The sequence below is a fragment of the Mirounga leonina genome, unplaced genomic scaffold (genome assembly GCF_011800145.1).
Source record: "Mirounga leonina isolate KUSES-001 unplaced genomic scaffold, KU_Mleo_1.0 Mir_154, whole genome shotgun sequence".
NCBI lineage: Eukaryota > Metazoa > Chordata > Mammalia > Carnivora > Phocidae > Mirounga > Mirounga leonina.
Window position 1 is genome coordinate 20,323,247 of NW_023270389.1, and position 72,089 is coordinate 20,395,335.

Here is a 72,089-nt window from a genome sequence, read left to right on the forward strand (position 1 = left end):
CACAACACGTCCGCCCCGGGGGCAGACAGGAGCTACCACCCTCACCGCTCCCACTGGAAGGATTCTGCAGGTTCCCCGGCCATGGGACTGACTTCTGGTTCACATTTTGGCACAGATACATCTGTTTGGCAGGGTTAAGACATGTACCCGTGTCCTGGCTACAAGGGAGTCTGGAACATTTTTAATTTGTCTTTGCAAAGTGGGAGATGGGCTCTATCTTATAAGGCAAGGGATTCTTCAAGGGGTTTGATGCTGAGAAATCCATAGAATAACAAATATCCACCGCAGAGTACACAGAGATGAAGAGAGCCCAAAATGTCTTTTTCTGTCTACTTTTCTTTTCTGAAACAAATGACTAAAAAAACCAAAGAAGTCAATGGTGGATGTGGACAGACCTATTCTGAAAACGTCTTAACACCTTCATTTTCAACCATGAGTACATGAATATTTTCCCTGAGGCAAACAAACATTCACACAGATGAAAGTGTAGTATTGCAAACTAGTGCAGGAGAAAATAGATGCCCAGGTGGCCTCCAGTCAGCCAGGCCCAAGAACCACACCCTTCAGGCATGGAATCACAGGTCCTACAAAGCCATCCCGGGTGACCTACCTCCTCCTCCGCATCCCCTGCTCCCCTCTGCCCTGCAACAGACTGCCTGGGCAGATCTTGGATCTTCCAGCAACCTTCCCTCTCTCGTGAATACCATGCGCACAACAAGTGGATTCCAAGATGTGATGAACATTGTCATTATTTAACATCAACAAAATACACTGTTTCGTCATCAAATACATCGAAAAGTATTACAATTATGCCTAGTTTATGGACTATGAAAATAACTATGTGAAATCTATTCCTAATTAATCTTTCCACCTAGAGCTTAGATATAGAATCCCAGGGGTGAGAAAAATAAAGCTATGTATCTAGCTCTATAAAAATACCACTTCGTGCTTCAGCAAAAATGTTGCTATTGACTTTTCCTACAAAATTATCATACTGGCTTTTAATTATAGTGGGTTATGGTGACACCTAGTGGCTGATAGGCATATTTTGAAATATTCAATTTGATCAATTTAATTTTCCTTTTTTTTTTTTTTTCATAAATATAGTCATAATGTCCATTTATGGATCCTGGCACATTTATTGTTTTTAGGATTTATTTATTTATTTGAAACAGGGAGAGTGAGCACGAGCGGGAGGGGCAGAGGGAGAGGGAGAGAGAGAATCCTAAGCAGACTCCTTCTGAGCACAGAGCCTGACGTGGGGCTCAGTTCCAGGACCCTGAGATCATGACCTGAGTCAAAACCAAGAGTCAGATGTTTAATGGACTGAGCTACCCAGGCACCCCTATTCTGGCACATTTAAAGAAGAAAGTAAATGTACAAAATTTCCCTTTCCCACAAAAAGATAGAAATCCTCAGATAAAGAATCTATATTTAAGAAAGGTCACCTTTTAAAAATTCTACTTAAATAAATCTTAAAAAGACAGAAAATAAAACTTTTCATGGTCAAAATTAATGCACACTTTGTAATCAGTTAACCCCCAAAAGTTTAGGAATGTGAGGCATAATTGCTTAAACTAAAATTACTGGGATAAAAATCACAAGTTCATAGTCCTAACTGTGCCGCTAATTAGCTATTGTGGGCTTGAGCAAATTGTGTAACTTCTCTGTGCCACAATTCCATAATTGGTAATACAAGAAGGTTAGAATTTAGATGACTTTTGAGAGATTCCCAACAAGAGACTCTACAAATTGCTGCCAGTCTCACAGTCTTCCTCATCATCTAGCCCTCTGTTCCTAACACCACAGAATGTCTAGATGCTCTGTTCTGACTGAGGATCAAAGGTTTACTACATATTAGCATTTCTGTTTAGGTCCTAAATTCATAATATGTGAATTTTAGTTTAGGTCCTAAATTCATAATTTGTCCCTAGTGCTTAATTCATTTATAGTCTCAACCCTGAATAGATGAATAGATGAATAGAATAATTTCATTAGTTGTTAAATAAAGTGACATTAGCTTTGAATGTTTCCTGAACGTGCTTCACTTAAACGTCAAAAGGAATCACTAGCATCTTTTTTTTACTTCATATTTAATATACAGTTATTTTTCACTTGATCCATGAAATTTGTAATTTCATGTAACTCTATCCAATCTTCTCAATGTCTTTCATGTTCTACGCCCGAAAGCCCTCATCCTGTTAGTTTGAACGCATCTCATAGTTACCCCTCCCTCTCCCCACTACACCTCCCCACCATTTTTCTGTTTTCACTTTCTCTCTTGTTATTTTACTTTTCATTTTCTTCTCTAAATTTTTTTTTATTATTAACTCTTTCAAGCATAGAGATTAGAAGTAATATGTCAAAGAAAGACTCATGGATCCATCCCTTTTTCTGGGTAAATTTTAACATTTCATCATACTTGACTTAGTAAAAACAGAACACTGCACAGACAATTGAGACCCTATACTCCATCCCTATCTCTATAGAAAATCTCTATCTAGATTTGGGGTTTATCATCTACCTGCATATCTTTATATTTTATTTATGTGTAACTATAAATCATTGTACATAGGTTTGCATGTATTTAAACATTATATAAATTTTATATATAAGTATATATCCTTATGCAATCTGTACAGAAGTTACTAATTTTAACAGTAAAATTTACTAATATTTTCCCTCAAGGTTTATACTTCCAGTTTTTCTTTAAGGATCTTTCCCTAACCCAAGATTATAAAAATATTCTCCATTAATTTTTCTTAATCAAGGCATTAACATTTATGTCTTTAACCCATAGTTTTGTAGATAATGTGAAGTTAGAATCTAAATTTATGGTAGGTTTTTTCCATGTGGATAATCAATTATCCCAGCACTATGTATTGAATAATCTATATTTTCTGCAGATTTTCACTTCTGTCATTTTATTTTTCCATATGAGTAGGAATGTTCTGTCCTGGTACATCTTTCCATTTGTCTTTCTTTGCGCACTTATTGTACCTTCTTAATCTCTGTAACTTTGAGTAAATCTAGGTATCTGTTCTTTTTGCCTGTTTGAAAAGTGCATTCACTATTTTTTATCTTTCCTTTTATACTGAATTATGGCAAGAACTTGTCAAGTTAAGCAGTTCTGCTTTGAGATCCTGATTTCAGCTATACTACTTTTTACATTTATTTCTTATTTGGGAATTCCAGAAACTCAATGGTAAGCTAGATTTAAATCCCACTCCTGTGACTACAAATTCTCATCAAAGACTTCATTTTTCTGTCCCCAGCCCAGGCTGAGAGTTAAGCTTCCTTTTTGTCTTCTGTGTCAATGGACAGATGTTTTCTGGTTCAACCATTTCCAATGGTTATTCCTTTAAAGAATTCAGCTATAAAGGGGGAGGAAGGGTAGGTGTCTCAATATCACTCCCCTCCATGAACTGGCCCAAAGCCATGTCTTCTGTTCACATAAGCATCATAACTAAGATCCTAGCTTTCTCATGCCGACAATGTCTTTTTTCCCCCTGAACCTCTATTCTCACCAGAGACAACCACAGTTATTGGTTTTCCTACTTAACACTGTCATCTCTAAATCCCTCTCTGTTTAAAAAGATTTTTAAATATGTTAGCTAGCAAATCTATTTGTTTTGTTTTTGAGTTTTTATTTGAATTCCAATTAGTTAGCATACAATGTAATATAGTTTCAGGTATAAAATATGGTGATTCAACACTTACATATAACATCTGGTGCTTTTGTAGTGGGAGGGTTTTCTGGTTCCTTAGTTCAAAAAATTGCTGGAAATAAATATCATTTCTTTTCCAATTCAATTATAATTGTATAGATAATTGGCAAGAACCTTGTACATAATAAGCCAAACATAAACATGAATAGAATTTTGCTTTCCATTATAAGTGAAAATACTCTTTTCAAATAATGGCCATGATCATTAACCATTTTATTTCTTTTAAAGATTTTATTTATTTATTTGGCAGATAGAGAGAGAGCACAAGTAGGCAGAGTGGCAGGCAGAGGGAGAAGGAGAAGCAGGCTCTCGCCAAATGGGGAGCCTGACGAGGGACTCGATCCCAGGACCCTGGGATCATGACCTGAGCCAAAGGCAGCCACTTAACCGACTGAGCCACCCAGGTGCCCCAATCATTAACCATTTTAAAGTATATATACTGAGTTGGCATTGTTATGGAAAAATAATAACAACAAAATTAAAATAAATATTAATAAAATTTACCAATCATTAAGCACTTATGATGTGTCAGTTACTACCAATCCTTATAATAATTCTCAATTTCCTTCAGGAAACTAGCATTGGTTAAGTAAGTTATTTGTAATTGTGCAGCAAATTTGATGACTCAACTGGGAATAAGGATCCATCAGTTTCTAACTCCAAAGTTGGGTATCTTTCTACATTAAGGACTTCCATATGTCTTTCATGGATCTTAATTCATAAAGCACAATTATTTACTTTGGATGTTTATTTGTGAGCTCTTTAACTCAAGCTTGCCTGAGGAAAACCTATGTTACTTTTCTCTTTATTCACTATATTCACCTCCATCAGCTTGTATATCCAGAACATATTTTTAATATGTAAACTTGTTTAAGTTGTTACAAATAGAAATTAAAGCCATAAAAATATGCAAGATACAATTAAGTGTAGAGACTGTATCTTATTTAATCCCACTTCCTCATATAGTACCTGATTTTCTACATAAATAAAATCAAAATGATCTGAAGATGTTTTATCTAAGGACTTCATAAATTACCTTATAGTTCATAAATAAAATATAAACATAATTCTCAGAAATTATTGAAAACTCAGGCCTTAGCAACTATGTCTATTTAAAAAAAATTTCAGTGTAGAAATAAAGAGAAAAACTGAGCTTAAGATCTAAAAATTTAAAATAATAATTTTCTCATGTAGCTATTATGAGTATCAGTCAACAAAGCAAAAAATAAAGGAGTTTGTGAATACTAAACCAGCTCTACAAGAAGTATTAAAGGAAACCCTTTGAACAGGAAAGACAGACCAAAAGTAACAAAGACTAGAGAGGAACAGAGACAATCTACAGGAACAGCGAGTTTACAGGTAATACAATGGCACTAAATTCATACCTATTAATAATTATTCAGAATGTAAATGGAATCAATGCTCCAATCAAAAGACATAGGGCATCAGAATGAATTAAAAAAGCAAGACCCATTGATATGCTGCTTACAGGAGACTCATTTTACATTCAAAGACACCTCCCGATTGAAAGTGAGGGCGTGGAGAACCATCTGTCATGCTAATGGACATCAAGAGAAAGCTGGAGTAACCATACTTGTATCAGACAAACTAGACTTTAAACCAAAGACTGTAATAAGAGATGAAGAAGGGCACTATATCATAATAAAGGACTATCCAAAAAGAAAATCTAACAATTGTAATTATTTATGCCCCCAACTTGGGAGCAGCCAAATATATAAATCAATTAATAGCAAACTTAAAGAAACTCATTGATAATAATATAATAATAGTAGGGGACTTAAACACCCTACTCCCAGCAATGGACAGATCATCTAAGCAGAAGATCAACAAGGAAACAAAGGCTTTGAGTAACACACTGAACCAGATGGACTTAACAGACATATTCAGAGCATTTGATCCTAAAGCAGCAGAATACACATTCTATTCAAGTGCACATGGAACATTCTCCAGAAGAGATCACATGCTGGGTCACAAATCAGGCCTCAACCAGTACAAAAAGATTGAGATCATACCATACATATTTTCAGACCACAACTCTATGAAAACTGAATTCAACCACAAGAAAAAAAATTTGGAAAGACCACAAATACATGGAGATTAAAGAACATCCTGCTAAAGAATGAATGGGTTAACCATGAAATTAAAGAATAAATTAAAAAAAAAAAAAACATGGAAGCAAATGAAAATGAAAACATGACAGTCCAAAACCTTTGGGATACAGCAAAGGCAGGAAGTATTTAGCAATACAGGCCTTCCTCAAGAAGCAAGAAAAGTCTCAAATACACAACCTAACCTTATATCTGACGGACTGGAAAAAGAACAGCAAATAAGGTCTAGAACCAGCAGAAGGGGAATAATAAAGATTAGAGCAGAAACAAATGATATAGAAATAAAAAGAAATAGGAGAACAGATCAATGAAACTAGGAGATGGTTCTTTGAAAGAATTAACAAAATTGATATACCCCTAGCCAGATTTACCAAAAACAAAAGAGAAAGGACCTAAATAAATAAAACCAGGAATGAAAGAAGAGAGATCACAACCAACACTGCAGAAATACAAACAATTATAAGAGAATATTATGAGTAGTTACATGCCAACAAATTGGGCAATCTAGAAGAAGTGGATAAATTCCTAGGAACATATAAACTACAAAACTGAAACAGGAAGAAATAGAAAATTTGAACAGACCCATAACCAGCAAAGAAGTTGAATCAGTAATCAAAAATTCTCCAATAAACAAGAGTCCAGAGCCAGACGGCTTCCCAGGGAAATTCTACCAAACATTTAAAGAAGAATTAATACCTATTTTTCTGAAGCTGTTCCAAAAACAAAGAAAGGGAGAGAAAACTTCCAAACTCATTCTATGAGGCCAGCATTACCATGACTCCAAAGCCAGACAAAGACCCCACTAAAAAGAGAATTACAGACCAATATCCCCGAACATGGATATAAAAATTCTCAACAAGATACTAGTTAATTGAATCCAACAGTACATTAAAGGATTATTCATGATGATCAAGTCAGATTTATTCCTGGACTGCAGGGGTGGTTTGATATCTGCAAATCAATCAATGTGATACAACAAATTAATAAAAGAAAGGATAAAAACCATATGGTTCTCTCAATAGATGCAGAAAAAGCATTTGACAAAATATAGCATCCTTTCTTGATAAAAACCCTCAAGAAAGTAGGGATAGAAGGAACATACTTCAACATCATAAAGGCCGTATATGAAAGACCCACACTGAATATCATCCTCAATGGGGAAATACTGAGAGCTTTTCCCCTAAGGTCAGGAACACTGTATTACAATGCTGTAATCTTCAAGGCAGTATGGTACTGGCACAAAAACAGACACATAGATCAATGGCAATGGACCCACAGCTGTATGGTCAATTAATCTTCAACAAAACAGAAAAGAATATCCAATGGAAAAAAGAGTCTCTTCAACAAATTGTGTTGGGAAAACTGGAAAGCAACACGCAGAATGAAACTGAACACTTTTTTACACCGTACACAAAAATAAATTCAAAATGCATGAAAGAACTAAATGTAAGACAGGAAAACATCAAAATCCTAGAGGAGAACATAAGCAGCAACCTCTTTGACCTTGGCCACAGCAACTTCTTATTAGATATGTCTCCGGAGGCAAGGGAAACAAAAGCAAAAATGAACTATTGGGATCTCATCAGGATAAAAAGCTTCTGCTCAGTGAAGGAAACAATCAACAAAACTAAAAGGCAATGGACAATTACATACTTTGCTTTTATAATTGAAATTTTGAAATCAAACATGTCTTGATTTTTCTGTTCTATTGAATTGCTATGTTCAGGATGTTTTGGAAAGGTGGGGGCAGGGACTCTTTCATAAGCACTTGTTTTATTTTGTGTGTGTGGAGTATAAAGGCTACAACCTTACTGTAAAAATTAATAAAATGAAACAATCACCACCACCATCAAAAAAAAAAAAGGCAATGGACAGAATGGGAGAAGATATTCACAAATGACATCAGATAAAGGGTTAGTATCCAAAAATCTATAAAGAACTTATTAAACTCAACACCCTCCCCCCAAAAAAATATTCAGTCAAGTAATGGGCAGAAGACATGAATAGACACTTTTCCAAAGAAGGCATCCAGAAGGCCAACAGACACATGAAATGATGCTCAACATCACTCATCATCAGGGAAATACAAATCAAAACCACGATGAGATACCACCTTACACCTGTCAGAATGGCTAAATTAACAACTCAAAAAACAGATGTTAGTGAGGATGTAGAGAAAGGGGAATTGTTCTGCACTGTTGATGGGAATGCAAGCTGGTGCAGCCACTCTGGATAACAGTATGGAGGTTCCTCAAAAGTTAAAAATAGAACTACCCTACCACCCAGTAATTGCACCAATAGGTATTTATCCAAAGGATACAAAAATGCTATTTGAAGGGGCACATACACCCCAATGTTTATAGCAGCACTATCAACAATGGCCAAATTATGGCAAAAGTCCAAATATCCATTGACTGATGAATAGATAAAGATGTAGTAGATATATCACTATATATATATAATGGAATATATATATATAATGGAATATTACTCGACAATCAAAAAGAATGAAATCATGCCATTTGCAACAACATAGATGGAACTAGAGTATATTATGTTAAGCAAAATAAGTCACTCAGAGAAAAACAAATACATGATTTCATTCATATGTGGAATTTTTTTTGAGACTCACATAATGGGGTGTTTATTTAGATGATCCCAAATATGATTACAATAATTTTTAGATTGTCATCAAAATGAAAATACAAAGGGTGCCTGGGTGGCTCAGTCGGTTAAGTGTCTGTCTTCAGCTCAGGTAGTGATCCAGAGGTCTTGGGATCAAGTCCCACACTGGGCTCCCTTCTCTGTGGGGAGCCTGCTACTCCTTCTGGCTCTGCCTCTCTCTCTGTCTCTAATGAATAAATAAATAAAATCTTAAAAAAAAATGAAAACACAAGATTTAAAAATTCTTGCAGAACTCCTAGGTCTCCATGAATGTAGTGATTGCTACAATTTGTAAAATACTATATCCGCATAAATGAAAATTCATATTACAAGTTATCTAAATTTTTGTGGGCTGTCTTGGAAACTAACCCTTCATATAAAAAGATTTGTCTGAGGATGTGCCAAATCCAAAATAATGGACTTGCAAGTAGGCCTCAAAATACAACCTACTGATGAGTTTTCACTGCCTAGATATTTTTTGGATCGTCAGTAGGATGAAAAGAAAAAAATGTTCTAAAATAACTTTCTCAGACTATTCTAAAATCTACATTGTCTCTTTGTCATCTATTAAAAACAACATATGTGGAATTTAAGAAACAAAACAGATGAACATAGGGGAAGAGAAGGAAAAATAAAATAAGATAAAAACAGAGAGGGACACAGACCATAAGAGATACTTAAATATAGAGAACAAACTGAGGTTTGCTGGAAGGTAGGTGGGTGGGGGCATGGGCTAAATGGGTGATGGGTATAAAGAATGGCACTTGGGATGAGCACTGAGTGTTATACGTAAGTGATGAATCACTAAATTCTACTCCTAAAACCAATACTACACAATATGTTAGCTAACTTGAATTTAAATATAAACAAATAAATAAATAAATATCAGTCAACAAATTCAAGTGTGTTGGCACTTGGGTGGCTCAGTTGGTTAAGCGACTACCTTTGGTTCAGGTCATGATCCTGGGGTCCTGGGATCGAGTCCCACATCGGGCTCTTTGCTCAGCGGGGAGCCTGCTTCTCCCTTTCCCTCTGCCTGCCACTCCCCCTGCTTGTGTTCTAAATAAAATCTTTAAAAACAAAACAAAACAAAAAACAAATTCAAGTGTGCAAAATCTTCATTTTTCTAAAGTAAACGTATTGTCTATACAAGTTTAGACTTAACTATGAAATAAGCCAATGAAACTTATCACCACAACATACTTTAGACCATGTGGTCCCAGAATTGTCTTGCTCTTTTCCATGGTATTAATCAAAAACTAGGACACATTTCTATCATCCTGTTAACCTCTTCCAGGATTGGCCCTGAGCAGATAGTTACAACCTCTCATCTCCCCAGAAGTTTCTTGCTGCTACCAGACTTTTCTTTTCTTCTACAATAGAATCTTTATTTAATCTAGGGACAGAGGTAGCATTTCTATTGCCCTCAAAATCTATATTTTATATTCTGACTTAAGTGTTTGAACTTCAAAAGCCAATAATCATCTTTTTGTTGTTGCTGTTTTTTCTCTCTGCATATTGTATAACATTCTTCCCAGAAGCAAAGAAAACCACCAGTCTTCTTGAATGTTTGAGACAGGTTGGGGTGGACAGAAAGGGTAAAGGAATTTCCAAAGAAATGGATGATTTGCCTGCTTTAGCAATAAAGAAGAGATAAGTCTTGGAAGCCAACAGAAGTTGGCTTTAAACATGAATAGAGATATTAGCTTGAATCACAGAAAATTATTAATTTGCTGACATTTTTTACCTTATAAAAAGACAATTTAGGGGCACCTGGGTAGCTCAGTTGGTCAAGTGTCCAACTCTTGATTTTGGCTCAGGTCATGATCTCAGAGTTATTGAGCCCACACTGGGTGTGGATCCTGCTTAAGATTCTCTCTCTCCCTCTGTCCCACACCCCACCCTTCCTCTTTAAAAAAAAAAAAAAGACAATTTCATATGTTCCAACATAGTGTAAGTATATACATGTTATAATGAGTCAGTTCATGAGTTTAACATATTATCTCTTTAACAGGGAAATCAAGCACCATTCTGAATCAATACAGTCTATATTATTCTGTAGAGGAGGAATGTAATTCCTTTCATCATGCCATCCTAGGAGATGAGGGTCATGAACCCTCCATCTATGAATTAAATAATGTAAAAACCATTTGGAAAGATTACAAATACCTAGACAGTGCACTTTGTTGTGTAAGAGTATGTACACTGGAACCAGTTGGCTTAGGTTCTAACCCAAGATTCACATTTGCTAGCTGAATGATCTTTTTGTACCTCAATTTTTTTATCTATAAAGAAGGGATAATAATAGTACCTAACTCATAGGGTTTTTATGAGGATTAAATTGTCGACCGCTGAGCGTCAGGGACCTGGGGCGGCGAAGGAACTGAGAAAAAGAGACGACAGTATAGCGAGGCACAGGGGACCCCGAGCAAACAGCCCAAGGTGCCGAGGTTTATTTTCCATAATCTAATATACCTTCTACAATGATATAGATCTATAATGATTTACAGCAGGGGCTTAGTGAGGCACATTCCTCCACGTACACAGGGTTAGTTAAGTGAAGCGGTGGGAGTGGAGCAGGAATAAAGAAATCTGTAACTGGCTGTGATCAGTTAATTGTAAACACCATTGTACTCGGACCTTAACACAGGATAAGAGAACAAAGAAGGGAATGCACAGTGTGCTCTTTACAGCTGGCTTCCTATCTACAAAACATCTTCTGCTGCGTACTTTAGAACAGACCTCACACATCCCAAGGGCATTTCACTCTGATCCTTTCGGGTTATTTTTAACCCTGCAATCTCGAGTTTTCTCAGAGATCTCGGAGTCTGAACGAACACGCACCAGTGGTCGTTGCAGCGTTCTGTTTCCCACATTAAATGAGTTAATGCTTCTAAGTACTTGTCAGAACAGTGCTTTAGTACATTCTGTGTTATGTGCATATTGTTTAGTATCATGATTAGATGTTATGGGTTGAATTGTGTCCCCCAAAGATTCATATGTTAAATTCCTAACCCCCAGTACCTCCGAATATGATCTTGTTTGGAAATAGGATTGTTGCAGATACAGTTCAGATAAAATAGTGCTGCAGCAGGATAGGACAGAAAGGGTCAATTGTGGACACAGTGACAGACATGCACTCAAGAAGAACATTTTGTGAGGATGAAGGCAGAGATATGGTACTGATTGCTTCTATAAGTCAAAGACGGCAGAGATTGTCAGCAAACCACCAGAAGCTGAGGGCAAAAGCATGGAACAGATTCTTCCTCACACCCTCAGAAGGAGCCAACTCTGCTGACCGCTTGATCTTGGATATCTAGCCTCTAGAACTGTGAGACAATATATTTCTGTTGTGTTAGCCGCCCAGTCTGTGGTATTTTGTTACAACAGCCCTGACAAACTAATATATTAGATAAAACATGCTACTCTAGAAATGTGATCAAGAAGTCTGAAAAGAAATCCACTTTCCCTTTTAAAAGACATCCTCTTTCCTTAAACAGAGTACTATTTGACAGAGAGTAGCCTGCCCAACTATTGGCCACAGCAAGGCAGAACACTGAACCTTGAACTGCATGGACAGCATACGTGGAGAGTGTAACAGGACACTGGCAGCCTAGGAATTCTCAATACTGGCTAAGCAGGCTTTCTGCACTCGTACACATGGCCAGGATGGGTTTCACTGTGATGTGTGGTATGTGTTCTTCCAACTCCAAAAATACCTGAGCCAACATGTCCGATATTCCTTCCTTCCTTCCTTCATTCATCCATTCATTGAGAAAGCATGTGAGCAGGGGGAAGGGCACAAGGAGGAGAGAATCGTAAGCAGGCCCAGCACATAGCCCAATGCAGAGCTCCATCTCACAACCCTGAGATCATGACCTGAGCTGAAATCAAGAGTCAGATGCTTAACCGACTGAGCCACCCAGGCGCCCCATCCTGTCCAGTATTTAAATTTAATATCAACTACAACTCGGGATTGACTTAAAATTATCGTAATATATATTTCTTTCTTCATTGAAAAATGAAGAAGTAGAAGGATTATCACATTATCCAATCAAACATTTTCATTCAAATGAATGAGACATTTCTGGTGAAATTTATTTATTTGTTTCATTTCTTCATCCCTCTGCATGTAAGGCTCTTGCCCCTTTTTAGTTCTGTTATCTGTGAGCCCCCTATATAGAATTTAACCTTTAACTTTATGATTCACCTCTGAAAAAGTACAATGTTAATCCCACCTTTCCGAGTTATTTGTCAGGTTTTTGATAACAGGAAACATGCTTTACTTTATTCAAGAACAAGTTATTGTGAAATGTCCAGAACAGACAAATCTATAGAGACAGGAATGAGACTACTGTTAGGGGCTGGGGTGAGACTGCAAATGGGCACAAAGGATCTTTTGGGAGTGATGGATATATTCTCAAATTAGATTATGGTGATGGTTGCACCACTGTACACATTTATGAACATTGAATTTTATAAGCAAAATGAATGAATTTAATGGCATGTAAGTTATTCCTCAACAAAGCTATTAAAAATCAGTTGTTGATCATTTTGAACAAAAATATTTCTCTACACTAGTACAGCAACATGGAGCTGTACACATGGGAGTCGAATGGAGGAGCTTAGGGTTGTAGAAAATGCTGTTGCCATAGTGCAGCGAATTAACATCTTTAATATCCATCCCATTTTCCTTCTATTAGCAAAAGTATCTCTGGCACCCTTGCCATGGGAACAGTCTTAGCATCTTTATTCTTTATTACGTTTTACAATCTTCATCTAAGGAAAAGCTAGTTGATCCCAAAAGGAACCAACTGTCTAATATTTAGGCAGCACCCACTATATTTTACATTCAAGCTATTGTCATTTGAGAAAGATTATTTACCATGACAAATCTTAAATGGAAAATGAAACAACATTTAACTAGAAAAACGTTTCTGTGCCAGAGTCGTATGGTCATCGCAAGAGGGAAAAACAAACTTCCCTTTCAAGTGGTTTTAATTATTCAGTCTTTGACGTGATTTCCGTATAATCCAACCCAAATGTTGCCTGATTCTTCTTTGCCAATTCTGATGAATAGTGCAACAACATACTCCACTGTTTAAAGAAGAATCCTTTCCCTTTCCAGGCCTTGTGGATTCCATACTCAAAGCTTTCTGACTTCCTAAGAAAACTGAGTCACTAAACCGGAATTTACGTTAATCGAATTTCATACGTCTAAAAGCCCCTTTTAGATCCACTTTTAGAACAAACTTTCAAGAGCCAGATCAACGTAACCTAAAATCCCAGGCTCCCTATCTGCCAGCTACCCATATTGGAAGTCTTTACTATTCCCCTAGAAAGACACAAAGTCCCACGTTATTTTTTCAGTGTTACCTTGCGTAATAATTTAATTGCATTCTCCAGTCCATTGTTCTCTGACCCACTGATACTCCGTACTCATTTCTGCCAAGGAGTCCTGGTTGCTCTTAAAGGCAGAGACCATGTCTTTATTCATATTCAAATGTCCAACACATGAAACTGTTCAATCCCACCCATTTTTCAAGAGCTATCCCAACGCTACTATCCCTTCCATAATATATTTCTATCACCAGCCAGATATAATTACTTACTCCTTTTATATCATCTCTATATTGTACCACTTTAAATACACGTATTATGTTCTCTTTTGTTATATAGTAATTTGATTATCCTTCTTATTCCCCATCATACTGTAAGCTTATGAATATAAAAGGTATGTTTACTAACTTGTGTTTTCCATGTTGGTGCCTCCAACCCCCAATCTCACCCAGTGTCATTCTCAGAATTAGAAAGTGCTCAATAAGACCAATTAAATCAAATAGTTTGGGTATGCCATCCTCACTTATAATTATAATATCCATGAATATCAATTCAAATGGCACAAACAAGGAAAAACATGCTTTATCTAGTTTATTTGTCTAAGGAGCAAGAAATATTTGTGTGGTTTTTTTTAAAGATTTATTTATTTACTTTAGAGAGAGAGCATGCAAATAGAGGGAGGGGCAGGGGGAAAAGAGAGAGAGAATCTGAAGCTGACTCTGCACTGAGTACAGAGCCCGATGCGGGGCTCGATCCCATGACCCATGAGATCATGACCTGAGCTGAAATCAAGAATCAGATGATTGACTGAGTCGCCCAGGTGCCCTGGAGCAAGAAATATTTGTATTCAATGAAAAGAATTTCTCTGTGAAAATTTTGAAGGGAATACATCTCTACCAGTATTCCTTTGCCAGAGTATCTCACAAAGCTCTCCGTGTCTCTTATTTTGCAAGTTTTCCTCAGCATCTTAGATGATTTTTATATCACTCTACCTTCTGATATAGAAAGCAAGATGCTGTAGTAGATAAGGCGTGTTCTTTGTAGCCATACAGACCCAGTTCCAAACTATATATAGTTCAGCTGTACGACCTAAGCACATCGCTCACCCTGAATTTCAGATTACTTACCCATAATATGAAAACCAAAATAACAACCTCATGTGGTTATTGTGAGGATTATAGGTGTTTAAGGCACTCTTTACCATGCCTGGCATAATAAAGGTACTAAAAAATATCGAATTAAAGGTACCAATTCAACTAAACAAATATTTATTGAGTGCCTGCTGAGGGCCATGCATTAATTTGTTCTGATGACCCAATAATGAATAAGACAGGCATAGATTCTCCTCTCCCAGAGCTCAGAGTCCAGAAGGAGACAGATGCTTGAAGATGCAAATGTAGCACCTGTGACAAGCCCAGTAATGCAGAAGCAAGTAGAGTGCTTTTAGGGCCCAAATGAGGGACACCTATGGAAACACAACAGACTTTTTTCACTCTTCTGACATCTTCAAACCTCAGTGGAAACTCAGTACCTACAAAGTATAGTCATTATTAACAATAAAATCTATTTGCTAATCCAGTGCTGGGGCTCAGAGTAAGGTGCCAGGGACCATCAGAGAATCATCATGCTTTTAGGGCATGCCACGTTCTAGGGTCCACAAGCACAGTCTCATGGGGAAATAGGAATCAAATCTACACACAAATATCCACCCTTTAGATTTATAGAAGAGCCTCAAGACAAAAGCATAGTCAATATACATGCCTCCCATTTGCATATTTTCCTATCTTGGGAAATAACTTAAAACTCAATGTGAAGAGACAGGGACTCTGCAAAGCAGATGCCCTTGTTATGCTTCTAAAACCTTCCTTCATTTCCTAAAATAGCATGCTAATTTTAAAAGGCAAAATAATAAAAGGCATACAGGGTGGTGAACGGAAAAGTTTCAAAGCTCACAAGACCAATTTCTCATTATCAGTGGCCCCTGGGGAGTGATGAGAAACTTGCCAAAGAGGAACCTGTTTGGCTATTTTACACTTCACTGTACTTACAGCAACGCTACCCGGCCAAGAATGTTCTGAGGAAGAAACAGCACGAGTTTAGGTAAATGAAGTCTAGTGGCTTCGCTGTTTAACACGAATGACAACTGGGACAGAGGGGCCATATTCTCTGCCTCTGAACAGGGTTGACAAAGGGCTGCAGGAGGGAGGGCATCCCCCCTCTACAACCCCGTCCCCAGACTGGCATCTACTACCCTCTTCTTAACTCTGCCCACTCTTCTCTGCACCCAGCACAGGGGCAAAAGTGCATGTTGTGACCTGTAGCCTAATTCTCAATTCTTGACCAAGCACAGCCTGGAAGAGCCTTGTACTTCCCTTAGTCTCCTTTGATTTCAAATATTGTTCTTTCTTATAATCAAAATGCTTTCCTTGACTATGGCTTCCAGATAGTTGACAAATGCTCACAAGTCACCATTATATTTCCATAAAGTGGCATGCTCAGAGCTCTTATTCACCCCCATTTCTCACACCTGGATTCTTTGTAAAAGTGAGTATGCTCCCCAGCTCGGAGATTGGAATATGAAGAATAACTTAAGGCTTCTATGTCATCAACTGGAAAAAACAGTGAAACAAAAGACCAAATACTGTAAGATAAACAAACATCCTTGTAATTAGTGCTCTGGTTCTTGCTCAGCAGTGAGGAACAGAATGGAAGATCTCCCACTAAATGCACTGGACGGAGTCTCCTCCGAGACAAACAGCTGCTGAAAACTGCTGGAAGGCTGATGAAGTCCTAAAATTGATCTAATTAAGAGCCATGAGATACTGAGTCTCGATTTCCTCTTCTGATAAGTGAAGATAGTAAGATCTATCTCTTAAGGTTGTTAAAAGGATTGGGGGAAGTCCTGAGCTCACTATGCGCATTGCAAGACCTATATAAATCATACTTAGTAGTAGTAGTATCACCCTGATTACTAAACACTCCATAATAACCTTGGAACATCTGTAAACACAGAATGCAACAGAACTCCTCAAATATACCAGTAATGGAACCGACTGCCTGCAAGACATATGTGGTATAAGGGAAAAGCCCTGAACCAGAAGCTACTAGATCTAGTCACTTGAGACTGCACACTTAGCTGTGAGACCTGAGCCATTCATACCCCTTTCTCTTTCAAATTTGTCATTTGAAAATTCAAGGAGTCGACCTAAATTGTTTCTAATGCCTCTGAGAGCTCACAGACTATCATTTTAATGGATCCTCTAGATTAAGCAAGACCCACCTACAATATTTGTGAGACCTAATGTCTTGTGTCTGACTCCATACTTTATGAGGAAATATATACAACTAGATAATATACTGGAGGTATTTGTGGGGAAGTGGGTGGCTATTACCTACAAGATATCTCCCTAGAGCGCCTGGGTGATGCAGCTGGTTAAAGTGCCGGACTCCTGGTTTCAGCTCAGGTCTTGATCACAGAGTCTACTTATGTTTCTCTCTCCCTCTGCCCCTCCCCACCCTCCACTCTCTCTCTCTTTCTTTCTCCCCACCCCCTCTCCAGTAAATAAATAAAAAAAAAAAAGATATCTCCCTAGAGAACTGCTAATTAGAACAATTGAATGCCTAAGCTTCTTTAACCCAGAACCACATCCTCCTAGGCAACTCTACTAGACCCCAAATTTATTTATTTCTGTTAAAGAAACCAGCTGATGTGCCGATTGATAAAGAGCCTATCTCTTAGGAACTTGGAGCACTTGACAGATCCTATCACATTAAAACTGTTAGTTGTTGGAGGGCAGCTAACATGAAAAGTCATCCTACTGATAAGTAATCTGAAACACAGAAAGTAAGTGAATTTCTCTTGAGCACCAAGTTACATTAACTCTCCAAATTCTGTGGACTCATAAGGCCTCCTAATTAGAGCAACTGCAGTTGCCAGACAACTGTGATGTCCCCTGTTATGGATCTCTTACCTATCAGCCACTGCTGTGCTTCTCCCCCAGGCTGTGACCAGCCCTGGCTCTGTGCCCCCCTCATCCCACCTTACCACTCCCGCCTTTACTCCACCAGAAGCATCACCTCTCCATTCTCAGCAACTCCGTGGTCAAACACCCTCCTGATGCTTATCCAGTCATAATGTTAGGAGGATTATTTAAATGCCTTCCCTCTAAACCCCATTCTAGAGAATAGAATTTTCCATAGCCCAAGTTGAAATTTACCCAAAATCTGCCTTTGGTATCTATGCCCTGGCCATCTCTGTGCCCTTATAGCAAGACAAGTGCAAAATGAAAATGAAAGACCCTTTGTTAAAAAAAAAAAAAAAAATTATGAACAGAGCATTTAAGTGAGCTCCAGGCCCCAGGTAAATGTAGGCCATGTCACATGCACATGGAGCTGCCCCTAACCCCCAGTGTCGCCTCTTGAGTTCTAAACATCTCTACGGATGCATACTCTGGCACCTTCATCAACCCTGAACTATTTCCTCTCTCCTTACAGCAACCTCAAGCAATTTTTTTTACCAATCCCTCAGCTCCACAGGTTTATCTTGTGCACCATTGACATTTGCTATTCTCCTCTCTCAACCCCTCAGGGAGATTGTCAGTTAATTACTTCACTAGATGAACAGTGTTATCTGCACAATCATCCTCACACTCCCATGTCAAATATGGCTTCCAAAACCCTGGCTGCATTTTCATTGACTTATCTGTCACTAATTGGCCAAAGGAAACCCAGTATGTGGACAGTGTGAATCTCAGTTATCTGTCAAGTAGCCTTATATATGGTCCACCTAGGATCAGGGCTTGCCTCTGGAGAAAGTTTCCTTGGCAGAGTAATGGTGTCTTTTCTCCAGAAAGACAGACAAAACATTTAATTTCTCATTATCTAAAGCCAGTAAAACATCTGTAGGCTAAGAGCAGCTTTGCCAATTAATTAGCAGAGGCCACAGCCCGAATCAATAAACTGTAGCCTAAAAATAAAGCCACACGGTCCCTTTGGAATGCTGCTTGACTTAAAACAGACCTAAGTGGAATATTCCTTAATTACCAGTGTTTCATAATACTTTTTTTGACCCTCTCTTCTCAGGCATGTTTGATTCTCCAGGGTATTTCTAGGCATTGCAATTTAGCAATTTAAATCTGTTTCCAATCTGCAGATAGGATCATTCATCCTACCAAACAACCCTGGGTCTTGGCAGAAAGTAAAAATAAAATAATAAGAAATATATTAGTAGATATATTATCGTTTGCATTATCAGATATAACCAGTGTTTTGAACTGCTAGAGTTATTTAGAAAAGTTTGGGTGTTTTTCATTTATCATCAAAATTCAAAGACATGTTGCTTTATGTTATGTTCCTGAAATACTGGGCATCAACTAAATTTCAGAAATTCAAACCAGAGGAATTCACTAAAGGAATCTTTATGTAATTCTTTTGTAAAATAAATTACTCTTCTCGGTATGAATAATCATTCCACTCTATATTTTTCTATTTTTTTTATTTTATCAGATATTTTATCATTTTCTGGTGGCAGGCAGCATATACTCTGTTTCTTTAGAGAATGATGCCCAAACTGCCTCATTTGAAACAGATAAGTTAGATTTATTCAACTCAAAAGAAACCGTGTAAATAACAATCAAGTGGCGAGACTAACTTCTCAATATGAAATCAATTAATTACAATGAACATAATGTAGCAAGAATGGGGCAGAGTTGTGTAACTACAGCAACTGCCTTACATGTCCTTCTGGTAAAGAAAGGAAAATGGCATAGATACACAGACACATGTGCCTAAAAACTCTTAGCTGTTACATAATTTGAAATGAGACTGTAACATATATATAATTCTTCGGTTTCCAACCAAAAGTAAATCAGAAAGGGAATCAGAGACCTTATAGTAAAAAGAGCACAAAATTTATGGGCCAGCGTTTAACCTCAGCTGTATCACAACTAGTTGTGTGATTTGGGGGCAATGCATAAGAGATTAGAGTCTTTGTCAGTAAAATGGAAAAAAGAATTTAAGAATATGAAATTTTTAAACTAGATTATCTCTAAAATTCCTTTAAACTTTAAATTTCTCTGATAGAACTTCTATTTTAAAATGGGGTTGGAGAAGCATGTCTCTGATATAAGCTTTTCAACTTCTTACAGAGACCACCAAGATTTAAATAGAGAAATACTTCCCTTATTGTAAAAGTCTCTTTCACAAAGCTGTTCAGCCAAAGTATTAAAAAACAACCAACTGATGTAAATTTCACACTTCTATTTATCTTCTGCCTAATCACTTAGGAAAGCAATAAGATGGGGGCACCTGGGTGGCTCAGTCAGTTAAGTGTCTGCCTTCGGCTCAGATCATGATCCTGGGGTCCTGGGGTAGAGCCCCGAGTCAGGCTCAGTGGGGAGTCTGCTTCTCCCTCTCCCTCTACCTCTCCTGCCCCCCCACCACCACTTGTGTGCTCTCTCTCTCCCTCTGCTCTTTCTCTCAAATAAATAAATAAAATGTTGGTTTTTGTTTTTTGTTTTTTTTAAATAAGATGGAATAAATGCCCACCAACCTGGAAAAAAAAACCCTCAAAATGCCATTTTCCCTAAATTGCTATATTTGAAAATTTTCAATAGACTTAAACAAGTTTCATGGTTTTTTAAATATTACTTTCTGTCATGTTTGAAAATGTGTTTGGGGGGGCCCTGGGTGGCTCAATCAGTTAAGCGTCCGACTTTGGCTCGGGTCATGATCTCAGGGTCCTGAGATCAAGCCCCATCAGGCTCCACACTCAGCGGGGAGTCTGCTTGTCCCTCTCCTTCTGCCCCACCCCCTCCTTGAGCTCTCTCTTTCTCTCAGATAAATAAATACAATTTTAAAGAAAGGAAAAAGAAAATGTGTTTGGGAAAAAACAAATGTTTGTAATTACTGTCCAGAAATGTTTCTTTTTCAAAATAAAGTCCTACTTCTTGTGTCTCAGTCCCCCTTCTGCTTCCCATTCTACCCCTTTACTTGGTTTCATCTATAAAAATCACTTGGGTAATCTCTATTGGTCTGATGTCCTGCATTCAGGTTGCCTTACATGATTCTAGTCCACCAAAATTATAACTTTCATCATGGCAATTACTTTCATTTTCCTTTATAATTTTCTTTGAGCCAAATTACTCTTCCGCTATGTAAAAATGTTTTAAAGATACATTTTCAATATCTGAAAAAAATTATTTGATGGGCTAGTTTTATAGTTGTTAAGGTAACCACCAGGTATTCAAAGCTGGAGGGAAATGCACTTTTTTTTTTATGGTGGGAAGCATATGAAAGTGGATTTCTAAAGCTCTGGGATCATGTTTTTTTAAATTCTTTGTTCTTCCTAAAATTTAACATGTTTTAACTAATCTTATTTGCATATCATGTCCTTCCAAAGGTTCTAAGGTATAGTTTTATTATGTTATTCTCAGATCCTAAAGACAAACATTTGCTTTGTTTTATTCTAGTTCCTTATTTGATAGAAACACAAGGACTCCATTGTTGAAATTTGCATGCTTCATAAAAATATTTCAGCAAATTTCCAGGTATGTCTCATTAACTACTACACTAATTGTGGGTTATAACAAGGTTACAGGAGAGACACAGGACTATCTCTAAGGAAGATTTGCAATGTGGGAAAATTTAAACAATATGCTCCTTCCCAAACTCCACTCCACAATTTTTACATTAATGAAAATTGGTTAAAGGAACACTAAGGGTAGTTTTTATTTTGGATGAATCATATTAGAAAGGGGATATATTCATTAATTGTTTAAATATTTATTGAGCGGGGCGCCTGGGTGGCTCAGTCGTTAAGCGTCTGCCTTCGGCTCAGGTCATGATCCCAGGGTCCTGGGATCGAGTCCCACATCAGGCTCCCTGCTCTTTGGGAAGCCTGCTTCTCCCTCTCCCACTCCCCCTGCTTGGGTTCCCTCTCTCGCTGTATCTCTCTCTGTCAAATAAATAAATAAAATCTTTTTAAAAAATTTATTGAGCATCTATTATACCAGTCTCAGTGCTATGTCCACATATGCAGTTGAAGCATGTCTGAGAAAAATAGGAGATTCCGTTAGTAAAGGAGGGAGAAGTCATGCAAATCAAGCCTGAGTTCTTTACCTTTCCTTGTACCACCACTGACCAGCTGATGGAAAGACCTATTCTTAAACTGCCTTGCATCTGAGCCACTACCTAGCCATTCAGTTCTCTGAGTCCCTGGATATCACATTGACCTCCATCACGAATGGTCAGACGGGGCTATACGTCCCCATTGCCTGGGGACAGATTCGTTTCAAGATTGTCAACAAGTTTTTAGATAGTGATCTACAGCAGAGCCATTTTAACCTCTGTGGGGAAAAAAAAAAAAAACAGGAAACATTACCATGACACAGGTGTGTTCATTCTGCCTTTCCATGGGCAGATACCTTGCAGAAAGTAACAGGCTCATATAAAGAATAAGGGCAGTGAATTGTTTAGGTGATGAGAAACCAGATAGACCTCAGCTTTGCGACCACATAACCAGTAGACCGGGTATGTGTAAGGCATCTATAGTGCCTTAAAGAAGGAAATAATGGTGCTTTCCCTCTGTGATAACAAAGAAATATTGAAGTTCCAGTTTTCTTGATACTTTCTTACATTTGGTCTTATTAAAAATGAATATATCAAAAAAATAAAATAAAAATGAATATATCACATTATTTCATATAAAAGAAAATATGGATTGTGGTAGATAAGATATATCTTGAAATATCTTCTCACTACCAGAAACCTAGAAATGCTAGGAAAAAATATATAACAAATACCACCCCCTCCAATTTAAATGTATACTTAAGCTTGCAAAAAAAGTAGAAAAAGTCCCCAAGGAAAAACAAAGGGAATCCTAAACCAGAGGATTTAACATATAGCTGAGCTCAGCACTTGCTAATCTCAGTTACCTAGAGGGCTGGCTCTTAGGAGAGCTTTGCAAGTCAGAAAAGGAGATCTCAGGCCATATCCAGTAGCAAGATGAGCTAAGGACCCTCAGAGAGCTACATCTTCAGTGAAAGAATAGACAGGAAAGCCCAGTTACCTGCAAAGACTGACAACAAGGAAACTTGGATTCAGCATAATACCAGGGTATTATGTGCTCTCCTGGATTTATAATTTAAATTTATCCTAACTGTGTGGTCCAGGAAACCACCCCCCACCCACCCTTTCCCCATGCCAACAAGCCAAGAAAATAACAGAGCAGTCCTGGGTTGGAAGTGCCTGGGTTGCCAGACAAAGTCTACGCACATCTTCTTCAAAGGAATGTAGCTTCAACCTTGTTCTCAGAGGGTTCCACAGATAAACAACATGAATGTACAATAAAGCTAAAAGACACATCCCAGTTCAAGTTAAACAACTTAAGCTGTCTTCTTTTTTCCAGGAAAAGAACACTGCTTTTCTAGTTGCTAACGTTGCCTTAAATACACTTCCGAGGACAGGAGGGTGGGAGGGCTGGGGAAGGGCAATAAGATTCTAACTATTCCCCTGGAATCTAGTTGGTTAAGACAGAAAAAGACCAACCACTAAGTGTTCAGGAGAAAATGGAAACTAAGTAGGGGTACTGTTCCTTCTCAGTTACAAACTAGAGATTAGAAACCTTGAAAGCATTACTGAATTTCCTGGGAAAGTCAAGAGAATGGATTTAGAGCCACCACCAAGCGAAAGCTATAATGACTGGGAGTTAGCGACTGGACTTTATAGACTGAAGGACCCACGACTGTAATAAAGGCATCTTTAGAGTAAGTCATTTGAATAAATGCAGAGAAAATTGGCAGCTCGTTTTAACTGCCATTTAAGTGCTTTTTTGTGCTGACAACAGTGTGGGGTGCTCAGTAATCTGTTTCTAATTTATGTTGTCACCATGTTTCTGGTTTACACAAGGCAAAAGCCAAAGTTAGATTGTTTCTAGTTGGCAGCAAGCCAGAGAAGACAAGAGGAGGGGTGAGTCAAGTCTGGGTTGCAGAATGTTCGACCACATGCCAAGATACGGACATTGAGTCTAAAAGGATAGAGGTTGCTCTGCAAAGATACAACATGGGAAGGAAATGCAGGGATAGAGTAGAAAGGCTAAGGGGGTGGCAAATCCAGAGTTCAGGAAAAGCAGAAGCAGACTTCCATCATCCTGACACAAACAGTTGGGGTGGGGCATGGGAAAATCCCCAGAGATGGATGTCTCAGGATCCGGGAAAGGCAACTGGGCCCTCACAAGAGACAGATCGTGCATATCTGCTCACTCCAGGAGAAGGGTGATATCTCTTACTTGGTGATAAAATGAAGAGTCTGGTTAAAAAAGAAAAAGAAAAAAAAATCCTACAAAACTAGTACGTTGAGTGGTTTCTTAGAGCAAGGTACTCTACAAATCAACACTCTACAGAACTCAAATGTTTCTTAAGTTTTTACTAAAGACTCTATATCATTGTAAATAAAAACTTAAATAAAGTATTTTTTAAAAATTCTTTAAGGAATGTAGAGCTAAAATAATTGCTTTTTAAAAAAACCTTCTGTTAAAGACTGAGGAGGCAATATCTGACATATTCACATCACATATGGTCTTCAACAGATTGTTCCAGGATATCTTTCTTTGTGTTTTCTCTTCTTAAATTAGTAAGCAGGAACTAGCATTTTCATACAGTACTTAAGTCTTAAGTACCATAGTAAATGTTTTCATAATTTGTTACCTGACTAATTTTCAGTTTATTTAAAGTATACAAAAATATATTCTAAATTGGTTCACTTAAGTATCAGATGTACATAACCAGAAATAGTTGCTGAATATCATGATAAAATCTGGTTTGAAAAAGAAATACACTTCTGCAAGTGGGTAGAAAACAAAACTATAAAGTTTGTGCTTCCATCTAAATAGAAAACTCTCCATAGCAGTTAATGTAGTAGCAATTCCACAGTTAATGTAATAACTATTGGTCTCAATGCAAGTGATTGTATTTCTGGACACATCAGAAAATCTCTCCTATGTGGGAATGAAAACATTGGTACAAACTGCTGCCTATTGGATACATTTCACTGAAGAACTCACCAGTGTCTATGAGTGAATTCACCAGTGATTTATTTTGCTTCTAGAATATACTTAGAAGTATTATATATTATATAAATATTTTATTATGACATTAAAGTGGTATATATTAATTATATATTTTAAGTACTATATATTAAAATATATAGAATATATTAAAAAGTTCATAGGATACTGTGAACAAATGGCAACAACTATATAACCTAATACGATGCACTGTAAATAGATTATTTCTTAAACCACCACCACCGACAATAACCAATTTGTAACATTTCGTTCTTCTATTCGTGCAAAGAAGTTCATTTTGAAGGGCACCTGGGTGGCTCAGTGGGTTAAGCATCTGCCTTTGGCTCAGGTGATGATCCTGGGGTCCTGGGATCGAGCCCCTCATTGGGCTCCCTGCTCAGCGGGGAGTCTGCTTCTCCCTCTCCCTCTGCCCCTTCCTTCTCTCTCTCTCAAATAAATAAATAAAATAAAAAACTAATTATGTATTATATGTTGGCTAATTGGACATAATTAAAAAAAGAAGATTGCCTTAAAAAAAAAGTTCATTTTGAATTTTAACCAGACAAAAATAGTAAATATTCTTTAACTATGCACATTTGAACTTGTGTTACTTCGGTCTTAGTTGGGCTGAAATAGAAATAGAGTAAAAGCACACAGGAGTAAATTGATCACAGTTAATCAAAGACCACCTTTTAAAGGAAAGGGCTTTCCCACGTTGCACCGGTGAAAGCTCAATGATGCTGCTACCTGCTCTTACCTGACATCCCTGAATCTGTCAGGCCCACCTACGTACTGAGGATTACATTGCTCTGACCCCATTAATTCCTTGCCTACCTTTTTCCAGAGAAACTAAAAATGCTTAGATATCTGCCACAAGCATCTTGTTCTGCAATTTTTCTTGGACTGCCTTTTACCTAGCCATTCTGTTACTCTCTTCACTCCATGGCCTTTTTGCTACTCAGTCACCCCTGTTGATACCCAATTTTCACTCTGCAAGAAGATGCTCATGCTTTATTCTGTTCAGCAAGCTTTCCACTGGTGCTCTTATAGGGTGTTACTTTCAGAATCTTCCCACCAGCTTCTTGCACCCAAACCAAGAGAAATAGGAAACATCCCTGAATCTCAAGTGCAACACCCGGAAAGACTCCCAAATGTCCCGAGGTAGGGAGGGAATTGGAGAACTAGAAATCAGTGAAAATGAACGCTGCCAGCAAACAACCAACCTGGATCCTTCACAATTAATCCAAACCTCACCCTTTACTTCCTTCATCATTGCCACATCTACTTAGCTTCTGACTTTCTAAAGTTTGTCTGCCTTTTCTAGTCCCAAACTTAGCCTCTAGATTTGATAGATTCAGTTTCTAGTGGTTTGGACCTCAAAATCATGAAATACAAGTAAAAATAATCTTCGACCTTATTAGGCTCCTAAATACTTTCAGAAATCCTCCACCAACCACATTCTGATCTCTTTCCTGCTGTTTTATTTTAGCATTCCTCAACCCCCACCATTCTGTTTCTTTCTCTCTCTCTCTCTCTCTCTCTTTCTCTCTCTCTCTCTCTCTCTCTCTCACACACACACACAGTTAGAATAGACATAGGACAAGGGTATTAACGATCTCACCATACTCTGCGTTCATTAATCTTCATCTGGAGCTCTGTGTTCAGTTCAGATTTTAATAGGTATATTAACCGAAGAATAATGGTGAGTCCAGAAAGCACCCTATGAGGACCAGCTGAAGGAACTAGAAAGGTTTAACTAGAAAACAGTCCTTTTTAGACCCTTCAGTTATTATAAGACCTTAGTAATTTGACTATTCTAAACAGATTGATTTTAATAGTTCTCAATAATTTAATAACAAGTACTTGCAGGCTTAGCTTACTTACTGATATTCAATTCTCTGTTTTTTTAAAAGGCAGATTTTACTTTAAGCTAAACTAGAAAAATTTTTCTAAAACCAGAAAAATTGGTCATTTTGGAAAAAATTTTGAATATTACATTGAAAATTTCATAGAACTACTGCTTCCAATCATCTGATCACTTGAGATGGGCTGATAATGTTAGATAAAACCTCTTTATTAGCAATGCATTAGAGTCCTACAGCACTATTTTCCATATTCAACAAAACCTCTCTTTGCATAGATACATGTGTAAAAACAGAACATTCATAGAGAGGGCAGAGTGCCATCAAAGGTAATTATAGAGAGAGTAAAGTTATTTTATGCCAGGAAAAATAAAATGCTGGGTGTCTCATGGTGTTTCAGAACCTGATTTCAAAAGGATCATACAGCTAGAAAATAAAATTTAGCATGGTGGACCGTTCTACAGGATATATTTGTAAGTATGAGATTCCATAAAATAGTTGATGAATACATTGTTGGTTTGATATCAATGACGAGTAGATGTTTACATTAACAGCAGGACTGCTAGAAATATTAGATTTCTTCTAAGGAATACAAACTACTAAACACAGGTTTGCCTGGCCTAGGCTTTCTATACTTAAAAAATACTTAGAGTCATACATGTATAAATGAAGTTTCTAAATTGTTCAGTAAAGGAAATATTTCAGATTTAGAGTATGGTATTTCATTTTATATGGTTTTGTGTGTGTGTGTGTGAACATGGATGTATATGTTTAGATAACGGTTTATTATAAAATCATATCTCAGAATTGTTTGCTTCAAAAATCATGCATTATCAAATAATTAGTTACATCATTTGATTAGCTGTACTGATTCCAGGTATGAATTATTGCAAGATTTACATGAAGCATAGTTAATTTTGATTTTATGGAATTTCTTCATTCCTTAATGTTATGCCTAAGCACAACTACACACGAATTACTTGCTTTTTAAAAGGCAAGAATTTTACGTGCTATGGCAAACAAAACCTCACTAAAATGTAAATTGCTCTAGGTTTTTCTAAATTTTATGTGACATTCTATGTCATAAGAAACACATTTAAATGCAGATATCATATTGAATGGAACGAATTTATCAACTGTCAGGATAATAAAAACATTTAAATATGTGGGAAGGTAAAATTTAAGAAAATTCATTTATTTTCATATTACTTTGAGAAAGATTTCACTTAAATGCTAGAGAAAACTTGGATCTATTCTGGCACAACATATATCAAACTCAATTCATCACTAAAGTATTTATAACCACTCTAAGAATTAGATTGTATAGATGAAATGTATGCTCTCTTTAAAATAATCAAGAGAAAACATTGGAGGCAAAATCATTTTGGAGACCTAACTGTTTCAAATACTCTACTCTTAAAGTGTAAAAATGCACACTAGTTTTACCAAAAGGATATGGAGAAATTTAAAAGACAGGCAAATTAATGCATAATGTTAACATAAGGTAAACAAAAAACATTTAAAGAAAAATCAACAGAAAATACAAATAAAAAGTATAGGAATTTTTACAATATCAATCTTTGAAACTAATAAAATTCTAGATAAGGAGTTAAATCAAACATAAGGATAACCATAATCTAGCACTTACAAAGTGGAAAAATTATTTACTTAAAATGTAAGACAAGGTATTTATAGAAATATTTTGCCAAATATGCATCCACTGGGAAGTACACAATAATCATTTTGGGTTTGTTATTATTTTCTTTTTAGGTCAATGGAATTTTTCCATAATCATACCACTAACATAAGAAAAAAATGATTGTTATTGAAACTTGGTGAGTTTCTCCAATTTAAATCAATTCTATATCATATCCATCTAGGTCATATCCATCTAGGTCAGAGAACTCTCTTTTTGCCAAAATAGAATTTGAATTCTATGGAATAGTTTAGGCTAATTTTTATTTTTACCAGTAAATGACCATGTATGCTCTAATTCCAAGTAAATTTATTAGTTTACTTTTTTTGGAATTACCAAAAGTATTTCTTAAAAGTTCTCAATTATAAATGTGAAAAGATTTCACTCCGCCACTCTAAATCTTGGTATTTAGATGAGGATCTATTACTTAATGATATATACCGTTGAATGCAAGATTGCAGATATTTCTTTTTAAACCACTAGTTATTTTTGGAAATACTTTGTCCTCAGACTGAATTTTATTTTCTTCATTTTGCCAGATAAAATTCCAAAGACTATCTTTTCTCTTCTCATTTTAGAGGTATGAGAATTTTAATTTCTATTCCTTAATCTACTTTCCATCTTCCAAAATTAGTTTAAAAGATTTTGTTGATTTTTGTCTCCTTGTTTAATCTCCTTTTTTTCTTCATGTTTAAGCCTTAACTATAATTTTAAGCAGTGTTTTGGCTAGAAGAAGTAATAAGCTCAAGGGGCCAGTCTGTTCTATTATCAGAAGCTGAGTTAAATATTTATGAATTTATCTCTTGCTTTCAATGTAGAAGGGATTATGAAAACATGGAGAGTGTTCTGTGGTATTTTAGCAAATGAGTGGTATAGAGTGATAGTGAATCCAGGAGTAATCAGAAGAGGGAGGTGCGGTGGACATTTGGTTTCTTAAAGCTTAGAAGATGGACAATAGAGCTCCAGTGGGTGCACAGGGACATGGAACAGAACTCCAGCACTGGGACAGTACCCCGAAAAATTCCATTGCTTAATGGACTAGAAAACCAAAGAACTTTGTAAAACAAGACTGCTTTGTGATCTATTTTATGCATAATACATCTTTTACTTTTACATAATTCTGTCACTAAATACTTTATTTCATTGTGGATGCTCTTATGTCATTATAATCTATTGGTATTCTACAACTTAATCAATTTGTGAATGTTTGACTTAGAATACTAGACAATATATAAACAACTACTTACACATGATTATCGAATAGCATTCGAACATATCACTTCAGAGAATTTATAGTCTATTAGGGTTATAGAAGTCAGAAATATAAATAACATTATTTTCATACATTTATATTTATATTACCCTCTTTTCCAATGTCACCCAACTAATGAGCCACTTGGGCCAGAGAACCTCTCTCTAAATCAGTCATGTAGCTGAACACAGGGATACTACTGGTTTATACAGAACATTTGCTGGAATTTTAAAAGATGGCCTTTCCATCATATGGATGATGCCCCACTTGGAGGCCCATAGCTTGACAAGGGGACTGTGGGTGGATCTAAGCCTCTGTTCTCCCCAGACCAGGTGTGTCTGTAAAGGAGACAACCTGCATCATTGTAAGGGGTAGTTCTGGCTAGGCTGTCCTCTCGGAGCTCTTCTGGCCAAACAAATCCTTCCTGACAGCCTTGTCCCTTCAATATGACACACGTACACAAAAGTGTCTGACCTGCTATGGGAGACCCAGCTACTTCTAAAGCTGGAACCCCAGCTACTAATATAATGTGTGAACAACAGAAATATAGGAACAGAGTACAAAAGAAAAGTAAGATTTGCAAGGGAGTGTGCTAACACACTGAAGAATGGATAAGGTTAACTGGAAGATTTATGAGATCTGAGTTGAAATTTAAAAAGAGGAAGGAATGCAGGCTGGCAGAATGTGTGTTTCCTGTACATACAAGAGAGAGTAGGAAATATTTTCCTGAGTGACAGACTGCAAGAAGCTGAAGGAAGATCAGATTAACTGGAACAGAAAGTTTTTGCATACAAGCATTTTTCTAATATTTACAACTCCATTTTAGAAACAAAGAAATTGAGAATCGAGGAGCCCAAGGTTGCACAGCTAATAAGACCCTGAACTCACGCCCATGTTTGTTTGGCTTCAGAGCCTAGAATTATTTTAATATACTTGATCACCTGCCAAGAGCTGTGGGAACCCCCTAAACTCTAATGCATTTGGAAATTACCTTTGTCATGCTTCTGACATTGTGGGTGTTACATACTAAGCCTGTTCTACCTTTGCCAAACAAGTCCAACAAAGTTCTTAAAAATATATGGTAACTAGTAAATAGACATGAATTTTAGTTACAGAAATCACTAACGTGTGCACATAGCTCTAATACATCAAGTGAGCAGACAATGACATATAAAAAATAGTCAAATATAGTTAAAATATATTTGATAATAAAATAGTTAAATATAGTATGGAGGGGAGAAGTCAAGGCCCAGGGGAAGACAGGGATGACTAGTTATATTGACACGTGAAAGAACTTCTTAACCAGCCTCCTACTTAGAAGAGAAGCAGGGGGCCATTGGGTAATCTGCACCTTAGAGGTGATTGCAGAGGTAAAGAATCTTAAAATTTATTTTTTTTAAGATTTTATTTATTTATTTGAGACAGAGAGAATGAAAGAGAGAGAGAGAGCACATGAGAGGGGGGAGGGTCAGAGGGAGAAGCAGGCTCCCTGCCGAGCAGGGAGCGCAATGCGGGACTCCATCCAGGGACTCCAGGATCATGACCTGAGCCGAAGGCAGTCACTTAACCAACTGAGCCACCCCGGCGCCCAAGAATCTTAAAATTTAACTCAGGATCCAGTTATGCACAGGATCAGTTATGAACAGCCAGTCATTGTAAGAGATTTCTTAGCCTCAATTATTTCAGTGTTAATCATCTTTGGTCAGATTTATCTTTCTAACAAAACATCTTATTTACACCACACTATTATTTAAAGACCTCAGTGAATTATGACTACAACAGAATAGAGCCCAATGTTCAAGGCCATCCAGAATCTAACTGCACACAATTATCCTTATAATAACTCTCTCTTTTGCTTAAATTCTTTGAATCTATATTTGCAATCACAAGAGTCCTAACTTTGTTTTTTTCCTATAGATAAACTTAGCTACCTTGTCCCTTGCTCCTCCTTATGGCAGAGACCCATATAGAAAATGAAGTCCATCAGGCCACAACACCCATAAATTCTTATCCCCAAACCTGCAAATATACTTAGATCTACACCCATTCCAATTACAAGAAAACAGCAACTTCTTCCTCTATTTCCACTTCTCCAATGTTCTATCTGCCACAATCCGAATTCTAGTTCCTTTTAAAAAAACATTTTTTTTTTCAGAAACCTGAAAATCTATTGATTTTCCTCCTCTCTCCTATATCTGCAACTTCTTTCCATGGACACCAGTTGCCAATTTCAGGGCAGGTCACTCACACCATAGACTTTCTGAACCAGACTCTTAGAGATGTGCAGGCCCGAACGGCCAGACAGCAGAGTCCTGCCTCTCTGTCTCTGTTATACTGTTTGGTCCATGGCTTTTATCAGAAGGGAAAGAAGGAAGGGAGAGAGGGAGGGAAGAAGGCAGGAATGAAAGGAGGGAAAAGGAGAGAAAGAAAGTGCAAGTAGCCCCACATTTGTTCCAGTCTCCATTTCCTCTTGTTTTCTTCCCTCTTGCTTCTGCCCTCCCTGTTTCGCCAAAACCCCTCTCACCAATGTTGTTGATAACCTTCTTGTTAGCAAATCTGATGGATTTTTTCAGTCCTTTGTTCTCTCTCTCTCTCTTTTTTTTTTTTTTTTTTTTGAGAGAGTGTGCACATGTGCATGGAGCGGGCATAAGGGTGTGGGGAGGGGCAAAGAGAGAGGGAGTGAGAGAGAATCTGAAGCAGGCTTCATGCCCAGCATGGCAGGGTTCGATCTCATGACCCTGAGATCATGACCTGAGTGGAAATCAACAGTAGTATGCTTAACCAACTGAGCCACTCAGGTGCCCCCCTCCTTTGTTCCCTTCATCTCTTCCCAGCTCTTACACTTAGTTGACTAGTCTTTGCTTTTTGATAACTCGTCCCTTGGTTTCTATGATACCGTATTACTCTGATTGTCTTCCTGCAGGCTTCACTTTTTCAGTGTGTCTCTGAGTCATGTGTCTTGGGCCATCTGCTTTTCTCAGTTCATACTCTCTTCCTGGGCCATCTTATCTTTTCTTATGGTTTCTCTTATGTGCTTTGTAAAAACTGCCACCGTTATCTTGAGGTCAAATCTTTCATCCGAACTTGTTTCCTTTCTTTCTCGCACCTTCCACATCCAGTACATCAAGTTCTCCACCACATCTAAAATCTGCCCTCTTCCCTCCATCTCTCCTGCCACCTTCCTAATCTAAGCCCAAAACACCCTCACCTGCACTCCTGCAGGCAATCTCCTAACAGGTCTTCCGGATTCCACCCTTGCTTTACAATCAATTCTGCTCACAAAACCCATCTCAAATATTAGCATGTCTAGTCCATATTTTAAAACCCTCAATGATTTTCCAACTCCTTACTATGAAATTCATGATGTGTATGACCTAACATGCTCGGCTTCTGCATGTCTTCCAACTTCGTCTCTCATTGCTTTCTTGCTGCAACGAGCATTTCTGAACATGATTATTGGTCCAATCTTAACTCTCTAGCCTGTGCTCTCAGCTCCCTCCTTGCCATAATCTAGATTCATGAGATGACCACATTCCTTTCATTTCCTCAATTAGGACATGACCCATTGCCCAAGCTGTCCTGTCCCTTTCACTCAGCACATTCCTGCACGTCCTGTGGGTTCCAGCTCTACTATTACTATACTGGGATGCCGTGTCTAACCACCCCCAAGTCTGGGTAGGTTCTCCTCCTGTGTGTACTCACGGCCCACTGGACTTCCTGTCTCAAAGTCCCCATCACATGGACTTTAACTGCTTGCTAGTGAGGATAGGAAGAGGAAAAGACAGGATCTACATAGATCACTGGCAGCCAGAACTTGGCACATAATTAGTGTTCAACAGATGTTTCGAATGAATCACTGAAGACTGATATAAAAACTCACTGTTATCCTTAATAATTCATTGTGTGTAAGTGTGCATATATGTTTAGCAAAACATTTCTAGCTCTCATTATAAATTGTGGATTTAATTATTCTTAAATTTTTGAGTTGTTTTCTCAATGTCCTGAGTTTAAAACCCTCTGTGACATACACTGTTATATAAAGCCTGGGCTGAGTAAACTGTACCTGAATTTTAAAGCCAATGTTATACTGCCAAGAGTGGAAAAAACCAGGTAAGCAATCCCCTTCTCAGAATTCACCCTCAAGGAATCTTATTTTTTATTTAGCTATTTACACCATTTTGGCTAATTACAAAGAAGCAAATTCTTGTTCAATATATTGAGAGGTCTTTCTAAAACTAAGAATTACCCAAGAAAGGGAAGACTTGGGAGTTGAATTCATTGTCGGTGGGCCCTAAATGGGAAGATCTTTCTCAGTAAGCTGTATTGTTTTAAACACCATTAGGATGAGTAAATGGCCGAGATGGGTTCTAAAGTCACAACTCTAAGTACCTATATTTCTAAAAAATATTTGTGAGATGAGTTATTTTATTCTCCTCTCTCCTCCCCACCCCCACCAGTGATTGTATCCCATTAATTTCAAAAACTCGTGCTTATTTTTTCATGATTTATAATTTTGTGTGTTCCTGAGACACTGACTGTAGCATATAATTATTTTAAATGACTAAATTATACTAAGTATATTCTGTATTGCCTTAGAAAAATGAGCAGATGGAATTGTTGGATTTGCAAGATGTGCAGAGATGAATCTAAGAGACTTCCTTCAAAGTAAGTACCATTTAAATTACATGGTCATTCTAATGCATATTTATCACATGATAAATAGGTATACATTTATTCAACGGCTAATTTAATATATTTTGTTCAGAGAGCAAATTTGCATTTACACATGAGCAATTCCACCAGAAGAGCAATCATGTATTACGCTAAGGTTTCATTTTCATTATTTATGGTTTATACTTGAGAATTAAGCAAGTTTAATGTTTATACAGCATCTATTATGAATAAATACTTTTAGATTTTTTTTTTTAGATTTTTATTTATTTATTTGAGAGAGAGAATGAGAGACAGAGAGCATGAGAGGGAGTAGGGTCAGAGGGAGAAGCAGACTCCCTGCCGAGCAGGGAGCCCGATGCGGGACTCGATCCCGGGACTACTTTTAGATTTTTTTAAAGTTTTATATTGTTTATGTTAAAATGAGATTCTTTATCCAAAATATTTTCATGATTCTAACCCTCCACCTACAAAGTTCCAGAAACCTCATGTCTAGCTGGAAGAAGGGAGACTGGTGGGGTAACCAGATGCTTACCAATTTTCCGAGTCTCTTGGATATTTTGCCAAACTAAACATGTAGCCATTTGGATGGGAACAGTGACTGCTAAAATGGAATGCATAATGCTGGAGAAGGGTAACAAATCATTTGATTGGATTGTCCACCTCAAGGATTCCCACACTGAGGATCGCTGTGTGTTAGTTTAACCAGAGTGCCTAACCAAGTCCATGTGGAGTGCTCAGTCCCAGCCACATCTCCCTTGCTATGGTCAGAGCTCCTGCCATGCATGCTCCTGCCCTGTAGTACCGAAAGGTCCAAAAATACTTACAAGCATTTGTGTGAGGTGGGGAGGAGGCTGCAGTGGTAGGTGGAAGAGACAAGAAGAGCCAAAGTTCAGCATTTTAAACAACCAGGTGAAGCTGCTGTGCTGAACGGGCATGTGTAGGGAGGGAGATGAAATAGGCTAATTTGGGAATAGCTTCCATCTCTTCTGCTGATAACTCCCATGGAGTCTCACCACCAGGGCTTACATTTCTTTCTACTTGCCTTATAGACCCACCATCAGGGAAGGGGGAGGCCAAGGAAAGAGAGAATTCATAGTCATGGCAAGCTGGTAGATAACAATCGTTTGATAGATGCTTTCCATTCATGACCTTCTCTAATTTTCAAGATAACATTGAGAGATAGGTATTAACCCCATTTTATAGATAATAAAACTGGGGCTCAAAGATTTTAGGCAAAACCAAAAGCTATTAAATGCAGCACTGGAATTAGAACTCAAGACTGTCAGACTCCAAGCACTCTTCATTCCTGTTTCCACAATGACATGAGGTCTCAGAATGCTCCCTTGTTTTGTATCCGCTGCTTTTATTAGGAAATCCAGGTGGATGAGGGGACAGGGATATTTAGAAATTACTCCCACCTGAATAGCCATGGGACGGCATGAAACTTGAGATACTCAGAAAAAATTACAAGCAAAATGGGGTTAAGCCAAAACCAAATTTCATTTCACAACTTTAACCCCGACCATAATCACTCTGATCATTATCTATCTCCATAAATCTCATGAATCTTAGAGAAAGAGGAATTCTCTCACCAACAAAGTACCAACACTTTATTTTAAGCTAAGCCAAGACAATGACGGCATCTTCACTCATGTTGTAGATTTTATTTTTTCCTATATAATGGGAACGCATTGAACAGAGAGGCATGCCACATATCTTGCCTAGCACTTACCGTTTCACTGGATGGAAAAGGTTACTTTAGGTTACTGTTTTTAAAGTTCTAATAAGAGAAAAGAACAGTGAGTCAGATAGCATTTCATGGAAATGTTTATTGAAAGCAATCTTAACGGCAGTATACTGTTAAGCCTCAGTACTGATGCGCATAGTCCACCTAAAACTGGCAAGGGCCATCCGAATTTATAGAAAACAAAAGATATTTGAGCTTGTTAAGACTCCTGATATTTTTCCATGTTCTAGATCATTTTTTAACCTCTTTGACTCATCTTCCTTCATTGTGTTAAGTGCCTCCTAATGCTGATGGCTGTTCCCTCAACACCAATTACGGAGCTACCTACGCCAGGTGTAGCCACTGGACAGGGCTTCCTTGTATTTGTAGCTAGCTGATTATTTGACGTCACTGAAAAAGGAGAATGGAGAGTGAACCAATCATAAACTGAAATAATCATAAACTGGATGCCAATGAACACACTGAGTATTCTAAAGGAGAGAAAATAAAATGGTTTACATGTAAGAATCCATAGTCACTTGCCAATTCACCTCACAAAGCCGTGAAAGATGAACAGAAATGAAGCCTCAAACCCAGTATCTTTCACAGATATTTTTGAAATGGTAAATGGCTTTTATACGTTTATTCACAAATCATTCACTGTAATAAAAATTCAAACCCTCGGCATGTAAAGAAAATCATAGCAAATAATAGAGAAAATATCTGCATATAATAGATACAGGGTTACTAACTTGATTATATGAAGGCATGCAAACAGGCTTTGTGGATAAACTCTAAGGTGTGAATAGTTAAATGGGCAAACACACTACCAGTACCAGCAGCACATGATGCAAACCCAAATGCAGTTTGGAGTTTATACCAGGAACCTTAAAAATTTGCATTTCTTGACCCACTTTAATTCCACTTCTACTAATCCTGCCCGTAAGCAGTTACCCTATGTGAACATAGCAAGCCTTAATCACAAGTTTCTATGTTAAAAAATGAGAAATAATAAGATGCTCATTGAGAACAATTATGTAAACTATAGAATGCCCCCTTAGAGGGATGCCTGGGTGGCTAGGTTGATTAAGCAACCAACTCTTGATTTCAGCCCAGGTCATGATCTTAGGGTCATGAGATCGAACCCCACGTCGTGCCCTGTGCTTGACAGGAAACTGCTTGAGGATTCTCTCCCTCTGCCCCTCCCCAATCCGAGTTCTCTTCTCTCTCTCAAATATATAAATAAATAAATAAATCTTGAAAAAAAAAAAAGAAAGAATGTCCCCTTGTAGAACACTCCACAGTGACTATCAAAGATTATAATTTTATAATTATAAGTCATAACACTATAAATGGATTTTAAGACAATTGTGATGACATATAAAAATAAAATAATAAAATAATAAAAATCTTATTAAAAGTGAATATATATATGGAGCGCCTGGGTGGCTCAGTCGTTAAGCGTCTGCCTTTGGCTCAGGTCATGATCTCAAGGTCCTGGGATCGAGCCCCGCATCAGGCTTCCTGCTCAGCAGGAAGCCTGCTTCTCCCTCTCCCACTCTCCCTGCTTGTATTCCCTCTCTTGCTGTCTCTCTCTCTGTCAAATAAATAAATAAAATCTTTTTTTAGAAAGTGAATATATACATATATATGTATACACGCACAAAGTATGCATGCACACAAACACATTCAGAGTATGGCTACTTCTTAGTTAAAATCACACAAACACATAAATAAAAAAACACTGAAAAGTAAATCAAAATATTAATAGTAGTAATTTGGGAATGGGGAAATTACAGGACTATGGATCTTTATCTTTTAAAAATTTATTTATCATATTTTCAAGTTTACACTTTCACAATTTTTTTTTAATTTTAACAATTTAGAAAGTAGAAGATCATAGAAAGATAAATTTAGAAGATCACAGAAAGATAAATTTCCACAAAACCATACACAAATAGAGTACAACTATATTTTGGCGTTATTTTCAAGATCATATATTTCCTTTTTTTTTAGGATTTTATTTATTCATTTGAGACAGAGAGAGAGAGAGCATGAGCAGAAGGGGCAGAGGGAGAGGGAGAAGCAGACTCCCTACTGAGCAGGGAGCCTGATTCGGGACTCGATTCCGGACCCTGAGATCATGACCAGAGCCAACGGCAGACGCTTAACCAACTGAGTCACCCAGGTGCCCCAAGATCATATATTTCTATGTAGTTCAGCAAAACCTTGAGAATACTTTGGTGCAATGAGCACCTTTTGTTTCTTTTCAAAGCATTACTTTGGAGGAAGTATTACAATGGGGCCAGTCTTTGGAAAAGCTGATGGCTACAAAATGTGAGTATTACAGATATTTCATGTTTGACTAACTAGTCAGTTTCACTCCTAACAGAAAAAGGTGGCGCCAGATGATGAATGTACCCTGCTCTTCTCATAGCCTTCTAAATGGTAACTGCCCCCAGTTAAAAAAAGAAAACCTGAAAATAGTTTGTCGTGTCAACCACTATTATTTTCTTTGGTGTTAATTAAAACAAGATTAATCACTGGAAATATTTAGTTTTCACAAGTATATGTGTAAAATCCCTTGGAAAATATGCTTAAGTCGTAACACGTACTAAAATATACTGCCTTACCATGGCCTTCTAAAGTTAGAATTTTAGAAAAGTCAACAATTTGCTGCTCTTAGTGCTTTCAAAAGTAAGAATAAATTTGAGTCTTAATGTTCTGAAACTCCTCAGAGTTAGTTTTCAACTTTATCAGTGTCTGACTTATGTGGGACTTTATATAAGTCTGCATATAATTGTACATAAGTATCAACATTCAGATATAAATAAATATTTATATCTGAATAAATATTTATAAATGTATATATAAATGAAAATGGCATAAATGAAAATTAACAAAAATGGACATTAGGGAGATAGAGTCATAGGCTCAATGCAAGAAATACAAAGAAGTGTGTGCGTTCATAGGAACAGTCAATTGTGTTTGAGTAGAAAATTGGGAAGTTGATAAATACCAGAAGACAGGTATAGAAAAAAAATGTAGTAGGTACTCAAAGAAAATTCTCTTGTTTGCTGAATTTGGTATTTTTTTTAAATGGAGTTTGTTCCCATCAAATGTTTGCTAATTTTTGCCTACAGACCTCTTTTTATTTGAGATTCCCTATTAGACTCTCTGTGAATATTTCATGTTTACACCTATTGACTATGGACGGGGAGTTAGCTATGCTATTTGATGGTTTAATTGATGGGATGTGCCTGTGGTAACTCTGGATAGAGTACTTCCTGTTATTCCTGGGGGTGGCCATGCTTCTAGGGTGCTTCATGCTCTCTCTGACCCAAGGGCCCCTCCTGGTGTGGAGACAGCTATCACTGTCTGACCCAGAGGGTGACAGCCAGAGGTGTGGACCCCTGGCTCCTCCTACAGGAGCACCTTCATTAGCTATTGTGGAAATTACTTCATGGCCTTTCCTTAATATTGGGATCCACACCTCCAGACTTGGGTCACTACCTGAACTTCCACCTATCACAACAGCCCTTTCCAATAAGCATCTGAGGCCGTGGTTTTCTTGTGAATCACTCCTGCCTTTTAATTTTCAAGTATTCCTCATAGTTTGTGATCCAGTTTGCCAGCGTGATTGTGAATTTTTAAAAATACATTTTTTGGGTCAATTTTAGGACACTGGAATGAGAGGAAGGGACAAAAGCATGTATTCAGTCAACTATATTGATCGATCCCCTGCTAAATAATTTGAATTTCAGTCCCAACCACCTGCAATCCATGTTTTGCAACATTGCAGTTTAATCTCCCTCTTGAAGTTTCAAATTCTCCATCTGTAACATGGGAATAATATCACCCATCTTTTCAGCATTATTTATTGTTCAGGTTAGCCATAAAACGCCTAGCTTAATGGCTGATGCAGGTTAGGCACGCAGTAATTGGTAGTTATTTTAATTCGTAATAAAGTGCATGTCTCTGAATATCATTCCTGGAACACCATTCCTTTTTCTTTGCTGCTTACCAAAAAGTTCAAAATCTCTAACTTAGCCTTCAAGACTCTCTACACCCAAACTCAAATGCACTCTCTGACTTAGCCGCAGCTCCGCTCGTTCACATGACACACCCTTCGGCGGAGGGGACCATTGTTCCGTTTGTTACACCTGCGACACACCTGCTCCAGGCTTCCGTGCCAAGCCCTCTGTCTACTCGGTTATCTGCCCGTCCTGGCTGGTAAAATTCAACTTCCACATGTTCCCTGCAACCTCTTGGAAATACTTGCCCTCTCTCTTCTCTTAGTATCCTTACTTATTCTCCTTCTAAGTACGGTTATTTAGTGTACTGGGTTTTTCCACAGACACTTTCTCAGTAGATCTTAAATTCCCTGAGAACACAGATCACCTCGCATTCACCTTTCATCTCCCTCCCAGAGACTAAAAATGTGCTTTGTATCCAATGGGCATAAAATAAATGTTCAATGAATAAATACAAGACAAATATTAGTAAGAAAAGATCAAAATATCAAGCCATATTATGTAAAACTTTCTGTGCCAGCCCTGAAGATCTCATAAAGTGAATAAAGTTAATTGTTAGGTAATGATCTCAAGAGAGAGCCTAACTACAATTAGCTATTTAGAGATCTAGGGTCATGAGAATAAGCAAAGTTTACAGAAAAGATGAGGACAGGAAGGGAGCACACTGCTCTTTATAAAAACCAGCAAAAGCAGGATAAGAATCTTACGAGAATTTGAGTTACTGTGAAAATCATGTAAAAATTTAATAATCACATAATTTTTTTTAATTTTATTTATTTATTCATGAGAGACAGAGAGAGAGAGAGAGAGAGAGGCAGAGGGAGAAGCAGGCTCCCAAGGAGCAGGGAGCCTGATGTGGGACTCGATCCCAGGACCCTGGGATCATGACCTGAGCCTAAGGCAGACGCTTAACCATCTGAGCCACCCAGGCGCCCCAATAATCACATAATTTAAAAGGTGATAAAACAATGCCTTTTCTGGACCATTCAATCAGAAAGAGAAAACAACAACAGCAAAAACAAAAAAAATCCAAACATTTAATGTTTCAGAGAATAAAGTGTGTTTACATTAACCTAGGACAGTAGTAAAATGTACTCTCTAGCTAAGATACGTAGATGCCTCTTTCTACATAAATTAAAAGACTGTTTCTAAGAACGTGTAGTTCAGAAACCCATTTAAGAAAGAAATGTATTAAGCATGGTCTCAGTGGATGAACAGGAATAGGTTTAAGAGAGGTTTGCTGAACAGCCATTAAGTACTAGTTATCACAATACAGTTAAGTTCAACTTCCTCTTGGGAAGAGGGGATCCAAGAATATCATCAGTTTAAGAACAGAACCCTGTCAAAACTAAGACCTTAATTAGAAATTAAGAATGCTAGTAGTCTAGATGTTATTTAATGATACATTATTGACAAACAAGTTAATTTTTTTAAAAAATAGTATGTGTGCTCAATATCTATTCACTAAATCTTAAGCACTTAGGTACCAGGCAATGTGCTTGAAAAAAAATTCCACGTGCCCATGTACCACATGAAATAACACAGGGAGAAGGGTAGATTTTTTCCAAAAACTGAAAATCTCCCAAAAGAGAACAGGGTATTGATAGCACATTGGGGTAAAGTGGAGAATGGTGATTGTTACTTCTAGTAACATCCTGAATGGAATTTCAAAGGCAAGGCAAACACACACTTTTTAAAAATAATAGCCTTTAACAACATTTTCACCAAAGGCTGTACAAAGGGCTGACTGGCAGGGTTTGGTTTGGTTTGTTTTTTTCTTTCCAGAGTAAAGATGGTTTTATGAAGCTTTGCCTTTCCCTTGAAGAGTCTATAGTTACATTCAATAAGCAGAAGGAAGCTCTAGATACAGCAAGAAAAACATAGATACACATTTCTTTGACATAAAATTCCTTGCAGGGTCCAGTTAGGACAGCCTTATGGAAGAGTAGCACTTAAAATATATCCCCAAAGTGTAGCTTGTGACTGAAGAAAAATGTGTACTTATGAAGTGCCCTATGAGAATCTGAGGGCTGAACAGATTGCTCAAACAATCGCTAAGAACAAACTGCTTTGAGTTTTTAGCATACAGTGTGACGTATGATCCCTGAGCCGTGTAGCGTCTAGTGAGTTCCAACTATGTATGACGTAGGGACAGCAGAAGTACTTTCCTGAAGGCATCCACAATTAAAGATAAATAAGGGGCACCTGGGTGGCTCAGTCGTTAAGCATCTGTCTTCCACTCAGGTCATGATCCCAGGGTCCTGGGATCGAGCCCTACATCAGGCTCCCTGCTCAGCAGGAAGCCTGCTTCTCCCTCTCCCACTCCCCCTGCTTGTATTCCCTCTCTTGCTGTGTATCTCTCTGTCAATAATAAATAAATAAATAAATAAATAAATAAATAAATAAATAAATAAATAAATAAATAAAATCTTTAAAAAAAGATAAATTAGAGTTATGTGCACCATAAGCAGTTTGTGAACAACTGTAAAGAAGGGAGACTAGAAATAACAGATCACCTAGCACAGACCTAGTATGATGTCTGTAGCACATACATACTAGGTCTGTGCTAAGGGATGAAATAGATGGGGAGAGATGGCAGGTCTCCTGGGATAGCTTCTCACAAGAGGCAAATTTGAGCTGGAACTTGATTCAGATTGTTGTAAAATGATAAGGAGGTCTGACTGGCAGTACTTTAAAAATAGTCAACTATTTTAGAAGTCCAGTAGAGATAAATGCTTCTTTGAAGGAAGAGATAGAGTGTGTAGGATTCCTCAGGATTTAGTGTAAAAATTGGTCTCATTAAAAAATCTCCATAAGGAATTAAGCAGAAAGTACACTGCAAAATTTCCAAGTCTGCAGATGATAGAAAGTCCTCCAAGTTTCCAAACACCCGAGTCTTTAGGAGAGTTACATTATTTGCAAATGGACATAAAAGTAGTAATAAGTTTTTTAATGGATCAGAAAAAAATTTGTCAGAGCTATTAGTTATTTCCTCATAAAAATACCTGAGAATTACCAAAAATGTTTCCTTAAATGATGTTGACCCAAAATTTGACAATGCACCTCAAAATAGCGTCAAAATATTAGGCATCACCAAGACAAAAAATAGAAAGAAAATCCTATGAATATTTCTGCTAGCTAAACCTAGTAGAAATCTGTAGTTCTGATGGCTAAATCAAGTAGAACTAGAAAAGATACAGAAACGTAAATTTGAAATGATGAGGCGACCAACAATTACCTAAAACCCCTGAGGTTTTACAAACTTCACAGCTCTACATACTGGAAAGGTTGAGTGAAAAATAATCAAATCAAAATTTTGACTAATCAGTTTTATTTTTAATTTCAATTAAAATTACACAAAATGGTGCCAGAAAAAAAGATTATATATATATATGCCCCCTAAATCTCAAAAGATGAAGGTAGAGGTCGCTCACTTATATTTGAGTAAAGCATGTTTAATATAAATAGAAAGAAATTAGTAAAACTGAAACTAACTTCCTTGGATGATTCATTCAGTCCTTCCATGTGTCTGGTAAACCTTCCCAGCACTGGACAAAGGTGAAAGAGACCCACAAGGTCACTGTGCTCAGCTCATGTGCTCCCTCTAGAGGGAGGAGATAGACAAACAAGCAAATAAATTAATGAATACATTAATTCCAGAAAGTGATAAGTACTTTGAAGAAAATAAAACCAGGTGATATGGCAAAGAAAGGCAGGTATAAGAGGGCAGTTCAATTGGATGATTAGAGGACAACTGTCAGAAGGGGTAAAATTTGGGCTAAGAGCTGAACGATGAGAAGCAGCCAGCAGAGTGGCCCAAGCAGAGGAAAGCCATGTTCAAAAGGCCCTGAGATAGGAGTGAGGTTTGTGTCTTCAAATAACCAAGGAAGTTCACCATGACAGGAGTATAGAGCCTTATTGGCCGCATGAGAAACTTTAAACTGCAGAGTAACAAGAGTTACAAACAAAAAAAAGTAACAGCACGCCAGGTAAAATTCGCTGGTCTTTGGTGCTTCCTGGATGCTAAACAGTTATGGCCTGCTTCTTCACTTTTCAAGACTTACGGAGAATCACTCCCAAACGTAGAAGCATGAGGAATCCAAAAGCCTGGATTGACAGACATTTGCCTAGTCAGTACATGCTGTGTATCAGGCGGCGCAGGTCCTGGGCGGATGACGATGGGCCTGCGGTCCTAATTCGCCAGGTGTGAGCCCGGGAGTGGGACAGTAATCAAAAGCAAACCGATAGATAGAACCGACTGTGATGCAGGGTGAGATGGAATTGTAATTATAATAAGGTGGACTAGGTGCTATTTGTCAACAGACAGGAAACACTTATTTGGTTGGGGGAGGGGAGTATTAGGAATTTTTCCAGAAACTGAGATGCTTCACCTGAGTCCTAGATCAGAGTACAGAGCCCCCCTCACAGAAGGAACTGCATATACAGTAGCATGAGGGTGGCACACGGCTTGGCCAGGAGCAAGACACAAACAAAGAATATTTCCAGAAGTGACAAGGGAAGAGGCTAGAAAGGTAGAGAGCACCTTATCCTAATGGACCTTGTAGCCACTGCCAAGGTCTGGCTTTTTTTATGAGGGCAATAATGGAAAAAGGTTGAAAGGTTATAAATAAAGGGTTGTGGCCAGATTTTTGCTTTCGAGATTTTTCTCTGATAAAAGTGCAAAAAAGATTGAAAGCAGGTCAGATAGATGAACTGAAGCTTTTTCAGATTAGATGGTTTACATATATTTCTCAAAAACCATAAACAAAAATAATATGTAAAAAGAGAACAGAAGATAATGCAATAAATATAACAGATTGTGTCTTTAATATATAAAGAGATCTGAAAAAATCCAGAAAACACTAACAATGCAAAAAAAATGTCAAATGATTTGAAATTCAGAGAAAGAAAAGATATGGTCAGTAAGAAAGAAAAAATGTTTGGGCATTAATATTTTAAACATCCCAAATTAAACAATTGCAAGTCACTGGTTTTACCCCCATCAGATTGAAAGGATAGAGTGAGCAGACACATTGACACAGCTGTTAGTAATGAAAAGTAATGAGATCTTTCTGAAAGCAATTTTACAAGTATCAAGAGTCCCCCAAAACACTACATCTGTCAACCTAGGAATTCCACTCCTTTAAATTAATTCTAAGAAAATAATTACAGATGCAAAGATTTATACACCAAATATTTAGTGTAGGATAATTTACAACATAAAAATGGGAAATAATATAAATATTCAATGATAGCAAGGTAGCTAAATATAATATAGGGTAGCCTTGAATGGACTACTATGTAACCCTTAAAAATAAAAAGGAGAAAGTGTTTCTACATATTAATTGAAAGAGTGACACAAAATTGCTTTCACAGTATAAAGCCACATATAAATATATGTGTATCTGTGTTTGTGTAGATGAATGAATACTACTTAGATAGAAAGTTAAACATTAACAAAGGACTGAAAGAATAAAGGGAAATATATCAAATTGTAAACAATCATTATCTTTATTAGAAATTTTCTGTATTTAAAAACAACTCAAAAAAATAAAAAAATAAAAACAACTCATAGTACTTTGTTATTTTTATAATAACACAGCAAAAAGAAGTTAAGAGAAAAATCATAAATGTTTAATATCATAGGAGCCAAACTAGAGAATGTCAATAAAGCAGATTTACTTTAAAACTTCATGTAAAGGCTAGCACAATTATGGAATTTATTATCCCAAGCGGTACAGATTGAAAATAAAATAAATTTAAAATTGTTTTAGGCACATTTCTGATGAAAGACTGCAACATAGCAAAACGTTAGGATTTAATTTATGGTGTAAGCTTTTTCCCCTTGCAGAAAACAATCCTGGAGCAGATGGGCCACTGTTCTGACTCAGCCAAGAGGAATGTCACGTTTGCCTTCTGCATCAAGATACTGACATGTGTCATCTTGTGTGTCACAGAAATACTAATTTCAGTGACTAGCTTGAAAAGAACATGCTAGAGAGTCCCAAAAGCACCACTCTCCTTCTTTTTTTAAATTTTATTTTATTATGTTAATCACCATAGATTACATCATTAGTTTTTGATGTAGTGTTCCATGATTCATTGTTTGCATATAATACCCAGTGCTCCATTCAATACATGCCCTCTGGCCAGACTTATCAAAAAGAAAAGAGAAATGACCCAAATAAATAAAATCATGAATGAAAGAGGAGAGATCACAACCAACATCAAAGAAATACAAACAATTATAAGAACATATTACGAGCAACTATATGCCAGCAAATTAGATAATCTGGAAGAAATGGAGGCATTCCTAGAGATGTATCAACTACCAAAACTGAACCAGGAAGAAATAGAAAACCTGAACAGACCTATAACCACTAAGGAAATTGAAGCAGTCATCAAAAATCTCCCAACAAACAAGAGCCCAGGGCCAGATGGCTTCCCAGGGGAATTCTACCAAACATTTCAAGAAGAATTAATACCTATTCTTCTGAAACTGTTCCTAAAAATAGAAATGGAAGGAAAACTTCCAAACTCGTTTTATGAGGCCACCATTACCTTGATCCCAAAACCAGACAAAGACCCCATCAAAAAGGAGAATTACAGGCCAATATCCCTGATGAACATGGATGCAAAAATTCTCACTATCACTCTCCTTCTTAAGAAAAAAACATGCACCTATTTTTTCCATCTTCTCAATTTAATGAGTAATTCTGTTGTTTCTCCTTATTTACTCTGCTCAAGCAGAATCACGGTGTCTGGAGTGTAATGCTCAGGAAGGAGTATCATTTACAACTTCAGAATGGGCTACTCTGAGCCACACTGTCTGATTTGGAAAAGGCTTTCCCACCTTTAAATTTACTTGTTGTCTGAGTCAGTAGAAAATCTCAATAGAGCAATTCAGTTCCAATTTTAATAATTACCCAGATTCCTGGAACACTTTTATACAAATGCGTCTTCAGCTGCTTACTTGACTAACATAAAAATTCTGTAAAACATACCAGCCATGTGAGTCTACTGATTCTGGGCACCAGAATCTTCCCTGAAATATCAAAGAGGTTCAAGTGGTCCAGGTTGGCTTTCGGGTGCAGGTCAGGCTATGATGCAATAAAACACCACATTCATATATTGTATTATTTGTTTCAGAAGTACAGATCTGTGATTCAACACTCTTGCACAATTCACAGATCTGTACCTCTGAAACAAATAATATAATATATGTTTAAAAAGAAGAAGAAGAAGGTAGCAGGAGGGGAAGAATGAAGGGGGGGAAATCAGAGGGGGAGACGAACCATGAGAGATGATGGACTCTGAAAAACAGACTGAGGGTTCTAGAGGGGAGGGGGGTGGGAGGATGGGTTAGCCTGGTGATGGGTATTAAAGAGGGCACACTCTGCATGGAGCACTGGGTGTTATACGCAAACAATGAATCATGGAACACTATATCAAAAACTAATGATGTATGGTGATTAATATAACAATAAAAAATTTTTTAAAAACCCACCACAGTCAAATTCCACTAATTTACAAGAAAGATTGATTTCTTGTTCATGTCACGCAATGACTAGGTTCAGCTCCAGCTCTATTTCATACCTTCATTCTGACCTTCAGACAAAAGGAGCAGTTCTTTTCCAGAATGTGTCCTTCGCATGACTGGTTGGAAGTACAATGGCAGACTACCTGCTTAAACCTTCTGCTTAAAATCTTCGCTTGCACCCATATATGGTACTTTGCATGTATTTCATTGGCTAAAACAAGTCCAATGGGCAAGGCTGATATAAATGGGACATGAAAGTGTAATCCTATAAGAAGGGCAGGAAGTAACTAAAATCAATACTACAATCTACCATATCAAGTATCTTATAAAATATCAACAGCAATGCATGTATGTCTTCATGAGCAAAGGACTTGGGTATATTGAGAATTGTTGAACCATTTGGCCAGCCCCATAAGATCCTTCCTCCACTCAATCAGGAGAGAAGTTAGAGAAGGCTGATACAGATGCAGGTGGGTTCTGAAATGAGAATCTCTAAACATTTTACTATACAATTAAGATAAACATAAATATAAACATAAATTCAGAATACTATAACATAGAATCTAATATTGGTTTCCACGTCATCTCCTTCCCCCGCACCCACCCATCTACTCAACCCATCCAAGTAGCCTGGTAGCTGACTCTCATTCTAGGATCTATAGATTTTATCTGGTATCTCATTTTTTTCCCTGTTCCATAGCTCATTTCTTTCTTTTAGGACTCTTATTTTCTGTTCCTCATGAAGCACTGTCAAAATTCTACTAAGTACAAAGTATATCAAATTGCTTTTTATTTTCTTAGATAGAACTCCATTTATTTCAACACACACTGCAAATTATTGGCTTCCAGCTTTACTTATTAAGCTAGAAATGTCTTTCTGTTCTGATTTGTTTTGTTTTTTGGTTTGCCTTTCCATGCTATTTCTCTAATAGGAGCTCCACTTATTACAGGCATTGTCTCTGGCCTCAGCTTTCTGTGCCTGTGATAAGGCAAGGCACATCTTAAAGTTACTTAGGTGTGAAAATAAACTTCTTGTTTGAAATCTAAGATAAAATATATTCCCCATTGGGCAGAAATATCTAATCCATATCATTTCCTATGTTACATTGTTATACATGCTCTATCTCCATCTCGTCTGTCCTCTCAACTCAAGTGATGTTCCTTTCAAACCATTTCCCACCCAATGTCATGACGGCTAGATTTACATGATATGAATGAGACATGCTCTAATTTTGTGTATTCCCATGATGGCACATTTCTTGCAAATTGCCAGTTTTCCCCAGCCCTAATCCTCTTTAGAGGGGATCTGCCTCTTTTTGAGTTTTTTTCTTGAAGAAAAATATCTTAATTGCTGTCTTTATTTTTGTATCACTGCTGACGGGGCCAGTAGAAGCCAAGGAGTTACAGCTTTCTGGTGCTAGAAAACTCAGCCTAATCTCTGATGTGAAGATCTAGGAAAATGTGATTTTATATGGCTATTCTGTCTGATTACCATTATTTCTTATGGCAGTTAATAATACTGAATAAAATACTGTAAATCAAAATCCTATGCTTGGTCACATATTCAATGTGCCTACCCACACACTTCTATTACTATCAATTAAAAGTTACATTGTTTCATCATTTAGCAATTCAATTTCTCAGATATGCCAAGAGACTTTCCAGTCACCAAAAGAAGTTCTGAGAGTGCTCATCTTCAATACTGAGAATATTTGGCCCTCCCAAAGATTCGCATTAATGTGTTAGATTTGTGAGAGCTTGCCTAACCCTCTTCTACAAAATAGTGCTTCAATCAGAAAAGCTCTTTTCACATGTATGTCCTTATCTACCCACTCCAAAAATGCAGCTTAAGACCAAAACTACGGATGACCATCTCTGGCATCAAGTGTCATTTGATGGTCGTGCTGCACATCCCCACTGTCCTGTTCTCGATTTTGAGATAGTTTCCAACACCCCATCTGAATTCCATTCTTTGCCTGGTCCTTCGTTTCTAGTTTGAACCATAAGGCATGAATATGAAGTTGAACTTTTCCTCCATCCATGTTCTCCTGCTCTGATTGGATATTGAGAAACACCCCTGGCTGTACAACCTGATCAATTTATTACTTCTACCTGACTTGGATATTTTTCTTTCAACCTTGACCTGCCAGTTGAGATTCTAAACCTGGTTCTGACCCTCCAGTTTGGCTGGAGGGCTTAGATTTTTCATGTCAGTTTCATGACCAAAGCTCTGTCCACTGATGTAACTTAAGTCCTGTTTCTGAGTCCCTGTGACTTCTCCTACCCCAAAGCTACCCACATCAGTGACCATTTTCCTTGAGTCAGAAGGAAGGAATGAAGGGATGACCACACCACTGACTGGCATTGTCAAAACATGCTTCAGATGTATAGATCTAAGTGTGATGTGGGGTGTGTGTGTGTGTGTGTGTGTGTGTATCATTATATAATATACACTTGTTGAATAATTTGGGAGCTTTAATTCAGACTTTAGTTTTAACCTGCATTAAATATTGTTCACATTTTTAATGATTTTGACCCATGAAAATAAACTGATTTCTCCATTACTTTTAGATGGTCCAGTAGTCTATGCAGCGTACTTAAAGATGGAGCATAGTGACGAGAATATTAAATTCTGGATGGCATGTGAAACCTATAAGAAAATTGCCTCACGGCGGAGCAGAATTTCTAGGGCAAAAAAGCTTTATAAGACTTACATCCAGCCACAGTCCCCTAGAGAGGTAACTACGTGACAGTGACGGCTAGTGGAAATCAGTACGTCCTGGGGAGGATGCTAGTATCTCTCAAGCACAGACATGTGCCAGGCACTTCATATCCAGTATCTCCCACTATGCTACAAAGTCAGTATTGTTGACCTTATTTTACAGATAAGAAGCCTGAGAATCTGAGAAGTTAATTAGCTTGTTCAGTGTCACATAGCAGATAAGTGAGAGAGTTAGGATTCAAAGTTACGCCTGTCTGGCTCCAGAACCTCTTCTCATTAAATTATCTTAATTCCTGGGAAAGTTTCTTTAAAAAAAAGGAAAAGGAGAAGAAGTCCTTGTAAGAAGAATCGACTTTGCTAGAAGGAACTACAGATACCATACATTGGCATATTGACAACCCCAGTGGTTTGGGGAAAGTCTATGCCTTTGCAACATACTCACTGCTCACCTCAGTTCCAAAACAGCAAATCCGGCAAACATTCACACTGATATTACAGCCAATCATTTACAGTGGCCTAAAGAAAATAAAGAGTCATGAGTGCATGACACATTGGGACTCCTCCTGGTGGATAGAGAATAAGGAATGAAAATTCTTGTCAAGGGGATAAAGGTAGACCATGACATAGAGATTCCTATCATGCAGGACAGTCCTATGTTATTGACTTGTTCCTCAAAACTCTTATCTGGAAAATACTTGGTTTATTGAAATAACCACTTCTCTCCTTTATTTCTCCACCTCTCTTCACTCTCTTCCCTTTTCAGGGCATATTCAGTGAAACCAACATTCATGACTACTAAGAAAGATAAACTTTAAAATAGCACCAACTTCCCTTTTCCTTAAAAGAGACCATCTCATAAACTTCCTTGTTTGTAGACTCCACTAACAAACCAGTTGCATCTGCCTAAGTAAGCAATGGTTTCTGAGATTTCCCTGGTCTTGGGCTCTGTGTTTTCTGTTTTGTTTTGTTTTTGAATCTGGGATAGGCAGGTGGATGTTTAGTTATTAAGAAGCAAAGTTTGTCTCTTAAAAGTCTTTTTAGATATCTATGAAATTTCAGACAAAATTACCCTTTTCCAGTAAAAAAAAAAAAAAAAAGGAGAGGGGGGAAAAATTAAATTTTCCATTATGGTTTCTATCTTCAATTATACTTACTTATGCTCTACATGTAATTTCACTTTTCAGATTAACATTGACAGTTCAACAAGAGAAACTATCGTCAGGAATATTCAAGAACCCACTCAAACGTGTTTTGAAGAGGCTCAAAGGATAGTGTATATGCACATGGAAAGGGATTCCTATCCCAGATTTGTAAAGTCAGAAATGTACCAGAAACTTTTGAAGACTATTCAGCCCAACAACAATTCCTAACTACCACTCAAAAGTTTAAATTGAAGATGGTGTTTTGAAAGTGCTGGCTTTGTTGTTTTAATTAACACACACACACACAATCAGAAATAGAATAGGAATGAAATAAAAGAAAACAAACTACAAATTAATTTGTTCTAGTTCTCAAAGAGAAACAGATCCCCAAAGGGATGGACTCTAGAATAGTTATAACATGAAAAACACAATTTATGGCATGCCTATGTAGCTCAGTTAACATATAGAAAAAGGAAGGTCTTCATGACACCAATATTATAAAGTTTTTTACTGCAGTAGTCAACTAATGGATGTTTTCTTATTAATGAAATTTTGCTGTCATAATGCGCAGATCAGTTCTTTAAAAATTGTACCTATATGAGTTGTCTCTAGTATGAGTGTATTATATAGATGGAGTGCTCATAATAACTTCAATTAGTAGACAAACTTAGTATGTGAAGTACAATCAATGGTCCAATATAATGAGCAATATAAAAAGATATGTTCTTGAGAGATATTTTATCTGCAAAATTTTCCTATTATATTCATAATTAAACTTCTATAGCACAAATATCTTCTATATGTGAAAATTTCTGATGATTCTAAGCTATTAAGAATGTATAAAATTCTTGGGGCACCTGGGTGGCTCAGTCGTTAAGCGTTTGCCTTCGGCTCAGGTCATGATCCCAGGGTCCTGGGATCGAGCCCCACATCGGGCTCCCTGCTCCGCGGGAGGCCTGCTTCTCCCTCTCCCACTCACCCTGCTTGTGTTCCCTCTCTTGCTGTGTCTCTCTCTGTCAAATAAATAAATAAAATCTTAAAAAAAAAAGAATGTATAAAATTCTTCATTTATTCTTATATTGACATGAGGTTAGAAAATTTGGTTCCTATATTTTAAGTACTGTTTCCTCACAATGTGAATTTATCATGGTCCTGATAATCAATAAATCCAAATACAAACTAAATTCTTATAAATCTATGCTTTTTTCAAAAACATAATGAAGTTATTTTTCCAGCAAAAGATGGTCTTTATCTGTCTTGTCGTAACAGTTTATCTTAGAGTTTGTTAGATTCCAGAAGAAGCAACTCATATCTATTTCACTTGTTTTGTTTAGCACATAGTATAGCATATAAACGTTCCATACAGATGGATAAATATTCTATATTTTTTATGAAGAATAAAATACATAAAAATATTAATATCATTTTCCCAAAGAATTAACTATAGGAAAATATTGTTCAAGATTTTTAGTTTTACTATGAAAAGTGTTTCTCTGGTCTCAGATTTGACTGAAATAGCATTACTATTTTAAAACGCCTATAAATCTGGGTGCCTGGGTGGCTCAGTTGGTTAAGCGACTGCCTTCAGCTCAGGTCATGATCCTGGAGTCCCTGGATCGAGTCCCGCATCGGGCTCCCTGCTCTGCAGGGAGTCTGCTTCTCCCTCCGACCCTTCCCCCTCTCATGTGCTCTCTCTCATTCTCTCTCTCTCAAATAAATAAAAATCTTTAAAAAAAATTTTTTTAAATAATAAAAAATAAATAAATAAAACGCCTATAAATCTATGCTGTATGACATGAAAATGAGTATCAACTGTAATTCTTCTCAATCAGCAAAGGGCTATTATAACACAGAATAAATATTTGAGGGTTTATTTCTGAGAAAGTACTCAAGAGATATTTTTGTGAAAAAGTGTATCACTAATTAATGCAGATTCTAGCTAAAGTAGAAAGTGTTACCACAGTGGTCCATTTTATGTAGTTCACTAAATTTTATTTTCTCTTGAAAATACCAATACAAGGATACAGATTGACATCTTAGATATCTGAAGTTGATGATGATCCCTAGCCATAATAAACCAAAAAAAAAAAAGTTTCCTCATGTTTCAAATAGTTTCATCTCACTCTGACTGGGAATGAGTGTATTTATAGACATATAATTAGGAAGTGTTTTACATACATGGTAATAATATACATGGTTTGAGCAGTTTCAGAAGACCTTGAGCCCTTATCATTCAAAATGTACTAAATCAGCCACTGATATAACTAATAAATGGAATTGGAATAATCAGCATTCTTTACTACTTCTCTCTCCCCTTCATTGGGTGAATATCTGTGTCCCAATATAAGATAAGTCTAGAACTTTCAGTTTTGCTTATATGCTGATTTCACGTCCTGAATAAAGTCCCTCTGCTTAGCTATCCCAGCACCTTCACCTCATATTGGGTAAACAAGGTGCCACATGGTAACATGAAACAAAAAACTTTGGACTGAGGTACAAAGCAACCGGATTAGTGTCTGTTCACTCACCTGATGTCATTGTACCTTTAGTATCAGTAGGTCTTATTCTCCTCATCTATCAAATAAAGGGGTGGGACTAGTTGATTTGACTGAGCCACACACAGTGTGTGTTTTATTACATACCATTAATAATGTATTCATTATTCTTTTTCTCTGTAACAAGCCTGGGCTCATTTTGGAATTCCTCCCAAAATCAATGTTTTCATTAGGAAGTGGATAACAAACTATTTTGCATTTAACATTAGTTGAGGGACTTCTGAAATTTTTTACTTTGGAACAGAGAACTTAAACTGCTATCTTTTCAAGAATTCTACATGGGAGTATGTGTTTTATGTTAGTAGCACTTAAAATAGCTTTCAGATCATTTTAACCTGATAATATACTAAATCTTGTTCATTCTCCTTAGGATATTTATTAAAATAATTCAAAAATTGATGATACTCATCAAATGGCTATAAGGGTATGCCTACATTAACACATTTTTACATGGTATTTGTTTTTTCAGAAGTGCTTTGAGATTAATAAGTTAAAAACATATTGTTAGATTTCTATATCAGAACCTGGATATATTTATGATTTTTTCTCTTTTTTTAGATATACATTTTCAAACTCTGGAGATATATGAGATAAGCCTTCATTGTATCTGCCTAAAAATAAAATCTTATCTTCTCCAAAGAAGATAATGACAGAGATTTGTACATTTCAGATTCAAATATCTTGGCAGAGATGAACACTTTCCTATTTATAATTCATCAGTCACACCATAGTTCCATTAACTGCAAAAGACTTTTTACCAATTTTGGAAAGAACGATTACAGAAAAAAGATAAGTAAAGTTTTCTCCAAAGACATAATAGGGTGTGATTTGAAGAAAATCCTGAGTTACCACTGCCCAAAAATATCTTCCCTGTATCTAGGACCTGAAATTCCTATCACTGGTCATAGAAGATGAAAAATGGGATTGAAATTCAAGCTGTAAGTGAAAAACGAAACACTAGTGTTGACACATTACCTGTTGCCTAGCAGAAAGTAAAACTGGGAAAATAGAATGTAGGCCTATAGGGTAGCCCAGGAAAATAGGCTGAGAGAACAAAGATATTTGGGTAACTACAAGTCACCAAATACCAAACAAGACATAGAAATTGGGGACACAAATGGAAAGGGATTGCTTATTAAAATCTTCCTATGTTGTTAATAGAAAACCAAAGGAGAGGAGTGCTTCATTTAAAAAGCAGGTATTCTAAATGCTAATTATACATTTTTATGGAAAAAAATTAGTAGCATTCCTATAGAAATAAAAGAGCAAGTATTAAATTCTTCAGGCAAATAGTATTTATAGAAGCATTCTTTGAACAAAACTTTACCTAGCTTCCAATGAGTACAGATATTGTACATGCAGACATGAATTAGGTGAGGCTTCTGTTCTCAAGATGTGTGAGCTGATAATTAAAATACAAAATAATAATGCAAAATACTAACAGCCAAGGTTGACACGTGCAGAGTGCTGTGGAGTCCCAGCAGAAGCATCTACTTTTACCCAGCAGAATTTAGAAAGAAAATAAGAGATGAGGTTTAAGATGATTCTTGAAGAATAATTAAGAGATCACTCAGAGGAAAGGGGAAAACAGAGTGGATTGGAACAAGGGTAGAAAAAGGGAAATTTCATGGCAAACAAGAAGATTTAAAAGATAGTTGGAGGCTCTAGAATCAGACCAATTTAGGTCCAAATCCTGGCTCTAACACTTAGCAGCTGTGAGAATTTAAGGAACTGTTTAATCTCTCTGAACTTTGTTTTTTCTTCATCTATAAAATGATAATAGCAATAACATGAATAACATCTACCTTTTATATATTCACGTGCATATAAAGTCCTGATACTGTGCTTAATAAAATTTAACCATCTTATTCACTACTGTAAAAGTTCAAATGAGAGACAATGATAGTCTAAGCTAGGCAAATGAGGAAAAACAGAGGGAGAAATTGTGAGCAGATCAGATACAGGGAATTATCAGGGTTGATCCAAAGTTTCTAATCTGAGCATCAGAAAAAAGCAGTTCAGAAAGATAAGCAGGTTTGGGAAACAGGTTGAGTATATGAGGTACCTACATGCCATAAGTGGGATTCCAGAGGAGAAATACACATCTGGGAATTGTTAGCATGGCTGACTCAATGACCAGAAGAGATCTTATGGTGAAACTGTTCAGGACAGAGAGCAAAAACCCGTAAGACCCAATCAAACCTTAAGGAACAAGATAACATATTAATAACTCTTAAATTCTCACTGGAAGCTCATCACATCATTTATAGTACTGATAATGATTATTTATTGAGTTTTACTATGTAGTGGACACTATGCTAAGTATTTGGATATGTTATTCACTCATTCAATAAATAGTTATTGAGCATCTACCATATACCAATATGGTTGTCAGAGATAGGGAGTCACCAACAAACCAAGCAGAAAACATGTCTGCCCTCAAGAAGCTTACATTGTCTTTATGTCATAAAATAGCAATTGTAGAAAATCATATTGGCTATTAAAAAAAAGACAACATAATAGGATAGAGAGTAGCAAGGTGGGAGGTGGGGATGCTCTGGAGAAAGTAGTCGAGGGATTCTCCCTACCTAATTCATATGCTCCTCCCTTTTGACAACCCTAATCAAGGGTGAGGAATCTGAGGTTTTGAGAAGTTAAATAACTCTTTCAGTATCTCTCACTAGAACCAAGATTTTTCTAACTCTAATACCTTAATCATTATAATCAATATAATCATATTATATAACTCAATACTATTTTTTTTTAAAGATTTTATTTATTTATTTGACACAGAGAGAGAAAGCACAAGTAAGCAGAGAGGCAGGCAGAGAGAGAGAGAGAAGCAGGCTCTCCACCAAGCAGGGAGCCGGACATGGGGCTCGATCCCAGGACCCTGGGATCATGACCCGAGCCGAAGGCAGCCGCTTAACCGACTGAGCCACCCAGGCGCCCCTATAACTCAATACTATTAATCATTATAAGTACAGTCTCCCACAACCAAGCTGAATACAAAGTAAATGTGCAATGATCTAACATAAAAAATATGCATTCAGATTTAAAATGCCATTACTATACAGACCATTTTAATATGAAAGATCACTATTAAAACTATCTCTAGTTACTGCTAATGAACTCATGAAAATTGGTTTAAAATGCCATCGATGCTTGGGTCTCTGCGAGAAAGAAGAATTATCAGGGAACTGATGTAATGATGCCCAGATTCCAGTAATAGGATGAAACATCTTCTGTTTAGCTGGCAAATATTTGCTTAAACCCAATTACTTATGAATGAGAGGGGAAGGCGATTGCAGAGGATCCAAGCTACGAGCCTGCCAAGAGCAAGTTGGAGGTCATGGCACTCACCATGCAGCAACCCACAGCTGTCCCTATTGTCCTGGATGAAAAATGAGCAGGAGATCCAGGACCAGGGCCATGGCCATAGTCAGTCAGTGCTAACTGCCTGCATCTTCAGTTTGAGATCCTGAAGGAACAGGTATGGGCAAATAGTGAAAAATGTCATGAGAAACACCAAAGCCAAAGAAATAAAGTGCTGAAAGAATCTAGAATGTATGGGCAAATAATTTGGAGTAAATAAAATAGGAAATCATAAGAGCATTTTTATTTAATTTTAATAAGCAACTTCTTTCCCATCTGAGGTGGTTTTTATCTGCCAGCCATACACAGAGCAGCTACTTTCTAAAGACACCCCCCAACATCTAATACCTGCCATAGTCGCCTTGCCCTACAGTTTTGCTTAAAATGTGGAACCAGCCACTAAGGGCTTAGATCATTTATCCAAGTATAAATTAGTATGTTTATAAAAAGGATTTGATTAGTGGCACTTTCTCTCTCTTTTTTTTTTTTTAAGATTTTACATATTTATTTGTCAGAGAGAGCACACAAGCACAAGCAGGGGGAGTGGCAGGCAGAGGGAGAAGCAGGCTGAGTAGGGAGCCCAATGCAAGACTCGATCCCAGGACCCTGGGGTCATGACCTGAGCTGAAAGCAGACGCTTAACTGACTGGGCCACCCAGGCATCCCAATCAGTGGCACTTTCAAATTTTAGGAATTTATGGGACTTAGAAAGAATAATTCATTTTCATTATTTTACTTGAGCCTTCAAACAATCCTACCAGGATGCATTTTTATCCCCAAGACATAGAGGGGAAGAGTGGCAGGGCCCCAAGAGCAGGGTGTTTGCTGCTCCCTGGGCCCGTGCTTGAGTGGTGAGATTCAGGTGGGCAAAGAAAAATCCAGTAGCAGGGGGGTAATGGAAACTTCTCTGCTGGACCGCTGCATGAGTAAGTGAGCTGATGGATTCGGATGTGCGGACCACAGTCCCTGGCAGAGTTAATGAAGACAGGGATTGTGCTTTTAGAAAGTAATGGCTTCTGAGAATCAAAAAGGAAGAAAGAGCTCACATGCAAGAGAAAAACAAAATGAAATATGTAAAGGGAAAAAGAGGGAGTAAGAGTGTAAACCGAGGAAGCAGCAGTCTCAGGTGTCAAACACAAGAAAAGGGGAAAGAGAAATGAAATCAGCACCATGCCTGCCGAGGGCGCTAGGATAGTAAATAAGCAGCGCTTGTAATAATGATAAACACCCTTCGTTAGACGGCTTCCATTCTTAATAAGGAAAGGAAACTTTTCAATGCAAGAAAGGAATATGCCAGATCTATAAACATCCTTAGTTTGCAACTTATACTTTAAAAGGAATGGCATACAGAAAGAGGTGGGAAAATCTACTGGATAATTTGACTTCTTGACAGGACGACAGCTCATCTTGCTGCTTCTAATTAATAACGCATTTAGCTGTATCAGACACTTTGATGGGCTTCTCTGAGAGCGCTTGCAACTGAGTTCTTTCTCACAGGCGTTTACTGGTGAGAAGAATGATAGAAGACAGGTAAGGTAAATATAGTCTGTTCGTATGCCATAACACCATCTGATAGCACCCCGGACACCAGGTGATTCATACACAAGTTACATCCAAAGCAAGTAAATCTAAAATTGGAGTGTATGTGCTAGCCCAATTTTTATGTGTCGGTTTTGCAGTTTGTTTCTAAGGTTGCCACAAATGAATGTTATTATTAGCTTAAAGCTTTGGTGAGAAGTTTCTTTGAGAAGAAAAAACCAAAAGGGTTCTGAGGTTCTGTTTTCAGGAATAAAACTTGGAAGCTACTAGGTGCCAGGCACTGTGATAGTCATTTTGCATTTCTTATCTCATTCAAGTCTCACGATAAATGTGCAAAGAAGTTATTATTAACTACATTTTAACCTTGAGAAAACTAAGGTTCAGAGAGATTAAAAACTTGTCTCCATTCACTCAAGGAACCAAGAAACCAAGAAACAAAGCCGGCAGCAAAATTAAGAACTTTCTAACTCACATCCATGCTCTTCCCATAAATCAAATGAAGATTTGCTTATTAAAGGCCAAAACTGCAACTTTTTTCAGTCACACGCTTGCAAATCAGTCTCTGACATTGAGGGGACTGTCATGTGACTAAGTAATGATTGATCTTCTTGACAGATCTCAAATGAGCTATTGTCATCATTCAAATGACACCATAATGATGACTGCAGGTATCATACAACAGATACACAAGTTAGAAAATTCTTCCCATGAAATAAGCAACAGCTATTGCAATGTGCACTCCTATGTGCACTTTAAGAAAAAAAAAAATCATAAAGACCTAATTTTAAAAGAGATTACTGTCTTCAGTAATTCCCTGTCTTCCCAAAGGCAGGGAAATCTTTCAGACAAACTGAAGTGAATAATCTGAGTATTCTGAACTGAATAATCATTCTGATAACAGAAAGATGCTGAGAAATCACCGAGGCGCCTCTTGCTAAGCTAGCCATGTCCAGAACAGTTTCCTCTCTCCCACCAAAGCATCATCGATCACGTATGTTCCCCCAGCCTAGATCTCTTCCCTGAAATCCAGGCCTTCTCTATGCAATGCCACTACATTTGAGGACCGCTTACGGTGCACCCTTTTATCACCACTCATCCTCAATGACTCAGAAAGGTGGGGGATCTGAATCCCATTTTTCAGATGAAGAAATTACTTCCCTGAAATCACAAACCAAACAAGTGATGGAGCCAGGCAACACTTCAAGCCCAGGTCTTTCTGATTCTTGTTGATTTCTTGTTTCCCCAGCTCTCCCTGCCTCGCAGCATAACCCCCAGTGTCCCCACGGGGTTCCAGAGCTCTCTCAGTTTTTTGCATCTAGAACTGAATTCATCATTCCTCCTTGTAATTCATCTCTGCTTCCTTTCCTTCCTGTCTTCTTTCTCAGAATGGATGGCACCACTTATCACCTGTAATATAATTGCATGTTCACTTGCCTACCCTTCCATTAAAACTCGTTTTATGTGCCAAGAATCTGTCAGCCTGGCAAATAGTTTAAAACACACTTAATATGTAAATGTTTGCTAAATAAATGTTGCTACCCAGTCACCTGACTCAGAACCCAGACTCCTTCCTTTCCTTCAGCCCTCAAGACCAGTTAGCAACCAAGTTTTGTCTGCTCTACTCTAAATATCTCATGCAGCTGTCTTCATTTAGTGGCTGCCTGAGTTCTTATTCCCACCATTCTTGCATGGATTAGGAGTTTTCTTCTGAAAGATAGAAACACCCTTCTGTCCGAGGTGAATCCCATCCATAACACTATCCAGCAAATCTGATCCAGTTCTTCAGTAATCCCTCATTGTCTCTACCATGATACATGTCTCTTCAAAAATTTTACACTAGCTTACCATTCCAATTTCATTTCTCATGCTTTCTTGTGCTGGCTCTGTCTCTCTCTCACACACCCACCCACTCTCTCTCTCACATCCACCCCCCCACACATATACTCTCTTTCTCACACACACACACACACACACACACAAGTGTGCTCTGGCTATTAGAAACTGCTTACAAGCCCCTCGAACCCACATGCCTTCTCTCCATGGTGTCATTTCCCGCACATGAAATGCACTTTTCTCATTTACTTGCCTCATAAATTGTAAATTACAAGACCAAAGGTTAATCATTTGTCATCCTTTTAAAGTCACAATCTTCTAACACGTGTTCGCTCATGCAGAACTTCTAATCATTAAAATATGTACATCTAATTTTATATGTTCAAAATATAGAAATTTATTGCTTGCATTAAATATCACCAAGTATTTTATCTGTCATATTTTTATATTTCAATCCATCTGACCCTCAATCCTAGTAAGCATTTGCAGCAGTAAAAAAAAGAAAAAAAAATGTGAGATATTAACCAAGATGTTTTACTTGCATTTCTATGGCCCTGCCCTATTTTGTGAGCAACAAACAGTAGCTCAGGGAGTACTTAGAGCACAGAAAGCAAATGGTCAGGCTTGACTTCTGAATTCTAAAATAAAGACCTGAAACTTGTAGCAATAACAAAGATCTTAAAAGTTTTTTATTTGCAAGTATGGACTTTTCTCTACTTCCAAATGGTTGTCCTGAAAATCCAGGCATAATAGTTATGCCTTTAGAAAAATAAATTTTAAAATTTTGAATAAGGAGTGCTTGGAATCCTGCTTTCCTGAAGTTTTCTAAACTTTTTATCTTTAGTATGGAAATTTTTTATTCGAGTTTATTTCCTGTGAGTTATATCCATTCATTTACCTTTCTAGTTTTTATACTTTATTTGCTAATAGAACTTTAGGAAAACGACTCATCAAAAAAATCTGCTTTACTTAATAGAAATCATAGCACTCTTACACTGTTTCTATACACACGCTTGCCTTTTCCCAGTTTTACCCTTTTCCCTGTTAAACTTCACCTGCCTGAGATTTCTGCCCCCTTTCTCTTTGCTTTAAATAATTCCTGTTCCTCCTCAACACCCTGTTTGAAACCCATCTTTCTCTCCAAATGCCCACGGCAACAATTACCAGTGAAATTCATGGGTCATAAATCTTGTGCTATTTTGTCATAATTTTTCTCTTGAACTACTTGAACTACTTTGTAATATTTTATTATTATGTTCTTTTCAAGAATAGTACTCTATTTCTGCAACTAGATTATAAAATTTTGGAGAGAACTATGTTCTCCACCTTTATATCCACCAAAAACCACATCAATGGTTTGCAAGGACTAAATGCTAAGAACACATTTGATATGGTATCTTATCCTTTAGTGATGATGATAATCATAATAGTAATAATATAATTTATTAAGCATTTGCTATGTGCCAGGTGCTGTGCCAATCCCTGCAAGCGTATTATCTCCTGTAATTCTCACAACAAGCTTATGAGTCTGGTTCCATTGTTATCTTTATCATATAGCAGGTAAAACAGACTGTAGAGTTGTTAACTAATTTATTCTAGCCATATAGCCACAAGTGGAAAAATCAGAACTCAGTTTTATCCTTTATGCTAAATTTCTGCTTGTAGGAACCCACATCTAGTACCAAGTAGACAAAATCTTATTATCCATTTCTTAATGTCATTGTTTTAGGAAAACTATTCTTTATCAGTAACAAATCTCCATCCAAGTGTCTGTATCCCCCAAGAACAACAAGAAAGCACTCTGAAATAGGCACCTTAAGTAAGAAGTAGATGATGTTAAAGTTGCTTCATGGCTTTAATGAAGTAATATAAATACCTAGGGGAAAAAACTAAATCACATGAATAGAAAACATTATGAACCAGAACTTTACAATAAATAATGATAAATAGTAGACAAGGATTTCTAAATATTTTATAAATAGTAGACAAGGACTTCTAAATATCAGAGCTAGTGATAATTCTGAAAAACAACAAGGCAGTCTAAAAATACAACATGGAGTAAAAGAATCATTGTCAACTAAATCACTGTGAGAGAGAAAAGTGTTTTTTTAACAACCTCTTAATAGGATCTGGAATTGGTGAAATCATTTACATGTGAATCATAAGTAAAGAAAATAAAGACAAAGAGATTATAAAGTACTTTGAGCACAGTACTATCTGTTCTTGGTTTATTACTTCTGACAAACAACTCTTACAAATAAAAAGAGCATGAAATGTTTGGGGAACTGTAAATAGTTTGGGTTCTAATAAGAACTTTCAAAACTAATATATCCAAAACAAATTCTTGATCTTCCTCCAAAGTCTATCCCTCCTCAGTTTTCCTCATTTCAGGAAACATCATTGCCTCTTCCAAGTTCTGCACTTTTTTTTTTTAAAGATTTTATTTATTTATTTATTAGAGAGCGAGCGAGAGAGAAACAGCATGAGAGGGGGGAGGGTCAGAGGGAGAAGCAGGCTCCCCACCGAGCTGGAAGCCTGATGCGGGGCTCGATCCCGGGACTCCGGGATCATGACCTGAGCCGAAGGCAGTCGCTCAACCGACTGAGCCACCCAGGCGCCCCTCAAGTTCTGCACTTTTCCCTGTTAAATTTCAGCAGCCTGAAATTTCTTCCCCCTTCCTCTTGGCTTTAAACAAATCCTGCTCCTCAATATCCAGTTTAAATCCTACCATGTTTTCCCAAAGTCCTCCATGATCACCCCAAGTTAGAACATCACCTCTCTCTCACTTCTGAATGTTCACAGCAACCATTGTCAATGCAATGCATGAATCACAAGAATTTAGGCCAAACCCTGGAATCCTCCTGAACTTTCTGTCTCTTTCTGCTCTTTCTGTCACATCCCCCATGCAATGCATCAGTCAATCCCATCATCTTTCCTTTGAAATGTATCCTGAAGTCTATCACTACTCATCATCTTCACTACTTTGACCTACTCCAAGCCACTGCCATATTGTGCTGGGACTATTGCAATAGGCTCCTAATTGGCCTTCCAGCCTCTACCTCACCATTCTTACCACTTTCCCCAACACACACACACACACACACACACACACACACAAGCCAGAGTGTTCTTTTGAAAATGTGCTGAGTTATATCACTCTTCAAACTTCTCCAGTGATCTCAATTGCACTTGAGGAAAAAATCCAAAATCCTTGGCATGGACTACAAGGCCCACCAGCACCCACCACCACACCTATCTAATCTTCCTCTAGTTTTGCTGTGAACCTACAAGTACCCCCCACAAAATAGTCTTTTTTTAAAAAAAGTAATATCAGTGGATAAAAATTACTTCACAGAGTTGCTATGAAGGTTATATTATTCTCAATAACACATGTAAAGTATCTAATAAACTGACCAGCCTATTACAGGCCTTCAATAAATGTTCACAAATACGTGTTTTTCATATTGCTGTATTTTTTTATTTTATGCAAATGGGACAATATGGCTGCCTAGAGTGTAATCATTTAATCCTGTAATCCAAGAGGTATGAAACACAATAATTGTCAGTTTACAAATTGAAAGAGAGATAAGTATAGGTCTATTAGTTTGCATTGTTTAAAATAATAATCTACCTCTGAGATTCTGCAGAAAAAGGAAATAACCTCATAAAAACTCAGATTATTGTGGTCTTGATCACATTATAGACTAAGTCTTCTCTCCCATATCATACCTACACAAAGTCAAGGTGCTTGAAGGATCACTTTTCAGGATAATTTTACTTCAGTAAAATACGTTATGTAGATGGTATCTATTTTCTACCTCATATTTCCCGGAAATTAATTATTTAGAAAGAAATGAGTAGATCCTATTCCAGTAAGTGCAGACCAGCATTTTTTGCCATTTAATGTTTTAAGAATATTTGAGTGTTTTCTGACTACAATCCAAATTCAATGCAAACAGTCGAGTAGCACACAGAGACCCCATTATCAAGTCTTTCTGCTCACCAAGAGGATGAATAATATAATGAGACATGTTAATTATTTGCTTTCCAGCAGCTGTGATTGATTAGTTTTGACTGGTACATTTTGCTAATATGTTAGAGTACAGTAAATATTGGGGCCTGTTATTTTTTCCAGGGCAAGGAAGCCATGGTCCCTAATGACTTAACTTCATTTGTAGCTTTCTCTACAATCTGCCAAAGTGTTGGTTTATCCAGGTTAATCTCTTTACCAAATAAATTTCTGTGAATTTCATGTTACCAGACTGATCATTAAGTTCAGGTGAGTCTTCAGAGCCCTCTGTCTTAGAAAAGTTGACATCTCTCTCTCTCTCTCTCTCACACACACACACACACACACACACACACACACACACACACACACACACACTGCAGTTTATGACTTAACAACATATATAACCAAACCTATGGAGGTACTAAGAAATCCCAGCTACCGTATATACATTTTTTCTTTATACTTAAGAATATCTTTTTAAAACATGTTCAGTTTTTTTTAACAACCAAATGCCTTTTGTGGGACCATGCATAATTGCACCAGACCCAGTATTAGATTTGAAAACTTTAAACTGATTGTGAAGAGTTTTTAATCATGGCCATCTAGAAGAAACTGTCACTTGAGCAGTGTTTCTCAACATTTTTTCTGTCATCATCCCTGTAAGGAGCCTTCTTAAACATTTTTGTTTTCCTAATTGCCCCCTCCCCATGAAATGTTGATACCTCAGATACATATCTGGTTATATCTGGTTATGTACTGTAGCCCTTTAAAAGGCCACAAACCATTGTAATTTCTGAGATTTTTTGATCCTCCAAGAACCAATTTTCACCCATTGGGGGCAATATCACCACTGATGAGAATGCATTCACTAGAGTCTTCACTGTATTTCCTCTTCACCATATTCTCATATTCCATATTTCATATTCTCATTTGGATACATGACCTCTATATCTTATGTTTCTCATACAAACTGGTGAAATAGTAATAGGCATAACCTCCAAGTCTAGGTCACTCCCTAAAGGAGGTAGACAAGACGATGCACATGATACAAACATACTTTATCCCCTTTCCCCACCTCCCAAATAACACATGCTGACCCAGACATAAGCAACCTTAAGGCAATCTTGAAGGAAGAAAGAAATCTCAAAAGAGTCATGTGCAAATTGTGCTTTGCAGAAAGACTGAATGGCTTGAATCTACAGTCTACTTACTTTAATGAAGCTTTAGTGTCCACATCAATTAAATGGAAATACCATTGGTTATCTCTTGCCCATTCATTCATTTAACAAATATTTGTTACCTCCATCAAAACCCCTATGAAGACAATCAAAAATACCTATTGAGCAAAAAAGGGTAAGTTTCCTGAACTTACTGCAGGAAGCAAGAACACCACTTTTGCAGTCTTAAAATCTTCAAAGGTAGAAAATTAGGGGAGGATATTTATAGGATTATAGGTTATATTGGTTACAGGTTATAGGATGCATCCTGAATGATTTTAAGGTAGTTCTTGAAAAGCAGAGAAACAGTGGGGATTGGGAAGAGTTAATGACATAACTTTGGATTGGTGGTCCCAGTGAAGTTGAGGTCTTGAAATGAGTATGGTGAGGAAGTTATTTTTCAAAGCAGTCCTAGGAGCAACCTCCCCATTTTTATATGTCACCTGTTTTAATTAGTTTGTGGTCTTAGCTTCCTGGAACAACAACAAAAAAAAAAAAAAAAAATTTTTTTTTTTTTTTTTGCTTGGTCCTGGTATCACATAACACAGTAACTGAGATTTGTTTCGTTTCTCACCTCCTGCAATATGTTGGACGTTAATTTAGGAACTAAAGATATAGCTGTGAACAAGACAAGTTCTCTGCCTTCAAGAAGCTTCTACTCTAGCAAGAAAAAATAGCTTTGAATATGATATCACATAGAACAAATCTTTTGAAGACGTGTAAGTTGCTAGGGAAGTAAATATCAGAGCAAATTCATTAATGAGGACATTATAAGAAAATGTCATTTTATAAATTGTCTTGAAGAGTCTCTAAAACATGATAAGAAGGATCCTTGAGAATGTCCACTGGCTTTTTGGTGTCTGGGCTTGAACATGAAAGACAGGATGGGGTAGTTTACTGTTTTTCCATTGTGACTTTGGAGTGATCTATAGGTCATCACTATAATCTATAGATTAAATGATTTCATTTAATTTTGCCCCAGATACTTTTAAGCCCCAGCTAGGAACTGCAACAGTCTTCACAAAATTCTACAGAAGACCCTGCCTCACCTTCTGAGTTTGGGAGGGCATGCATAAAGCAAGGAATAGAAGCTTGATCAAGACTATCATCTAAAAACTATTAGTTATAGTTAACCCAAACTGGGATTAAAGTCTATAAAAATCTATAGTTTTTAGATTTCATAAATGTTGCGTTTTAGTAGGTCAGAATATCAGACATGCATGTTTAAGAATCACACCTAAGTGGTGTGATTGAAGTCATGATAGAAGTCTTTGGAGTCCAAAGCACTTAATTCCTATATTGTCCATACAGGAAAGCAAATCCCACTGGCAATTGCAATCTAGAATTACTGAAGCACTAAAAATTAAATAAATCTACTCAAGAAACTCAAATCCAGGAAAATAGGACAATTTAATTTCATGAAATTATTGCTTTGGCTCCGTCTCTTCTGGCTCAGCTTTGACAGATCCTCTGGACAGATCATCCATGAGCCAACAACTCCCACCACATTCTGCCCTCTCCAATCTGGCAGGCCCACTTGTACCCTTCTCCCTCCCCCACTAAAACTGGCTTCATCTCCAACATACCCATTTTGGAAATAGCCATCACACCAGGCCCACCAGGCAAACCTGCACTAAGATGTCTCCAAATGTTCTGGCCCATCACTTCCTAATATTGTGACCCTAAGCCTCTCAAATTCTTGTGCTTGACTTTCCTCACCTATAAAATGGGGGTACGAATAATATCTAGCTTGGAGAGCTATTCTGAGGTTTAAGTAAGATAATGCATGAAAAGGTGTTAGCACAGTAACTAAAAAACAAATAACTATGAATTTTAGCTGATGCCCTCAACATGGCTCTCCAATTTTGTCTTTTCTTGGATGCTGCTGAATCTAACAGAATCTTGACTCTCATCACCTCGCACCTCATATCTTATTATTTTAACAGCTTTCCCACTGGTTTTCTTACCACCATTTTTTTCTTTTTTATTCATCTTAGACAGTAGTAATTAACCATCCTCTTCTCTCAACTGCCCATCCCATCAAGTTTCTGGCTGGTACACATTCTAGTGCCTCACTTTCAAGGTTTTCTGTAACCTGACTCTACTAAACCAACCTAGACCCATTCTTAATTAATAATGAGTGTCCTCTTTTTGGTAGTTTTTAGTTGTAACCAATGGTTAGAGAAAGACAAAGCCTGTAGATCTTCTTTCTCAAGCCTTGACACTCCAAGTACCTCAGAATGAAAGCAAGACTGAGAGTTGGTTCTATTACCTATGCAAATAGACATTTGAGACATTTGAAATAGCCGTATCACCTGTAAGCTCATGAAGGTCCATCTCTCTATTCTTTCTGGTGTTCCAGCAGTGTTCTGTATACAAAATTTCCTTGAAGCAGATTCTATGCCATTTCTTCCCCAGCCTTGAGATATAACTGACATAAAACATTGTGTAAGTTTGTGTATAACATGCTGATCTAGTACATTTATATATTGCAAAATAATTACCACCACAGCACTAACATCTCTGTCACATCCCCTAATTACCATTTTTGTGTGTGTGGTGAGAACATTTAAGATCTACTCTCTTCGTAACTTTCAAGTATATAATACAGTATGATTAACTATCATTGCCATCCTATACATTAGATCCTCAGAACTTATTCATCTTATAACTGGAAGTTATACCCTTTGACCAACATCTCCCCATCCCCCCACCCACCACTCTATTCTAATGGCAAGATTCAATTAACCTTCTGGTCTGAGTCAGACAACAATATCCTCTGCTGAACAATTGAAAATAGCACAGGTTCAGAATCCTAAGCCTACAGGGCCTGTCCAAAGCACGTGGTCTGAGCTGGACTCACTAGATCTTCATGCCTTCTTTATGTACCAGCCGCCATGCCTCTACAAAATTTCCAGCCTGATACATCCTCATTTTGTGGACTTAAAAATAATATCTAATATCTATCATAGTAATTAATAAAGCAACTGATATTAATTGAAGTCAAGATAGTGAAGTTCTCTGCCTACCTGGGGCTCTAAATTTGGGGCCACTGCATCATATCTTTCATATACTGACAAACCACCTCTGGAGTATATACTTCTAAGATACCTCAAATGTTAACTAATGGACCCTAGGGTATAGATTAAATTTACACCTTCTATGCTGAAGTATTTAACAATAAATTGCAGAACATCTAATATACTTACCCTGTTCCCCAACACACATATTCATCTAGAGCAGGGTTTCTCAACCCTGGCACTACTGACATTTTGGCCTATATAATTCTCTATTGTGGGGGATGTGCATTGTACGATATTCAGCACATACCTGGTATCTACCCATGAAATGCCAGGAGCACCCTCCTCCAGCTGTGATAAGCAAAAATATTTACAAACATTATCAAATGTCCCAGAGAGGGAAAACCGCCCCGAGTTGAGTGCTACTGCTCTAATCTAGGCTTACTCCTGAAGGCCATCCCCAGCCACCAGGCTATTTTTCTTTCTTTACTTTTGCTTACATGAACCCCCAGTCTTAGAAGTTACCTCCTCGGGGCACCTGGGTGGCTCAGTTGGTTAGGCGACTGCCTTTGACTCAGGTCATGATCTCAGGGTCCTGGGATCAAGCCTGGCATCTGACTCCCTGCTCAGTGGGGAGCCTGCATCCCCCTCTCCTGCTCCCCTGCTTGTTCTCTCTCTCTGTGTCAAATAAATAAGTAAAATCTTTAAAAAAAGTTACCTCCTCCACTCTCCTGCTTACATATGACCCATCCTCTAAGACAACAAACACCTCAAAAAACTAAATGAAGCTCTCAGAAGTGATTTGTTTTGTCCAGTGATGCAGTTTCTGGATCACTGTAGTCCCCATAGTTCTGGTTATCTTATAGTTCCTGACTCTTGCTACTAACCTCATTTATGTTACCTGCCTGGCCCTATAAGAATTTGCTGTGACACCTATACCTTAATATTAAGTATAAATCATTCTTCCATGAAATTTCCCACTCACTATGTCCATACTTAACCTCTTCCTTCTCTGGAGAAGTTTTACACTCTGAAGAAAAAAAAAAAAATTCAACATATTCTGGTACCAAAATTTTCCTGCAGCTTAACTGGCTCCTGTTAACAGAAGCAAACTATTAAACCAGGATATACAAAAGTCATTTATTCTTTAAAATAGTCACAGAGGGGCACCTGGGTGGCTCAGTCATTAAGCGTCTGCCTTCGACTCAGGTCATGATCCCGGGGTCCTGGGATCGAGCCCTGCATCGGGATACCTGCTCCACAGGAAGCCTTCTTCTCCCTTTCCCACCCACCCCCCTTGTGTTCCCTCTCTTGCTGTCTCTCTCTTTCTCTCTCTGTCAAAATAAATAAATAAAATCTTTAAAAATAAATAAAAAATAAAATAGTCACAGAAATCACAAGTTGGTAGGCTGGCTAAAAAATTATTCACCTAGTTAACATAGAGTATAAGCAGTCCTGTAATTTTTAGAAGATCAACACACATAGAAGACAGACTTCTTAATAAAAATTCATGTGGGAGGGTCCATTTACATAGCAATCTATGAAGCTGTTTGTATTAGGTGAAGGGAACAGGTAAATTGTGAACTCCTAGCTAAAAAAAATTTTTTAATGCTCTTGTTTCTAAAAATAACCCCTATCATATTACATCAAGAACATCATAAAAGCAAATGTTGACAAAATACAATGTTAAGTGAAACATGGCTGTTCTCAGCAAGGCTTAATAAACATAGCAGGAGTTACAACAAATTAATGATTAATAAAGCACTGTGAAGATGCAATGATGTATCTGTGCATATATTATAAATGTAGGTTAAATCATGTAAAAATAGTCCTACCTGAATCCAATTTATAATATGTAAGGAAGGTTTTACAGTTTTTCCTAAAATACAAATGAGATAAAAATTTGGCAACTTTATAGGGAAGTATAGTTAACAATGCAAAAAAATATTCCCAAACTGAGAAATGTGTTATGATCTTTGTGAGTTATCTACTTTTTGTAAATATAAATAATGTCCATTGATTATCTCACCCCCTCCTTTCTCCATTCTACATCTCTTTTTTTTATTCCTATATCAAACATTTTACAATGTTACAGCCCAGCCAGACATCCTCCCCGAAGAAAACCTCCTCTTAGATAATACGGCATTTGCTGACTCACACAACCACCCTTGGAGGTAGTTATATTCAGCTTATAGATGGGAAAACAAAATCTCAGAGAATTTAAGAATATCATCTAACTTTTTAGGTAGAAAATGTAGAACGCAAACTCAGGCATACCTGACTCCAAATGTATAGTCTTTAAGCTACTCATGCTGCTCATCAGTTTTCTCACTCTTAACAAACATATAGAGGTCAGTAGGGTCCACCTAGTTCAGTTATCTGTATATAATCATCTTAAAGTGTTCTTTGTGTGAAATTTCCTGGCATGTTATGAGATAACCAGAACTTTATTTTTTTGAATTTATTTATTTGTATTTAAATTCAATTAACATATAATGTATTATTGGTTTCAGAGGTAGAGGTCAGTGATTCATCAGTCTTATATAATATCCATTACATCATGTGCCCTCTTAATGTCCATCACCCAGTTACCCCATCCCCCCAACCCCCTCCCCTCCAGCAACCCTCAGTTTGTTTCCTATGCTTAAGAGTGAGATAACCAGAACTTTAATTGAGAATAGGATAACAAATATTCCTTAATGTGAGTAAGGTATATATGGATATGTATAGAGATATTACTATATATGTTGGAATGTATAAAATAAATGAGTGACATCCATCATATGCATAACATTTCTAAGTATTCAGTGGATGAAAATGAGGATCTGAATAAAATTCCATACCCCTCTCACAGTGGAACTGGTAAAACACTTTAATTAATGTGACTAGGAGAATAGTCTCCATTCTGGTCTGGGTTTCTCTCTCTTTTTTTTTTTTTTTTTTTTGGCATCCTCTTTTTCTTTAATG

The 72,089-nt window shown here is 37.2% G+C and overlaps 1 protein-coding gene and 1 long non-coding RNA gene across 2 annotated transcripts in view; one reads left to right on the forward strand and one right to left on the reverse strand.

Moving 5' to 3' along the window:
* The first annotated feature begins 34,251 nt into the window (after positions 1–34,251).
* Positions 34,252–51,799, forward strand: RGS13 (regulator of G protein signaling 13). The gene is made up of 4 exons (XM_035009592.1): positions 34,252–34,398; positions 38,409–38,470; positions 50,279–50,445; positions 51,614–51,799. The coding sequence occupies exons 1-4, from the start codon at positions 34,334–34,336 to the stop codon at positions 51,797–51,799; spliced, it is 480 nt and encodes a 159-aa protein (XP_034865483.1). The 5' UTR covers positions 34,252–34,333.
* A 3,513-nt stretch (positions 51,800–55,312) lies between these two features.
* LOC118014106 overlaps positions 55,313–72,089 on the reverse strand; it is a 204,932-nt gene continuing 188,155 nt past the window's right edge. Inside the window, exons 7-9 of the long non-coding RNA XR_004680199.1 lie at positions 68,418–68,533; positions 57,490–57,607; positions 55,313–56,285 (exon numbers count right to left, since the gene is read on the reverse strand). This is a non-coding gene — a long non-coding RNA (uncharacterized LOC118014106). The remainder of the gene's footprint in view (positions 56,286–57,489; positions 57,608–68,417; positions 68,534–72,089) is intronic.

Bases quoted from the DNA above. Each gene is read 5' to 3' on its own strand.
- RGS13 (XM_035009592.1), top strand. From the start codon at position 34,334: ATGAGCAGATGGAATTGTTGGATTTGCAAGATGTGCAGAGATGAATCT. The intron at 34,399-38,408 runs GTAAGTACCATT...TTCTTTTCAAAG, and splicing joins TCTAAGAGACTTCCTTCAAA to CATTACTTTGGAGGAAGTAT. The intron at 38,471-50,278 runs GTGAGTATTACA...CATTACTTTTAG, and splicing joins AAAGCTGATGGCTACAAAAT to ATGGTCCAGTAGTCTATGCA.